We start from the raw sequence: 72089 nt of genomic DNA, 5'->3' as shown, positions 1-72089 counted from the left end.
ATATGCCTATAATCCCAGCACTTGAGAGGCTAAGTCAGGAAGATCACAAGTTTGAAGCCAGCCTGAACAACTTCCTAGGACCCTGTCTCAGAATTAAAAAAAAAAAAAAAAAAAAAAAAAGCCTACTATACTTTAGGAAGAATCCTTTTCTTCTATTATAATTCTGGAGAGTCAATATGGTTTGATATTACAGGAGTACTTGGGTCTCAAATCCAGTTTATAGAGTTCAGTTATTAAGCTACTCTCTGCTCTGTTTTAAGTGTGTCTCCCCCACATTCACCTGTTGGAAGTTCACTTTCTTAATGCAGTAGATCTGGGAGGAAGGGCCAAGTGGGAGATGCTTGGTCCTGGGTGGAGCCCTCATGAATGCATTAATACTTTTTGTTGAAGGAACAAATTTAACTATCACAGGTTACTTTTTACCATAAGTGCTGAGAAACAAGAGCAAAGGGATGACCTAAAGGTGGAATTTATAATCAAAAGGGAAGCAAAGCATAAAAATCTTTCTTGGCTTGACCACGTGGAATGAAGAAGCATGTTTGGCAGAGAATGCTGAGTGTGGCCAAGTGACCATTGTTGAAGATATCAGTACAACTGCAAGGGAGCCAGGTGCGATTCATCAGACAATGGAACAAGGCCCTGGAGGTATTTTGGAGATCTTCAGTGCTGCCTTTCCTATCACAGACTCAGATCACCAGGAGGCAGAGTGGCTTAGGGGTACTAGTCCAAGACTCCATACCCAGGGCCACCTCAGGACTCTGCTCCCTGCATTCTGGTGCAGTGTGGGGAGCTCAAGTGGCCCCAAGCGCAGCTTGTGCCTCCTCCCCAGAAGATCAAGCAGTAAGTCTTGGTGGAGCCCACAGGGGGCATATTCTGCAGATGTTTAGGGTGTAAGAGTCATGGAGATATAGTGGCACCACCCAGATTTTGAAGGATGCTCCATCTAGTTGCTTGGGAGTCTAGACAGAAATCTCTTCCAAGAGCAGCATTCCCACAGAATCTTCACTAAAATGCCTCATAGAGCCATGGGAGTAGGGCCACCCTTGGGATTCCAGAATTGCAGAACCACCACCAATGTGCAACCCATGCCTGGAAAAGCTGCAGGCACCAGTTGCAACTCCAACCCAAGGAAAACAAGCACAGACTGAGCCTAGCAAAGCCCAGGAGTTGGGCCTGTACAACATTTGGGGGGCTCAACCCCCAATGTATCCAGAAGGCTGCATGGAATGACGATTCTCCAGCTTTAAACCTTAATGTTTGCTTTCTTGGTTTTCAGATTTGTTTGGGATGGTTGCTCCTATCTTTTGGTCAATTTTTACCTCTTGGAATGGAAATATGTACCCTATGCCTACCCCACCACGGTATATTGGAAACAGATAACTTTTTATTTTAAAGGCTCACTGTTAAAGTCTCTGATAAGACTTTGGACTTTAGACTTTAAAGTTGATTCTGGAATGAGTTAAGACTTTTGAGACTATTGGGATGGAATTAATGTATTTTGCATCATGAGAAGGACACGAATTTTGGAGGCCATAGAAGGAGGCAAAGATTTGATTGTGTGCCCTTCAAATTCATGTGTTAGAACCTTAATTCCTCAATGTGGCAGTTTGGGGAGGTGAGGTCTACTGTTTGGGTCATAAATGTGGAGCCCTCATGAATGGATTAAAGCTTTTCTCAAGGGAATGGGTCACTATCACAGGAGTTCTGCTGTCCCCATTTGCTTTTATGCATGTGTCCATATGGTCTTCTTTTCCACCATGAGATGACACAGCCTGAGGTCCTCAACAGATGAAAACACCTGATCTTGGACTTCCCAGGCTCCAGAACTGTGAGCAAAATTAAACCTGTTTTCTTTATGAATTACCCAGTCTCGGACACGTTCAATTATAGCAACAGAAGATGGACTAGGACCCTGTGTGAATCTAGATGTGTAGTTGCTGTTCTCTTTCTGCCAGTTGACTTCAGTTCAAGCATGATTATCATGGTGTTTACATTTTGTTGCCTCAATTCCATCATCTTTGTTAGGAGAGAGAGCTTGAATTTAGGGCAGGGTTTAAAGGTGTGTCCTGATAGCCCTCTTTGATTTTGTGATGCTTGCGTTTAGATGTGAAGAATGCAGGCCAGAGAAGGTTGAAAAGGAGTCCGCTGCCCTAACCCACCCACTGATAATAAAGAGGAGAACAGAGAGGCTGTGAGGCCAGTCAATGCTCTCAAGAAAGAATGGTCAACCCACTTAGCATGGCCTCTTCCCTTGATGATTCAGGCTTCTGGAATTGGCTCACACTCTGGCCTTTTGAGGTAAAAACAGCTGTCATGTATGCAGACGTGGACCCCTTTAACTTACTTACTTACTTACTTACTTACTTATGTCTATATGTATTTACTTAGCAGTACTGGAGATTCCGGGAGTGCTCTGCCACTGAGATACATCCCCAGCCCTTTTATTTTGAGACAGGATCTTGCTAAGTGCGAAGTTGCTCAAGCTGACCTTGAATTTGTGATCCTCCGACCTGGGCTTCCCTAGTAGCTGGGATTACAGGTGTGTACCACCGTGCTGGGTTCCCTTTAACATTTTTAAACAAAACTGGTGATTGCAAAGAACAAAACAGGGATTTCTCTATAGCTACAGAATCTGAGGGCCAAATCTATGCAATCAGAAACACTGACACCTAGTGTTGACACTGAAAAAGGACAGATGGTGAGAGGTATTTGAGAATGCCATGGGTTTTCTTAACTTTAAGCCCCTATACCAACGCGGAGGGGGGCGGGGAGACAATTCCAGCCATTTCCAGGCCTTCCCTCACCTCCCCAGGATCTCATAGGACCAGGATATGAGAGATGAGCCAGCCTTTCCTCTCCTGTTCCTCCTAGTCACTGTTGCTCCCTGGACCCAGAGCTCTTGGCTTCTGTTCTGTGCATTTTAAGAGGTTTACTTCTCATCTCTCTTATTCTCTTTATTCCACCTGCAATTTGAAATCTGCCCACTGTCAAAAAAAAAAAAAGAAAAGAAAAGAAAAATCATTCAGGTGCCTCTGGGTGTAGAAGCACCTTTTTGCCTGTAATGTCCCAATGGCTACATTTACAAATGCTTTTTTTAATGAATAAGCAAAATGAAAACATTTAGACCAGAAACTAATTCTGGTTATGAATCTGAAATGTCCCCCCAACCCCTCTCCTTCTCCCTCTCCTGTCAAAAAAAAAATTGAAAAATATCCATTAGTGCAGTGTTGTTATAATAGTACATTCTTCTACCCTTTGAAACAAATTTTAAAATAAGAAGCATAGGAAATTTTTGAAAATTTTTGTTTAAATATATCATTTCTGCTGGGCATGATGGCACATACCTGTAATTCCAGTGGCTTGGAAGGCTGAGGCAGGAACACTGCTAGTTTGAGGCCAGCCTCAGTAATTTAGCGACATTCTAAGCAATTTAATGAGAGCTTGTTTCAAAATAAAAAATAAAAAGGGCTGGGGATGTAGTTCAGTGGTTAAGTACCCCAAGGTTCAATCCCTGATACCAAAATCAACCAACCACCAATCAATCAATTAATCATTTCTTTTAGCAATCAGGGAAACTCTGGTGTTCATGAATGAGATTATCGTATGTATTTGTTGCCTGTAGTCCATTGCTACTATAAGAAACTATAAATATTTCCCAAGTGGGGAGCTCATTTTTTTTAGAGAGAGAGAGATAATTTTTTAATATTTATTTTTCAGTTTTCAGTGGACACAACATCTTTATTTTATTTTATGTGGTGCTGAGAATCGAACCCAGTGCCCCACGCATGCCAGGCGAGCGCATTACCACTTGAGCCACATCCCCAGCCCAAGTGGGGAGCTCTTAAAAGGAAGAACATTACATGATGAGTAGAATCAAATCATCCCTTGCTGAGCTCGTGATAAATTTGCTTTTTCCTATCAAAAGCTGGGAGAAAAGGGAGAACAAATGAGCTGTGTTTTACAAAAATGGAATTAATACTAGAAGTTACTTGCGATCAATGGCTATGAAAATCTAATTTATTCAGTGGCTCTCTTCTATTTAAAAAGTGCATTGCCTGTGTATTGAGCTCAGTGATCTAGGCCCTCGGAAATTAAAGACTGAACTGTGTCTAAGGAGTTTATGGTTTGTTGAGTTTGCTGTAACCTCATTAACAATTTAGTACATCAAACTTATTAGGTATTTTAATTTCAGAGTCCTGGAGTTTTAAGGAGAGTAATGAAATTCCAGAATGTCCCTTTACTCATTAACCACTGATGTTTAAACAAACTAGTCTCTCACATTAAAACTACAAGGACACCTTCATTTGACTCCACTTTCTCTAGTTACTGCCTTCTCTCTTTCCCTTCACAGATAAATTACTCAAGAGCTTTCTGTGTTTTCTTTCTCTATCCCTTCTCATCTGACTTTCCTCCCACCTAGCAAAACAATTCTAATGTTCCATTGACCCCTTTCAGGCTTCATTTTGTCCAATTCATCTCTTCTTGAAATGCTCTTATTTTCATTCTGTCCTGAGTTCCCTGAATGATAGGGTACACGTGCTGGGTACACGAGGTTAAGGGAACAATTCTATAAAATGGACCCACTGTGCTGACCCCCACGTGCTTTTTTCAGCAAGCAATTTACCTGCAGCCCTGCCCAGCTTAAGTGGACAGAATACGTCACATTCCTCAGCAAACTACCTGCAGGAAAAATGCAGGCCCCAAATAATGTTGATAAGAGGACCCCAAGTTACCCTGAAGGGGGAAACGTTTGTGACCCTTTTCACAGACCATATCCAGAAACTCAAAATTCAGAGATAAGGATAATTCCTCCTAATCATAAAATCTATAATAATTTATTGTTAAAAATTCAATTAGAACTGGTCAGCATAGGCCAAAGTGTCCTAGAGTTGTCATGGCAGTGGGGCCTTGAAAGACTGATGACACCCTGCTGTAAGAGGTGGATCTAGGTAGGACTCTCTGGAAGCTTCTCTGGGATTGCCAATAAAACTGCAGTGCAGGAGAAACACACCCCTCTCCTCTCCAAGAGGGCCCACACTCTCCTCTGAGGGTGTCCCCTTTCCCTTTTCCAATCCCTTCAATAAATTTATGACTGTTACTCTGACAGGTTTGAAATCTTTCTGACTTAATTGCAAGAATTGGGGTTTGAAGGTGGGAGGGTGTCTTCATGCTGCCTCAGTTTTCTATAACGACTCAGCCCTGTAACACTACCTCCTAGGTCTCTTGTAGATTCTATATATGGCTGTTACATATTAGAATCTCTCAAAGCTCAAGTCCTAGGGCTTTTTCTTTTCATTTTCTGAACCTTACTGAGCTAATCTCATCCATGTCTATGTCAACCACTCCAGTTTATATTTCCTTCTAAGACTTTGCCTCTGAGTTTCAGAACTGCGTAGCCATTGCATTCTATCCATTGCTGCTTGGAGATCTCAAGTTCAACATGTTGCAAATGGGTGGAATCATGATCTTCTCTCCTCCACACCTGTGTCTGATATCTCAGTGAATGGCACTGTGATCCATAGGCTACATAATCCAAAGACCTCGGATTAATTTTGAACCTCCCTTTCCTTTAGTTCTCCCCAGACACCCCACCACCACCACAGTATGCAGTACATTACCAATCCTTCTAAATATCTCTGCATCTGTGCTAGTGGTGCCCTAATCTATGCTAATGTGTTTTTCTACCCGGACTACCTGCAGTAGCCACCTAATTGGCTTTGTACATTCTTCTTTTTTAGCTCAGTCTGTTTTCATCACTGTAGCCAGAATAATCTTAAAAATTTCTGGTCCAATAAAGACATTTAGGTGCTTAAAACATTTCTATCACTTAGCATTGCTTGGAGCAGAAAGATCACAATCTGTCTCTTGGTTCCACTTCCCATCAGGCTTCCCCCTTATTCCCTCTTCTCCTGGCATACTAACTTATTTTCAGTTAATGTGCAATGTTCCTTTTTAGCCACAGTTCTTTCTGTACAGCTAGCCACTGTGAGAAACTCTTCTCCCTCTTTCTACCTCCGGTTGCCTAGGCAACACCTAATGGATGGTCACTTTCTCACAGAAGCCTTCCCTGACCTGGAGACTGAATCACATTCTCCTTTTCTTCACAGAAATTAGCATCATTTATATTTACACATGTTATGGTCTAAGGATTTGATAAAAGTTTGTCTTACTCAATAATCGGGTTGACCATTAAAGGCAGGAAATGTATTTATCCTTCTTAACCATCTGATCCTCAAAGCCTTGTGTAATGCCTGGCACATAGTAGGCATTCAGTAAATTTTTTGACTTAATGAATAAAGAAAATAAACACATGAAGGTCATAGTGAGTTGCCCAAGGTCAGGATGGCAAGGCTGAAACCATAGCCAAATATTCTAAGTTCCGGTCCAGCTCACCAGCCTTCTCAACAATGAGTTTATCCAAAATTTTATTCTGAATCATTGGAACCAAAGTAACTTTACAACTCATCAATTTCTCAAGTCCAATTTACAAGTCCAATTTCTCAACCCTTCTATTTTCTACCAATGGGATTTATTCAGTAAGGTGATGCTGTAGGTATAGTCATTTTTTCTTTTTCCATGAAGTACATGCTATATTTGTTCCATTTTAAAGGGGTATTATGATATGCCACTATTTCAAACTTGTAAAGCTTCTCAGGATTCTAAGAAGAAATACAAGGTTTTTGTCAAAAAGAACAATTTTGTCTCTTGCAATAGAATTTCCTGTTCAAAAAGTGCTATTAATTTGAAAACTATATCTCCAAAAGAACATTCTATTAGGTGGGATCATCATCATCATATTCCCAGCCGCTATGTATATATCTTCTCTTAAATGTGAAAAGGGAGAAAGCCACTTTGCTGTGTAGAAAAGTGCCTCGTGTGTTTTATAAAATGTTCAGTAGTTAAAGGAGAGGCTGCTGCATTTGTAAGATAAATAGGCTATCCCTGAAGAAGCTTGCAGATCTGATTCTCAAGGGTCTTTGTGCCATGGATGAAAATGGGATCATTACTTTTGATCCTCTGTACACGTCACTGACTCCCACCTCCAGCTGATCCACGGGTTATAAGTACCTATGAATCGTCTTGCAGATTGTAGGCAAGATTACCTACAAGGGCCAGCCAAAGCCAAGCTCCTGGTAAGCTTTATTGCCCTTTGTATTTCTGTTTCCATTTCACATATTGGGGTGGAAAGACAATCTGTATTCATAGGTATGAGATCCATTTCTCTGTCTCAGATGTGTATGTTGGAGGCATTTCTCAGTATAGGGTATCTGAAGTAATTTTTTCTTTTTTAAGGCTGCTATCTTAAGACATAAGTAATTTAAGGTTTGGCTGTAAAACTTGCTTTCTTTGGAGAAAGCAAAGTGTGTATTTATTCAAAGATGAAAAAGGCATACTTGGACTTTCTAGGTTGTATTCATAATTGCTTTGCTCATCATTGTATAATGTTCTCCTTATCATGGACTCTTTTAAGTGAATCACCTGGATTTGGAGGGCCTCATTTGAAAGTGAATATGGAAAAGATGGTTGAAAAATTTAGGTGAACCAGTAGTCATTTCTCCTTCCTTTTCTACCTTTATAGATTACCCGCCCCCCATCTCTCCTTTTACTCAGCTTCATTGCATCATGACCAAAGCACCTCTCTTGCTGCTATGTGTTGCCCTGGTGCTAACTGGGCATGTGCATGGAGCCACACTGAGAAATGAAGACAAGTGGAAGCCACTCAGCAACCCCAGAAATCGTGATCTGGTAAGAACACATCTGGAACATGCTGAACATAAGGTGGAACTGGCACCTCTCTGAAATTATGCACACTGTGTCCTGTATTGTAGAGCAGAGTTGAGAAGAGGCTACCAGGAGTTGAGGATTTCCACAAGGACAGGTCCAATGTTTTGCTAGTTGAGTGGTGGGCATTCTATTGTTTCTATGGCCAGTTCACATTTATTTCTGTAAGGAGAAACATTTATATTTAGAAATGATCTTATGCATACTCAGCACATGACATTTGTAAATGTCTTATATACACATTGACTTTATAGCCTTGATTCCTAATACATACACAAAATAATGTAATTGTGGTATGTGCCTGTAATGCCAGTTACTTGGGAGGCTGAAGCAGGAGGATCACAAGTTTGAAGCCAGCCTTAGCAGCAACATAGTAAGATGCTTTCTTTTTTTTTAATTTATTTTTTAGTTGTAGATGGACAGCATGCCTTTATTTCACTTATTTATTTTTATGTGGTGCTGAGGATCGAACCCAGTGTCTCACATATGCGAAGCAATCGCGCTACCACTTGAGCCACATCCCCAGCGAAGTAAGATGCTTTCTTAAAAAATAAAAAGGGGCTGGGTTACACACCTGTAATTCCAGTGACTGAGGCTGGAGGATTAAAAGTTTGAGGCCAGCCTCAACAACTTAGCAAGGCCCTAAGCAACTTAGTGAAATCCTGTCTCAAAACTAAAAAAGAAAAAAGGGTTGGGGGGTATGGCTCAGTGGTTAAGCACTCCTGGATTCAATCCCCAGTACCTGAATAAATAAGTAAATAGTATAGCAGGGAATTGGTTTTTTGCTCAACATAAATTGTACTGATGATAACATAGACAATCATACAACCAACATTTGCAAAACTTAATCACAAAAATTGGAAAGTGACCCTGCATAGTTATCAACTTACTAAGCATGTTTTCAACATATGGTTATATAGAAAATAGAATTCAGAAGACCAGTAAAAATTCTAAAGCATGCCAAATACAAAACATGTTGATATGACTATTTCAAATATATTTTTTCTAAAGAAAATGATGTGAAATGTAGATTAGAATAATTAAACCAGTAGTACTTTGCCCAGTTTCTATGTGTTTGTTTCCTAAACAGAATCTGAAAAACACTTAAAAAGAAACTACTGCCAAGGGCAGCAAGTGGCTCTCTCCTTCAGCAGAGGAGACACTGACCTAATAAATGTGGAGTTCAGATTCATTTATGACCTCAGTACTCAGACAGCTCACAATGAATCCTGCCTGTGGTGTTATTATGATTGACATTCCTCTCTTGGAATTTTTCATCAACAGTGGTGAATGATCTTGTTTAGGATTGAAATGTAAGAAAGATGGTAGGAGGAGAGGAGGAGGAGACAAATTGAAGCTTGAACTTCTCTTTCTGGATTTTCAACCTCCTGCTTCTTAGATTAGTCTTAAAGTCAATTCAGGGAGAGAAAAGGAGAGGAAAAAAATTCATATTTGAGTTGTGATGTTTCATTTACATATGGCAATGAATATTTTCTTTCTCTCTAGTTTTTCAGAAGCCTTCAGGCATATTTTAAGGGCAGAGGTCTTGATCTTGGGAGGTTTCCAAATACTTTCTCCATGAACGAGAATCCCAGACCTCTCTCTTTCCAGCCAGAACTGATAGCTGCTGCGTTTGCAGACTATGAAGAACAGAAAAATTCCTTTCCCAATTACCTCAAAGGCTGAAAGTTTCCTCTGAGCTCAGGTAAAAGTTGTTGCTTTACTCCCAAGATCTAACCAAACATTCAAATCAGCCATAAGTAGAGATTTATATTTCTTTGAAAAGTGACTTATTTCCTCAGAGAAAAAAGTGCTTAGTTCTGATAATACTCATCACGATTAAATATTTGAGTTTGGTTTGAATATTTTATAGTATGGCTTTTCAAAATATTAGTTACAAATTTAAGCATATATTTCTAGGGATACATATATTAAAATATTGAATTGTTACTCTTAATAGAATGATTAAATTAATTAAATATCACATACTCTTACCTACAGCTTCTTTCAGACCATGTCATATAGCTAAGTTATGTAGAAAATCATACATAAAGAAATATATCAAATTGAGCAGTTGGGTTAAATAAAAAATAAAAGTTAAAAGAATGGTTCTTTTGAAGGGGAAATCAAACTCATAGAACTCGAATTTCCTAATTTAGAGAAAAACAAGGTAAAATATTAGTAAAGATGGCATTTATGGGGTTGTGAATATAGTTCAGTGGTAGATGTTTGCCTAGCATGTATGAGGCCCTAGGTTCAAGTCCCAGCACTGCCAAAAAAAATCATGTTTAAGACTTGAATTTAGTATTCTTATTACTTTAGCCTTCTATATGTACCATTTAAAAAGAAGCAGGTTATGGTACATTTCAAGAAAATACATTATGGTTCTAGCATATTAGCATCTTGTTTGGCTGAATAATAAACAGAATGGAATCATAATTAAAATCTTTTCCCATTCTTCTACATATTGGTGAAATTGTGAGGAAGCATAACCACCATTATATTTCATTGTATTTTTGAGAGGGTTTTCACTATTAGTTCTCTAAAATGAGATGATTAAAAGAAATAATGATCCTTATTTTTTAAAAAAGATGCAATTTGTGATGTGAAATATGAACTTGAATACTATCCTAAGATGAAAAAATAAAATGGAATAAACAGAAAGATACTAATAAAGTTTTTCCTTGACTATTTTTCATAAACAGACTGTAGGGTATCAGAAGCTAAAACAGAATAATCATTAATACCATAGTTCCTATTTTGGTATGAGGTATATAAATTGCTTATAAGCCTCAGTTTCTTCATTTGTAATTGCAGATACTAATCTCTACCTCACAGAAAGTGTCACAGAAGTACTAAATAGATACTTTACTGTAAGCATGGATTGAGGTAATATAGGAATTATTCAAAGTTGTGAAAGAAGCTGAGCTTCTGATTTGGAGTAATTTCATAATTATGAGCTCTATATTTCTAATATCTCTGATATAAAAATGAGAACAAAAAGTTTTCAATGAATTATGTTGAGTTGGGTGTCTTTGTCTTAATTTTCTATTTCATTATAACATTTCCTTGTTCTTTCAGGAGTCAAGGCCATTTTAAAACCACAGAAGCAGCTTCTCTTTAGAACTATTCCACCATGGTCATGGCTAAACTTTTGCGTGTTATTTCTCCTTCATGCTTGTTTGTCAATTTGTAATGATTTTATTCTACATGCCCATATTTATATATAAATATTTGGACCTTTGTGATGTATGTGACTTATGCGCATATTTTGGAGTGTTTTTTCCCTTCTGTTATCATATTGATGTAGGGCACTGCATGTATTTATAGGACTTACAAAACATGAAAAAAAAAGACATCATAGGTTCAAAGAGATAATAATCTTCCAAATTAGATATTTTCCTTAAAAACTCACAGTCTTAGTTTCATATCAAATGAGAGTACGTCGAAATGGAAGCAAGCAGATATGGGATTCTAGGAGGTACCAAGGATTGAACTCAGGGTCACTCAACCACTGAGCCATATCCCCAGCCCTATTTTGTATTTTATTTAGAGAAAGGGTCTCACTGAGTTGCTTGGCACCTCACTTTTTGCAGAGGCTGGCTTTTGAACTCATAATCCTCCTTTTTTAGCCTCCAGAGCTACTGAGAAAATAAGCATACACAACTCCTCCTGGCTCCATTTTTTTTTCTCCTGAGGCTAGCACAATGGCTAGCATGTAGCAAGTGTTCAATAAACACTTGTTAAATTGAAGTAATTGTGCCCTATTCTACTATCCTTCACACTATAATGGAAGCTGCTTTTAGTTGACAAAATTATTCTTTCCCATTAAAATATAATTATTGATAAGCATAGCTTTTATAAAGAAGAGAGTGTTTCACTGCTATTGAGTTCCTTTCCAAGTACCAGTGGTTTTCCTTTTCTCACTCCTACTCTACCACTGGGTGTCAAGACCACCACAAAGGGAGTGCTTATCAGCTTCAGGACCTTTGAAAAGGAAAGACACTCACATAGGATTTAGGCAAGAGCTTGCAAAGTCTCAGGGCAGAATTTTGCATCCTTCAGCTGCAAAATTCATCACAATTAGTAGCTGTTGATAGCAGCCCTTACTCCACATTGCCTTGAGGTCCATAATGATGATGCTATTGATACCTCGGGTTACTGGTGATGAGTTCTGCTCCCTCTGCTCCCTCTGTTATGTTGAAGTATAACATTAGAGAAGCATGCCGAAGCAAGCATACAAAGCAGGGTTCATTTAAAAAGGTGGGTAACAGACTTCTCCCAGGAGGGAGAAGGGGGCCATATTTGGTATCCTGGTATCCTAAGAATCGAGGTGTTCTGCCTTTTTTAAATATGTCCTAGGCTTCCTTTGTTCTCCTGCTCACTTCCCCTATCTCTCTCCTTCCTTCCTACATGACTAGGCCCAGGAGATGCTCAGTGGGATGGCCAAAAGGTAAGAAGCAGATGGATGGGAGAAGACCAGCCAGGGACACATTAATAACTTTATAACTCCCTGTAAGAGGTGGGGGGCAATTCCTGGGACAGGTTACCTTAGCAACAGGTTGGAGCAGGGGCAGGTTCTTGGTAGGGTGGAAGAAGGGCTCTGAAGGAATTAACATTTCATTCCTTCAGGGGACAGTCTCCAACTTCCCGAGCTCAGTCAAATTGGCCTCCTTGATTTGACCTGACTCAATTTACCTATCTATACTGACTGCCTGTCTAATTCTGGCTTCACTGTTGGCATTTGGAGAAGGCAAAATCTTCACTTTGTGTCAATTCTGGTCTTCACACCAGCCCTGGGAAACAGAAAAATTTTTAGGAAAACAGAAGAACTGTCGTCTTTCCTTGAAGAGAAATAAATGTTCTGCAAATGTTCAAGGGGTCTGTGGTACTCCTCTACTTAGGACCTTGGCAGCCTCCCACCACTGACCCTGCTCTTTTTCAGTGAGGACCCCATTCTCAGGACATAGCCTATTGTTCTCTGTCTCAGATCTAGTTTGGTCAAGAACTGTTGACAGTGTGTGGTTGTATTGTATTTGTAAGCTACACAATAGTTTTCTACATTTTCATCAATCCAGGCAGTCACATGAAACTCCGGTCTGAGACAATTGGCTTTATTTCTCATGATGTGACAGGCAGCATGAATTTTATATTCACGTGGGTTCTCCTCATCCCCCAAATATTGAAGGGAGGGCATGCAAATGTGGGTTCAGGGGCATGCTTGGCACAAGTGGGTTTGTGCCAAAGGTTTCTCCAAACTAGGAAATTCCTACTCTTATAATGGGGCTGCTTGCAAAAATGCTCAAACTTTGCCCTGGAGAGAAACATTATCTTTATTATACTGATCATAAAACAAAAAACTCTATGTCCCAGAAAGAAGCACTATCTCTACTTTTGAGCATGTTTGCTCTATAAAGAGAAACTTACCACAAGCTTTTGCAGAAAAGTGAAAGTTCATGGAAAAATGGCCTCCCCAAAAGTGTCACAGCTCTTCCTGACTCCTCCTCTTGGCAAGAAAAAAGAATGGAGAAATCTCTTCTCTCTGTACTCTCTTAATTCTCTCGTCATGGTATAAATTCAATGTTCTGCTTCCTTCAGACTTCCCATTTTGATTCTCAAAAATCAGCCTGAAGAACCAAAATGTTTCTTCTTGCTTTTTTCATTATTGCTGTAACAATTCTGCTTCATCACAAGGTAATGTGGATGCTGCTGACTCACCAGGGGACAAATCACTACCAGGAAGTGGGGAAAAAGAAAAACAGAAAGATTAAAAGTTCAAGTTACTCAAGTGTGTTCTGACTTCTAAAAGAACTTTCACGTCATCAAGATTCTCCACCCACCCCTTGTGCATTGCTTCCTTCTTCTTTAATGGAAATCTGTACCTTCAGATTTGTTATTCCCAAATTCTAGGTATCCAACAATAAAACAAGCTAGTCTAAACCATCTGGGTCTTAGAGTGTTTTTACCAATTTACCATCCCCTCTTGCTTTGATTCTTTTCTTTTTTCCTAGGAGAGTTAGAACTGGAGATTCTTGACTTCTTAGATGCAGATCCCAACTGCCGGGAAAACTTCAGGGGAAAATTCCTACAAATGATTTCTGTGGATTACCTTGACATATCCCACTTGTTCACCTTTCATATTTTATACCCTGATAGTACCGTGAGGATTCTTCCTCTTGAGAAAGAGTATGAGATATTTTTTTCTCTCACCCAGCAGCCCTGCTTTTGCAGGTCCTGGCTTCTCATTCTGCCATCCTACTGCTGCTTAATTTCACCTGGATTGTCATAAAGATGGTCAAATGACAGACTCCCTGTAACTGTCTCTAACATTAGCTACATACCAAGCTATACTCTCCACACCTCAACTCCCTTGCTCACAGTTTCAAATGCACTTCCATTTTCATTCAATTTAACTCACAAACATGTTTTGAATACAAATTACTGGACTAGAGTAGGGTTTATGATGACACATGAGCTAGTGCTATTCTCAAAATGATTCCAAGTAGTCTCTAGATTAGGATATGAAGAGACACAGTAAATCAGAGTCTGGAGTTGAAAAACAGCTTCATTAAGGGAAGACAGTAAATCATCACAATTTCACACATGGGATTTGAAGCCAGAGATCAGGGATCAAATCCTGGTTCTAGGGCCCTGGTGTAGTTCAGTGGTAGAATGGGTGCTTAGCATACCCGAGGCCCTAAATTCAATCCCTAGCACCAAAAATGAAATTAAGAAATCCTGATTCTAGTATTTACTAGTAACTCCACTGTGGCATTGGGAATAACAACTTTCTTGACAGATGTACTTAATTTGTACGACAGTAGTTGCCCTAAATGGCATCAGCCTATAAACTCATCAAGTATTGAGAAGACAGCTGAGGAAAGCCAGATTTTGAGGATTTATGGAAAATGGGAAAACTGAAGGTGTCAGACGGAGGTGATGTGGTTTAAGGGGTAAATTGTGGGAGGACTTCAGTTTTCTGCAGCAGGAGCGATATGGAAAGTCCGCACGTGGCAGAGCAGTTAAATTAAGGGGGGAAATCATTACAGCCAAGACCGGATTAATTTCTTAAAAATTTCAGAAATGGAAACTGATTAGGAATGAGAATAAAACAATTTCGTGGAGTGAAGGGAGATTATCTAGATTTTAAAAGTCTCTTTGAAGCACATTTTTTTCCACCTGCCCCAAAGTTTTCATCAGCAGGCGGCTGGGGACAGCCCTGAGTGAGAGGGATCCACCGCGCGTCCTGGCGCACCACGCCAGGGCTGGTGGAAGAAAGCCCCGGGCCTGGCGCACCAGCGGAACCCGAGCGCGGTGTCTGCGGCGCGGGCCGGGCAGGTTTCCTTGGAGCACGAGGTGTCCCCCACTCTCCGCGGCCCCGGCGTCGAGTAGAGTACGGGAGTCGCTGCTTTCCTCTTCTTTGTTCCGGTGGTTGGGGCTGATTAAACCGACCCTGCAGACATGTCGGGGTTCAGCCCGGAACTCATCGACTACCTGGAAGGGAAAATCTCCTTTGAAGAGTTCGAAAGGCGGAGAGAAGAGAGAAAAACCCGTGAGAAGAAAGTGAGATGCCCACTCTCTCGTCCTAAAACACTTAGGTGTGGGGGACCCAGGTGACCCTTCCTCAGTGACAGGATGGGCCCAGAAGTCCCAGAAGCTTTTTCCTACTAATACCGAAACTCCGGTTTTCACCCCTCGTCCCTGTGCTAAGATCCTCTTAAAACATTTTCCCCCACCGAAAAGCTTTTGTCTCAGTGGTAACTTCTTCCCTTTTTTGGTAAATTTTTATTTGAGCCTAGCTTAATGCTGGTAGGTTACTTGGGAGCAGGGAGAAGACTTTGGAGTCAGAATGTTTGACTAGTTCTAGTCCTAGCTGTGCCACTAAGTCGTTTGTGAACGTGGGTGGGTAACCCACTTCTGTGGGCCCCAGTGTCTGTATTTCTGGTATCAAGCCCAGGGCCTAGCCCAAGCTAGCCCTGCACGCTGCTCCAGAGCTAAACCTTAAACCCTGAGCTCCGGTTTTTGATGAGTCGGCGCTGGTGAGATATTGTCTTCCACGAAGTGAACCAAATTGATAAGAAAGTCTTCACTCATACTTCATTTTTCATACTTAGAAAATATCTGCACTTTGTACATCTTCTCGCTTACTTGAAGTCTCAGGGAAAATAAAAGTGAACATTTTGAAGTTAGCTGATGGTTTCTTGAGTAAGTGACCCATGTCTTTGTTGAAAGTATTAGATTAGTGAGAAAATCACTTTTATTATTTATTATTCTTTACAAATGACTTATTAAGACCGGAGAATAGACCTAAGTACTTGCTTTGACAGTATTCAAATTTAAATCCATATATGGTGTCTAGGTCCAGGCTGTATAAATAAAAGTTAAGGCAAAGCTAAATTTGAGTAGAGGTAAATCTGCACTAGTTTTTGGAATCAATTAAGTTAATTTTCAATCACAGAGTCTTCAGGAAAAAGGAAAATTATCAGCTGAAGAAAACCCAGATGATTCTGAAGTTCCATCATCATCAGGAATTGAATCTACCAAATCCCAGGACAAAGATGCCAATGAAGGTATGTTTAGATCATTTGCTATGTGCATTAAATATTAAGAGTACCTGGGGCTGGGGTTGTGGCACAGCAGTGGAGCGCTGGACTCCCACGTGCCAGGCCCTAGGTTCCATCCTCAGCACCACATAAAAATAAACAAGTGAAATAAAGGTATTGTGTCCAACTACAACTAAAAAATATTTTTAAAAAAAGAGTACCTAAGCAGAGTAATTTAGTGAAAACATTTTCTTAATTGAAGTGGTATTATTTTTTAGTAGATTATGGATGATTTTTAGTTTCCTTTTTAAAAATATATTTTCTCAGTCTTCTAATGTCAATGTGTGTTTCTTTTGAGAATGAAAAGAGTTCTTAAAACTGTTTTTGCAATTCAGGTGTATTAATCAATGCTATTGTTACACTGTAGTTTTCATACAGCAAAATGCACTGATTTTAAGCACATAGTTTACTATTTTACAAAAGTATGTACATCCATGTTTTTGCTCAGTCGTGGCATAGGATGTTTCCATTCCCTAGAAAGTTCATTGGCATCCCTTTTTAAATTTTTTTAAAAAAATTCTAATTAGTTATATATGATATCAGAATGCATTTTGATTCATTGTCTACAAATGGAGCACAACTTTTCATGTCTCTGGTTGTACACAATGTGGAGTCACACCACATGTGAAGTGGTATTATTGATTGCCCAGTTTATCAGGAGCATGGTGCTTTGTATGTAGTAGCTGCTCCATTAATATTAGTCATTATATGATAATAGTTATTTTTGTGAGTTCTCCATGTTGGAGAAGTGTTTCAAATTGATGTATTTGTTTGGTGACCTTTATAGTTATTATGTTTAAAATTGGGCCTCTCAATTGGTGACTAATTTCAGATCATACTCACCTAGATTGTAATGAGTCACACTTCTGTACAAACTCCCTTTCAAACCATGTCAGACTGGAAGGTGAGTTGGCTGCTCAGATGGGACTTCACACACATTGTTATTATGGTGTGCTGCCTCATTCTAGGATCCAGTCCTAAGCTTTGAATGTCCAGATATTAAATTTGGTTAGTACATTGAAGACTAATTAAACTCATCAGAGCTTAATGGATGAAATAACATGCAAATCTGTTAAGTTGTAGGGATTGATACACCTAATGATCAGAATGCAAATAGCTCATTATATCCATTTCCCATGTTAAGTTACCAAATATGCTGAATTGTCAATTTGAATGTACCTATAGAGTCTGATGAAGAACTAAACTCAACTCTAGTTTTGGGGGGTAAACGCATATACTGGCTCTTTTGTCTTTGAACACATATGCACACAAGAGAACACACAGAAAACAAACAAGCTTTATTCCTACCTCCCTGGACCACATGAGGATGAAAGGGTAAAGGGAGGAAATTGGGGTTACACTTTCTTACTTTGCCATGCAAGTGGTGTGGGGAAGCGACTGAAGTTCTACAATCTATGGGTCCTTCTTTATTTGCTCAGGGAATAAGCACCTCTTTTATAGTTAGTCTTTGAGATATAAATCTAACAGCAGGAACACTGAGTGCTTGTCAGTCTTATTGCCTAAAGTTGACCTCAAGAGCTGGCCATCAGGCCCTCCCTTTAAAAAAAAAAAAAAAAAAAAAGGAGTTCACCTGAGTCCAGTTCTGGATCATTAGAGCAGAGAGGCAAGAACCGGCTGGCCTCACTTGGAACAGTAACCTTAGTTTTTAAAGATATAAGTTTCCCTGTTTCTTAAGAAGGAATTGTCCCAGAACCCTTCAAAGACTATTGGAGAGTGTGAGCATGTTTTCAGAATAGAAGGGATTACTTTTTAACAAGCTTTGGCAAAAGCTACTTATTGAAATATATGGTCTTTTTAGTATCATTTCTTTTTCTTCCTGAACCTTGCTCTTGTGTTCCTTTCCTACATACCACACAGATAGGGTCTTTTAATTTCATATTCAATTCATCATTACTGATATTTAAAACTACAATTTTTATATATTAACCTTGTATCCTACAACCTTGTTAATGTATTCTGACAGTTGTATTTAGATTCTTTTGGATCTCCTATATATGATCATGTCATCTGTAATGATAATATGATAATTTTATTTCTTCCTTGCCATCTTTTGCCTTTTTTTTTTTTTAAACTTGGTTAAGACATCCAGTAAAATGAGTAAAATATTGAATGGAAGTGGTACCAACAGGAATTTTTGTTTCAATCTTAGTAACTTTCAATAATTCACCATACATTGATAAACTATGGAAAGTTAAGATTTTTTCCCCCCCAGTACTGGGGATTGAACCCAGGGGATATGTGCCACTAAGCTACATTCCCAGCCCTTTTTGTTTTTATTTTGAGACAAGGTCTTGCTAAGTTGCCCAGACTGGCCTGGAACTTGCCATCCTCTTGTCAGCCTCTTGAGTCACGAAATTATAGGCATGTGCCACCATGATTCGCCAATAGATAATTTTCATCAAAGTAAAGATCATTCCTTTCATTTCTAGTTGACGAAGACTATTAGGAATGCATTGGATTTTAGCAGATTATTCTTATTTTTTTTTTGGAGGTGGGGAGGTACCAGGGATGGAACTCAAGGGCACTCAGCCACTGAGCCACATCCCCAGCCCTGTTTTGTATTTTAAATAGAGATGGGTCTCACTGAGTTGCCTAGCACCTTCCTTTTGCTAAGGCTGGCTTTGACCTAGAGATCCTCCTGCCTCAGCTTCCTGAGCCACTGGGATTATAGTTATGCTTCACCGTGCCCGGGTTGCAGATTATTCTTCAAGATGATCATATGATTTTTTTTTATCTTTTTTTTTTCCTCCTGTGATGAACTTGGCATCTTTCTTTTCATCTTTGTTTTGGATGTTCAGAATTTTTGAATATGATGTTTATGACTTCTTAATAATAATTACTTATTTGTTGTTCAGAACATGTAGCTTTTAAAACCTTTTCTTCCTTAAGTATTACTTCATTTTTTTCCTTTAACATGACTATTTCATTTATTCAGTATCTTTGGGGTTTGAAGTGTTTCATATAACTGAATGGGCTTAAAGGTTTTTGAATATAGTATTTAAAATTTTAACTGTTTTTTTTTTTTTTGGAATTTTTCTAAAATGTGTTCTATGTCTCTGCTTTATTTAACAGAAAAATGACTTCTGAATATAACCTTTTCTTCATCATTATGAAGGTTGTTATGAACATATAAAAATCATTCTACTGTAATAGTATCCTAATATGCAGATGAAGTATGTCAGGTTAATTTTGTTTCTGAAATAATAATGCTATTTTAATACTATTAGTATAAATAATAGTAAATTATTAGTAAAAATGATAATGCTATTTTAATACTATTAGTAAATTAGTAGTATTCAGTGAGGTTTTACTATTCTAAGCACTTATACAGGGCCTCAGTGATTTGTCCAAGGTTATACAGCTATTGATAGATGGAGATAGAATTTGAAACCAGGCAACTTGGCTGTATAGCTCTCATATCTACCTACTGTGCTGTACCATATGGGTTCTACCATATGCTTGTTTAGTTCTTGGGTCTGTGTCTTACAAATAAAAACATCTTTTCCCCTCTTTGTTTTTTAACATTGTTTCTGATTTTTTCACTTAATATTTACCTCCATATCCAGATGAGCCATAAAGGAGGAGTTGGCTTTCCAACAGAGCAGAAAACATGGCTTTGTGACAACTTTCTTCTTTGGGTTGTTTTTGGGGGATGTTCGTTTACCATTTTTTTTTTTTAAATTCAAATGTGATGTTGCTAGAGTCAGAAAATTATATTCCAGAAAACCAGAAAATACTTTTTCCTTTCAAACCCTGAGTGTTCCAAAGGTTTTATCCCTGCCTCCCCAGTCTTACTGCCTCTTTCTGTAGGAGAAACATCAGATGGAGTGAGTAAGTCAGTTCACAAGGTGTTTGCTTCCATGCTTGGAGAGACTGAAGATGATGAGGAGGAAGAGGAAGAAGAGGAGGAAGAGGAGGAAACACCTGAGCAACCAACTGCAGGCGATGTATTTGTATTGGAGATGGTTCTCAATCGTGAAACCAAGAAAATGATGAAAGTAAATTACTTATTTTATATTTCTTTTTAGAGAATTTATATGTAAAATCTTGGTTATCAAACTATAGTTTTGCTATTTGAAGGTATGCAGTATATCTCAATATTTTTTAAAATCAACTTCATTCTGAGTGGATGAATTTGAAAGGAGGATTGTTTTTGTGCATATGTGTGTTATTGACACTTAAGCCCAGGGCCTCACACATGCTAGACAAGTGCTGTATCACTGAGCTACATCCCTAACCCGAAGGAGGATCATTAGTAGAGTACATCATAATATGTTTCTTGGCATGTACATTCATTTTGCAGCATTATAATTTGTTGTTCTAATTAGCGATTAGTAATTTCCTGGCCACTTTGATTTTTGTTTATTAGATATTTTACTGTGTTTTGAACTTTTCTACTGTATAGTTTTTTGTTTGTTTTTTTGTAGTTTAATTTCTTAGGTGCCCCTCTGGAAAATATCATAGAATAATTCTGTTCTTTCTTGCACCTGAGTTTTAGATTTTTTTCCTCCAATGTAGACTTTAAGGCTAAAGAGTCAGTAGTTGCAACCATTTAGTCCTTAGTTCTGAGTTTAGAAGATTAAAAAGTTTTAAAGGGAACTTTCAGTTTCTTTATGTTCTGTATTTACTAATGTCATTGAAATTGAAATCTAATACTTTACTATATTTTATCTGGATGTCATTTTTCTTCCATGCAGGAGAAGAGGCCTCGGAGTAAACTTCCCAGAGCTCTGAGAGGTCTCATGGGTGAAGCCAATATTCGCTTTGCTCGAGGAGAACATGAAGAGGCAATATTGATGTGCATGGAAATCATAAGACAAGGTGTTTTATGTGGGGAATTTATTGATAATAGCAGTTTAATAGTCTAATTTTTAAAACAAATGGAGAAGCATTTCAATGTATATTTGCAAATATATTCAGAAACTTGGAGGTGATTGTGGTAACAGTAACTTGCCACATTCACTTCACGTCATTGCAGAAAATAAGGATCATAGGGTATGATTCAGTGAGATATCATTAAGAACTTTCAAGGCTCTTTTTTGCTTTTTAATTTTTTACACTATGGATTTTAGACTTGTACTGTTATTATTATTTTTTAAAATTTTATTATTGTGGTGCTGGGAATTGCACATACTATGCAAGCACTCTAACACTGAGCTATATACCCAGCTATGTTAATCTTTTTTGAAATGGCAGACACATTGTGAATATAGAAGGAAAAAAGAGTGGTTTTTTTCCCCCTTTCATATTCTAGATCAGGCAGTGCTGAGTTATTTTAATCTGTTTTTTGGTAAAGATGCAATTTAAACTTGTCCCCCTATTTCTTAACTAAATGGCACATCTTGGGCATATTGCAGGACATCTTCAAAAGTGATTTTTTTTTTTTTTAACTAGTTTTATTTATTATCTTGCTTTGCTGATTATTGTCAGTTGATGTTCCACAGATTGGCTTGGGTAGTTCTGAGACAATGAAATTTTAATTTGTCTTTTTATTATTTTTGCATTTCCTTTTAATTATAATAGGGTTGTTTTAGATGTTATAATTTCTTTAATTATTCATTACGGTAATTTGAAGCCACTACTTCCTGTTGTTACTTCAGAAGTTAGAATAACCCAACTCTTTCTTCAGGACATTTCATTTGGTTCCTCCTTTCCATTATTAGCTACTATTTTATTTCAGTTTATACTTATTTATTTTTGAATTTTTATTATTATTATTTTCAGTGTTGGGGATTCAACCCAGGGCCTCATATAGGCTAGGCACACACTCTACCACTGAGCTACATCCCAGTATTAATCTTTGACTTTAATCCTTAGTCTTTGAATTTTGTTTTGGAAATAGTATTTTAGAAATGTAGATTAGTCAGTCACTTTGATATCCTGGGGTCAGGTTCTGCTTAGGTGAGTTGAGTTCATCCTATACTCTTTGATGTGGAACCAGATCATGAAAATTCATTCCCATGATATAGCTAATGATTATTGGGATGAACTTACTGAGTTATTGAACCATACTTTGCCTTAGTGAAGAGGGATTTTTCACAAGGAAGATGAGGTAGATGATAGGGTTTTTCATGTTGTATTCTGTTTAAATAAAATAATGCTTGAACATTATTTTTTAAATGCTAAACATGTATGAAAGTAAAATAAAGCAAATGTAATCTAGTGTTTATTCTAAATTCCATTAAATGGTTTATATAATTCTGATAGTATCATTCTAAAATAATCCACTGTTTGAACCGTGGGATCAATGTTAGCTCAAGCAACTTCCCTCAGTCAATGGCATTTATTTTTCTAATTCATTATAGCTCCTCTGGCTTATGAGCCATTCTCTACTCTTGCCATGATATATGAGGATCAAGGTGACATGGAGAAGTCATTGCAATTTGAGTTGATTGCTGCACATTTAAATCCTAGTGACACCGAAGAATGGGTTAGATTGGCAGAAATGTCTCTGGAACAAGACAATATTAAGCAGGCAATTTTTTGCTATACAAAAGGTAAATAAACCATTTTTCTCACTTTGATTAGATGTTATGTAATAGGTTGTTTGGTAATTACACTTGCTACTCTGGGCTAAGATGTTGGCTGAAATGTATTTATTTCTCATATTCTGTTATGCCAGAGAATATATTTGGGGTCCCTCTCTTCTGTTTATTAGCAACTTTTTTTTATATATTGTGAGCTAATATACACAAAAGTTGATAGATGAATAGTTTCCCACTGAGGTTATACCATCATCATTTTAGAGAATTAATGTCCTTGAAATTAATGTCACGCTAGAGTAACCAAATGCGATAATATGGAAATTCAGGTTCTAGCTAGTCTTAGATCAAACCTAGTCAAGTTTTCCTGTGCAGGTAGATTTATTCCAGAATAACCTGCTTGTTACCATTGCAGAATTAAAGTGTTCATTAAATTTTTGAGAAGATGTTGGGTCACACTCTGGTACTTAGCACCTCTTCTTGTGGTAAATATGTAATTTTTATTCCTTTCTTTCTAGCTCTTAAATATGAACCTACTAATGTCCGTTATCTCTGGGAGAGATCAAGCCTTTATGAACAGATGGGTGATCATAAAATGGCTATGGATGGCTATAGGCGTATTTTAAACCTTTTGTCTCCATCTGATGGAGAACGTTTTATGCAATTGGCTAGAGATATGGCAAAGTAAGTTTGGTATGAAGTATGTATGGGTACTCTTATTAATCATCTATTTTTGTAAATCAAAGAATATATTCAAATTAGAATATACTTTTCATTGAGGTACAAGGACCTGTTTGCCTTTTATATTTTTTATTGTGCCTAAATACAGAGGTGGGTTTAAAAAAAAATACTTTTCTGTTTCCAAGTGAACTGATGGCTTAGAAAATTTTGTAGATAAGGTTACATTTCCAGTTATCAGAAGCTTGAATACAAAGCATATTTTGAAAGATGATAGGTTTCCGGTTTTCCACAACTTAATTGAAGCTGTATATATCTGTAGTATTTTAAAAAAAAAATTATTGCACATGTGCCAATGAAATGTTTGTGATCTGAGATTGTCTACAATAATTTATTTTGTGTCAGTACTAAAATAATTTTTAAGATTAAAAAGTTTTCTTGAAAGTTGTTATGTGTTACTGACCATGGTGTTATACTTTATTCTAAATTATGCCATACTGCAGTTACTTCTCTGTTACGTTGTGCAGCAAAACAAAGTGGGGAACATTTTGGTTTAATAATGCCTGTGGTGTGCTTTCTATTCTTATGGATATCTACTATATAGTATTTCAGCCTAGGTTTAATCATCTTGATCTGGGTACATTAGTGTTAACTCCATTCTGTAACTTTTATTCTGGTGATGCTTGGTTGTGAAATTGTCATTTACCCTCTCAGGAATGGGTTATATAGGAATACAAGTAGTATTTTTAGGAAATTTGGTGAGGCAGAGTGACCCTAAGTTGATCACTGACGGTATACCATGAATATTGAGTGTGTTCCCAGGTTATCTGCTAATAAAGCTCTGGCTTTTGGTGGTTAGTCTAGTTGTGTTCTACTTTAAGAATCATTATGTGGCCTGTAGTAGTAAATTTGTTTTTCATTTGTATTACATACATTTTTGTTAGGTGAGAGTGGCAGTGGCCACTTCAGTCACTGCTGTGGTGGTTTTCTTACATGGAATTTTGTTACTGTAACATCTGATTGATTAGGCTTTATCTTTGGTCCTTAATTTCCCTCCAGAAATATTTGTTGTCTGTATCTTATGTGCTAGATACTGTACAAGGATATCCATTTTTCAACAAATTTTAGAAGTCCTCTGCCTTGTGGAGCTTACTTAAATCTTAGTACAGAACAAACAGCTAAAAATTTAATAGAATCTTGCTACCCTACAGATTGGCAACGTTTGTATTACCAGAGAGCTTGTCAGAATTGCAGGATTTCAGTCCTGCTCCAGCTCTACTGGATCAGAATGTGCCCTTTTGAAGAACCCAGTTGATCTTTATGTACATTCAAATTGGGAAGTAATGGACTAGCTAACTATATTGCTTATCAGTACAGTGGGCACTCTTTGGGCTAGCGGTCATTAATTCAGAGTGGAACCAGTTGGTATGTTATTTGGGCAGGTGGTAATGAAGATAGACATACATGAATTTATTTAACTGTAATGGGGTTTTATCAGGTGATTTTGATAAAGGGAGAGGCAGGGCAAGAGAACAGAGGGTGTCTGCAAGGGAGTAATTATAATGTTGTACTACCAAAAAGGGAAGAAATGAGAATAGGAAGGGCATAGGGAATAAGTGGTAAAACCAGTACTTTGTAGATCCATTAAGTGTTCTTGGTATTGAATTACAGAGGGAATGAGCTGAAATGATAGGAAATTTAAAAGTGAGAAATTAGGTGAAATACTTGAAACTAGGACATTGTTATACATTGTGACATGGTACATTTTTCTCTGAATTAGTTTGGTTATAATTTTTTTTTCATAAATAAGACTTTGTCACTATTTAAAAATCTAAATTTTAAATAGATTCTTGGTCTGGTGGCTCATATCTATGAACCTATTTAACTTTAGCAGTGATCTTATCTCCAGTTGCTTTTCCAAAATTACCTTCATAATGGAACTCCATCAGTTTCCCCAGTTAAGACTTGGGCTTCTTCTGCACTTCCACTTTTTGTTTTCTTAATTTTCTTTCTTTGTTTCACTTTTGATACTGGGGATCTAACCTAGATCTACTACTGTTCCACATCCCCAGATTCCCCCCACCTTTTTTGTTTAATTTTGAGAGAGACAGGGTCTTGCTAAGTTGCTTAGGACCTCACTAAATTGCTGAGGCTGGCCTCAAATTTGTGATCCTTCTGTCTTAGCCTCCTCAGTCCCTGGGATTACAGGTGTGTACTACCATACTCTGCCACACTTCTGCTTTTCTAATGAAGACATCATGAAGAGTATAAATAGATTGCCAAGCCTTTTCTATCTTTTATAATATTGAATCAGTTTATTGGCCTCTTCTTTCAAGTGATTTGTCTGCATCTTTTGGGTCATGATTCCCACCATGTTTTTCCATGTTTGGCATACCTTTTGGAGCTGAGCATAAGAGGTCTTTCATGATTGTTGTTTTTTATTAATACCAACACACAGACCAGTGAAGCAAATAACCATCAGTAATCTTGACATCAACATGAGTTTCAATAATCATGGTCTGCCGTTTTTTGACTGGGAACCCATTTTGTCATGGTAAGATCCATGCCAAGGAAGTTAGACAGGTTTTGCACTGAATACCCTCAGTAATTATTTTGAATTTTCTAAATGTAATTTCACCTTTCTGCACATCAGTAAGCCTCACTTCACACAATCCTTGGATCCATCAAATGCAATTTTGGTACCTGAGCTCTTGGGACTAGTACTTTTCCAACTATTTGCTTTTCTTTTTTTCTTTTGTGGTGCTAGGGATCAAACAAAGGGTCTTGCACTTGTGAGGCGAGAACTCTACCACTGAGTTGTACCCTGAGACTCCCAACATTTCTTACATTGAACATATGAACATATCTTTCATATCATACCAGTCTTTTTTTAGATAATGGATTGTTTCTGACTCTTTTTGCCACCTTTTGTTCTTTTGTCATTATTGTGTTGCTCATAGAGCCAGAATGCTGATTATGTTTTCTCCTCTCAAATTTTAAGAAAATGAAATCACAGTTAATTAGAGGGACTCAGCCAGGAACTGAGTTTTATAATCAAAATTAAATAAGTATTTATCCATTTTGTCACTTCACTTTTTTAGGAGTTACTATGAAGCCAATGATGGTACTTCAGCTATTAATATAATTGAAGAAGCTTTCTCAAAACACCAGGGCCTAGTCTCCATGGAAGATGTTAACATAGCAGCTGAACTGTACATTTCTAACAAGCAGTATGACAAAGCCTTGGAGGTAGAAGTGTTTGTTTTTACCTTTGTATTCCAAAAGTTCTTAAACATTGGCAACTTCTTATTTTAATTATATATTAAACTGTATATTTAAAGTTTTAAAGGAAATAATTGATTTCTAGATTCTGCAGTAATTCTGTAGGAAATATAAAATATAGTTATCACACGATAAATGATGTTGCTGTTATTCTAAGTGCCAGTTGTATCTGTATTTCCTGGGAGCAGAACTCAGACTAATTACAGTGTTTCATTTCTATCTTTAGCCATTGAGGAAAAGTAGATTGGTTTGCTGCTGCGTAATTATATATCTTTAGTTTTAGTTAATGTCATACAAAATATTAATGTATCTCAGCTAGGATTTTTTATTTTAAGAAGACTTAACTGTTCTTTTTTAAATCCCATTTTTATGTTGCAAGGATTATTATTATTATTTTTTTTTAGAGAGAGAGAGAGAGAATTTTAATATTTATTTTTAGTTTTCTGCAGACACAACATCTTTATTTGTATGTGGTGCTGAGGATCGAACCCAGGCCGCACGCATGCCAGGCGAGCGCACTGCCACATCCCCAGCCCTTGCAAGGATTATTTTAAGTAACTGTACCAGTCTTTGCATTAAGAAAAGTTTTTTAATTTGTTATTTCCTTTTCTTTTTTTCATTCTTTTAGGTAATTACGGATTTTTCTGGAATTGTGCTACAAAAGAAAACAGAAGAAGGCACTTCAGAAGAAAATAAAGGTAGTAGTTTCCTTTGCATAGGAAAGTGTACATTATTCCCTCTTGATCATACTATGGTATTTTGAATTGTTAATGTTCTCATAGTAAGTATTCCCAAGAAGCAATTTTTCCTCTAAGAAATTTCATATCTTTTTATTGTGAATATTGGTTTATAAGTAATCTCTGAAAAAAAATGTTTCATATTCCTTTTATTTTTTGATAAGAATAAAAGCATTGATAAAATGGCATTTCTCAGAGACCAGTGTCTCTTTTATTCATTCTTTTATCCTAATTATTAAAAACCTTTAGATCTATAGTGATTTATTTTTCAAAAAGGACTTAAAATTCTCTACTATTGGGATGGGGATATAACTCGGTAAAGTGCTTGCCTTGCATGCACAAGGCCCTGGGTTCAATCCCTAACACCACCAAAAAAAAAAAAAAAACCCAAAAAACTGTACTATTAAAAAATTCCACTTAAAACAGGTATTCACATGAAAAGTAGAAACTAGTGATACCCTGTATTGTCTAAAAACTAGAATATGTAATGAGAGATCTGGTTAGACAGTCATACTGGAAGTATGGCTTGCAGGATCTCTGTTAGTTCTTTCTCTCATATCTGCTGTTTTCTTTCTACCACACCCATTAACCATTCTGTGAAAATATTAACATGTAAGAGCCTATTTGAGGTTATAAAAAAATTGGTCGTCTTTATGGGCAGAGTAGACATCCCTATTCTTGGGAGAGAATTCCTATGTTGTACTTTGCACTCCTACCCTGTGAGGATTTTGATGGAATTGGGGGAAGTGAGTTGATACTGAGTATACTACCTGCTTCAGAATAGTTCTCTCCCTGACTTGTTGTCATATACAAAGATTCCATCATGTTGTAATCCTTTCGGTTAAGGCATAATTACTTATATTTTTCTTCAAAAAAACGATCCATCTTAATAGCAAATAGTAATTCACTTCACAAATCAGTTTGCTAATTCATAGAGAGCAAGGTCCAAGATGAGATATGGGACAGGTGAATGTTCAAGTGGAAAGTTGTTGAGGGGAATCCCAGTTCAATAAGTTTCTTTTAAGTGACTATGCTTGTGGGTATGACATTTCCTGCCCTCAAGGAGGTAGGGAAGGGTTCAAATAAAGTACATATAATTTAATCATAAAAAGAGTTATATGATGATTTCTGTGGCAAAATGGGAAAAGAGAGGAAGGGAGTATATTGTAGATCAGAGGATGTTTATAGAGGTACAGTTTAAGCAGACACTCATGAGGAAGGGAGTTCCAAATGGAGTCACAGGGTGTGGTAGCATTGCTTAGCCTGGATAGGAACAGATAGCATCCGTGGTTTGGGCCTCTTGAGTGGTTGGAATGGTGTGAATGAGTTAGAAGTAGGAATTGTGGTATGAAAACATGAGTTAGGGCATCTGAAGGACTCTGTCAGTTTTAATACTACTTTGGACCTGGCCTAGGTTAGAATTGAGGCTGTAATAAGTTATTTTACATCCGTAATTTCTGTTGAACATTTTTCTCCTAAAAATCATATTTGTATTTTAAACTCTTTTTGTTCTTTGTTTTAAAAAAAATTGAAGTTTTAATTATAGATGTAATGAACTATATTTCACTGATTCTATTTCCTTCCTTCTTCCTTCAGTTTCTTAATGATTTAGCATAGCTGGAATCAGGAAACATCTTAACATAAATCAACATCTTAACATAGAGTTTTCAGTAGTAGTATTTTTCTTTCTTAGAATATTGGTGCCTGCTAGGTATGGTGGCACATGCCTGTAATCCCAGTGACTCAGGAGGCTTAGGCAGAGAATCACAAGTTTAAAATCAGTCTTAGCAACTTAGCAAGGTCCTAAGCAACTCAGCAAGACTGTCTCAAAATAAAAAATAAAAGGGGCTAGGGATGTAGTTCAGTCGTTAAGCACCCCTGGATTCAGTCCCAGATACCCCCTCCCCCCAAAAAAAGAACAGTTGGTCCCTGATTCACAATTTGTGCAACTTTATAATAGTTAATTAGTATGAAAGCAATACATGTTTGGTAGAAACTACACTTTGAATTCTTTTTTTTTTTTTTCTTGTTGTCCTAGGGATCAAACTCAGGCCCTTGCATATGTTAGGTAAACTGAATTTTACATTTTGGTTTTTTCCCAGGTTAGCATTAGGCAGTACCAGAGTCTCTCATGATGCTAGGCAGGAACAGCAGGCCATAGTTCCATCACTCTTAGAGGGTAAAACACTGATACCCTACAGTGGACCATGTTGTTAAATTATGTAGTTCAATGGGTTAGGTATATTAAATGCATTGTTCAGTTGAAGATATTTTCAACTTAGGATGGGTTTATTGGGACATAACCTCATTGTAAGTTGAAGAGGTTTATGTATAAAACAGTGGTGCATCTGAAATCTATAGCATCTTAGCATTGATAAAATAACTGAAAAATATACAGAATAGGAGATCTGAAGGTTGAAACACTTCCATGTAAGCAAAGATTATTTTCTATATGCATTTTTGAAAATGAGAACACTTATTGGTAGATTACGTCGCTATTGATTCAGATTTTTTTAATTCTTCCAAATGTGAAAGATCTAATTGGGAATTCGGGAGAATAAGTGTCAGTAACTAACATCAGCTTTTTAAAATATAGGGCTATGATGTGTTAGTTAATATTGTATTATATAAACTACAGGGAATCTAAATAAATATATTTCTTGGCATTGCCAAATTATTGACAGTGTCTAAATAATTGCTCCCAATCTCTGTACTTACCTGATTGAATTGGTTAACAACAGTTTGTGGATTGGCACGGGTCTTAGACTACACCTTGAGTAGCATTGCCCTGTAGTTTTATAAAGTGTCCTTAGCCTTTTTAAATAGTTTACCTGAATTCTACCTTGTCTGATATTGAGATTGTGACCTCTCTTTTTTGTTTGTATGTTATTTTCAACCATTTAGAATGTCTTGATTTTAGACACGCATCTTGTGTCCAACATAAAGTTGACTTTTACTTTGTGATTTGATCTAAAAGCAAGGTTTTCTATTTATACATCTGTATAGATTATCTGTTTAATGGGTATATTTCATTGAATAGTGTCTTAGTTCCTTTGAGTTGCTATAACAAAATAGACTGAATGATTTATAAAAGACGGAAATTTATTATAGTTCTAGAGGCTGAGAAGTCCAAGGCATCAGCAGATTTGGTGTCTGGTGAGGATCTTGCTGTGTCCTCATATGACAGAGGGACTGGACAAACTACTTCAAGCCTCTTTTTTTTTTAAATTTATTTTTTAGTTGTAGTTGTACACATTCTTTTTTTTTTTTTAAGAGAGAGAGAGAGAGAGAGAATTTTTTAATATTTATTTTTTAGTTCTCGGCAGACACAACGTCTTTGTTTGTATGTGGTGCTGAGGATTGAACCCGGGCCGCACGCATGCCAGGCGAGCGCGCTACCGCTTGAGCCACATCTCCAACCCCTGTACACATTCTTTATTTAATTTTTTTATGTGGTGCTGAGGATTGAACACAGGGCCTCGCATATGCTAGGCGAGTGCTCTACCGCTGAGCCACAATCCCAGCCCTTCAAGCCTGTTTTTTAAAGATATAAATCCTGTTTATGAGAGCAAAGCCTTTAAGACCTAATCATGTTCTAAAGACCCTCTACCTCTTAATTCACTTGGTTCAGATTCAACAAATGAATTTTAGGGGAATACAAACATTCAGACCATGGCAAGTATTTCTAGAAAGCAAATCAAAATGATAGTTTGGAATATAGAATCCATATATAAGTAGAATACCATTTTATTAAAGTCAAAATGCTCAATAAAATGATTGCATTATTTAATTCTTATTCAGATAAGTGCCTATGACTACTATTTATTGAAGATACAACCCTGAGTCAGACAGACCTTGTTCTTTTCTTGTCCTATGGAGTTTATATGGGGTCTAAGGTGAAAAAATTTTCATGATAGGTAAATTTTGTTTTCTCATTGAGCAGAATAAACAAGCTTACTCCACTTACTCTCCTCAAGGAATTGGGAGAGTCCTGAAGAATGAACCCAAGGGTGCTTTACTACTGATCTACTTTTTATTTTTTATTTGGAGATAAGTTGCTGGGGCTGCCCTTGAATTTGTGATCCTTCTGCTTTACTCTCTCAAGTCACTGGAATTACAGGCATGGTAGGCAGGAACAGCAGGCCATAGTTCCATCATGCCTGGCAATGAGCTGTGTTTTTGATACCGGTTACTACCTTGAAGTTCAGTGATTAAAAAGTCTCTTAATTAAACTTGTCCAAATCCTCCTATGACTTGGTAACTTTTGGCAATACTATAATTTATGATGAGTTCTGTAAAATGTGAAATTATTTTAAGTAATTAAAAATTTTATTCTGTCACTTTATATCACTGATATCCTCCTATACTTTAGGATTTTCTAAAATGGAAACATATACTTATTTAGAATTTACTATGTAAAATAAAAATAATATTTTAAATGAGAAACAAAATTTCTTCAATTTCTCAGGGCTTTAAAATATTTTTGCTTAATTAAGATTTAAAACAAAACAGTATTATTTTACCCTTTTTGCGCCCCCCTTTTTTTTTCTGGGAAGCAGTGAACTTCAGAGCTTTATTCTGCAATATGGAGGAGATAATTTTGCCTGCCTCTTCACAACATAAGCTGTATTTGCCCTTTTCTTAATTTATTGTAATAAAGAGGTGTTGTTGTTGCTGATCATTTTGTTTTTCTTTTTCTTTTTTTTTTTTTTTTTGTTCTCTGTAGTTTGATAGAAAGTATGGGAGTTTGTTTTGGATAAGTAGATATTAGGAAAAGAATAAGAAGGATGAATGCAAACAAAAGAGACAGACTGAAGGAGATATAAGATCTAATAACAGAGTTAGCCAAAATTAGAATTGACTGTGGAACCATTTTCTTTGAATGAAGTAAATAAGATACAAAGTAGAGTTTGCTTCATTTGCCCCACATTCTAAGCTTGCATATAGGAACTGCTTCTTGTCTGATGATTTCCCAGCTGGTGAGAATGTTACCTGCACTATACCTGAGGGTGTGCCAATAGATATCATGGTGAAGTTAATGGTCTGCCTTGTACATCTCAACATCCTTGAACCGCTTAATGTAAGTAACATTAAGATGTGCACTTGAGATACTTAAGATCAAAACCAGTTTTCTTTGGATGACAAAAATTGTAACTTGACCCTGGATTTTCACATTTTTTAACTGAAGAGGTCACAGTAATCATCAAATCACTTTTGTATGAATGTCTGAGACAAGCTAAAAATATTTTGAAATTGGGCTTGTAATAATTTGCTTTTCTTTTAAAATGAGAACAATCCAAAGATGAAAAATTGATATTGGGGCTTTTGTTGATAATAATTTCGACACCTATTTTCTTTTGCTGACTTTGGACAAAGTATTTTTATTGAACAAAAAACCTCTACTTTATTGACTCCAGGATAGGGTATTGAGTAAAATACTTCAAATCCCTGCATCATGGGGTTTTTGTTCTAATGGATTAGGTTAAAAAAATTATAAAATATGTCAGATATTGGCTGGTGATAAATTTTCTGGAGAAAATCAAGGAAGAAAAATATTGAGGAATATTGGGGGTGGGAATGGTTGCAAATGGGAGTCAGGAAAGGCAGTAAACCATTGGGATATCTGAGGAAATCACTTTCAAAAACATAAGCAAACATAAGGATGGCAAGGCACAGGTGTGCTTGGCTTGTTAGAGAAAGAGTTCAACAGAGCAGAGTGGTCCTAATTCCTGTAGTTTCCTGTCTTTTAACAGGTCCACATCATGTGTTAGATGAGTGAATGATAGAAATATTGAGTTCTTTTTCATAGAGATAAATAAATAGAAAAATGATCATTTAAGCTGTGTTATTAAGCTTTGCTCCTTTTCAGCTTGCTTCATATAATCAATATATATTAAAATGAGAACTATACATAAATGTGCACACTTGTAATGCATGTTTGATGACTTCAGGCTTTTATTTGGGGTCTAGCCTCTCTTGACAACGCTAGTGGAACAGAATCCTGAAGATATGGGAGACCTATATCTAGATGTTGCTGAAGCTTTTCTGGATGTTGGTGAATATCATTCTGCGCTTCCCCTCCTCAGTGCATTAGTTTGCTCTGAAAGATACAACCTTGCAGTAGTTTGGCTTCGGCATGCAGGTAATATATTTTTAGTGGGAGGGAAAAGTTTTAATCATATAAGTGGACAAGAACTTATTATTCCAAGGTGGTAATAATTGTGTTAATATCTTAGTGGAAGTATTTGTGGTTTCAGGCAGTTTTTTGTTTGTTTTTCGATACTGAAGATTGAACCCAGGACCTTACACATGCTACCACTGAGCTATATCCCCAGCCCTTTTTTATATTTTTAAAATTTTATTTTAAAAAAGGTTCTAAGTTGCCTTACTCCTACCTTAGATTCCTGAGTAGCTGAGATTATGGTGTGTGCCACTTTGCCCAGATCAGGGTGGTTTTATGAAGATCAGAATTTATTAAATTGTCAGACTCTACTAAGTGATTTCTCCTCACTAATGCTTTGGAGGAACAATTTACTTATTGGTAACAGAGAGAAGAAGAAGGACTAACATGTCCCTTAAATGTCTGTCTCTTAACCTGTATACTTTGGTTTGTGGTAATGTATTATCAGACTTGGGATGAAATCTAATTTTTGAAGAATTTTTACAGATGGATACTTAATATTTTACTTTGAGAGAAAATATTTAAGGTATTTTCAGTACTCTTTGAGCCACATGTCCAAGATTAAATTATCATTCATTTCACTTTTCCTAAGTCCACAGTAATCTGAAATAACTTAATTAGAATAGAAAAAAACAGCTTCAGAACACAATATCTTGGAAAAAATATATGAAAGTAAATATATTCTAACTGGATTTCTTATTGAGTTAACATAGAAGATGCATTAAATAGTCAATTGTTTTGGTTTAAAATATTGCATGATGACAGAAAGTTCTGATGGCTCTAAGATATTATATGAGAACTATTATAGAAAATTCTCTAACTAGAGAAGAACTAGACATTTGAGACAGTAGCTCACTCACATCACAGAAATGAACTGGGAAAGAGAGTATTTAAGATAATGCTTTTCTAGCTATTCATGGTGTAGCATGCCTGTAATCCCAGTGGCTCAAGAGGCTGAGGCAGGAGGATTGCAAGTTCAAAGACAGCCTCAGCAATTTAGTGAGGACCTAAACAACTTAGTGAGACGCTATCTCAAAGTAAAAACACATGCTGGGAATGTGGCTCAGTCAAGTGCTCCTGGGTTCAATCCCTGGTACAAAAAAAAAAGGAATGCTTTTCTGTTTCGATGAGTGAACATGAATAAAAATATAATATTATCATACACTGTTATAAAAAGTCACCTTTGTGAGATTTGAATTTTCAAGATGAGCAGAGAGGTTTTTGGTTTTTATTGCATAAGGCTATGATATTGAAACTACTCCTGTGTTAATAATAGTAATAATAGTAAAAATACATAGTTGATAGTCTAGGCAGATTTGAGAAAACAAGAGGCAAAATATTTAGATCATCACTGCAGTAGAAAAGGAAAGAGATGAAAAGGGCCTAGATTAGTGTTATGGCTATTAGGGTGGAAAGAAGAAATGCTCACAGAGACCATTTTCATATATATATATATTTTTTTTAGTTGTAGGTGGATACAATACCTTTATTTTATTATATTTTTTTGTGAACCCAATGCCTTATGCCAAGTGCTCTACCACTGAGGCACAACTCCCCATAGAGACCCATTTTCAAGTTCAAATTATAGGACTTGGTGGTTGAATGGGCATAGTTTGAGGAATAGAGTTCAGTACTCTGATGTCTGAGAACTATCCTGGGGAGCTAATTGAGTGAAGTGAGGGGGAGTTGTTGATATTGGGAATCACAAAACTCAGGAGTAACAAAAATGAGTGAGGTGGGCAAGTGATAATAGTAGAGAGAGCTGGAGAGCGCTGTCTAAGGGCTGTTTCTCAGCATGGGAATAGGGGACCCAATGTTGCCAAATCCAAGTTTTTCAAAAGAAGCCAGTACTCTGGATCTAAATTAAAAATACTAATTAAAAAATGTAGACAATCATCTTTAAAACTGAATAATCATATCTGTGGATTAAATTGGTTTACCAGCTATGAACTGTGGCTTTATGTATATGAAGGTGTTTATTGTGGTATTACAAGAATAAAAATTTGGAAACAACCTAAATGTCAAGTAATATGGTTAATAATGTGATTATTATATAACTATTCAACATGCCAGTGAAAACATGGGGAAATATTTGAAGGATAATGCTAAGTGAATAAAGCAAAATGCCATATTGTATATATACACTGAATACGTCCTTGTAGCAATTAAAATTTAGAGATTGATCAATCAATAAAAATTGGAAGGGATTGTTGCTTGAAGTACTAAAAAAGATGTATTCATTTCTTTCTTATAATTTTTTATGTTAATGTAATTTTTCTTTAAAAATGGAAAAACAATTTTGGCCAATTTAATCTGTAATTCACATGTTTGCTTTAACATTATTTTAGAATGTTTAAAGGCCTTAGGCTATATGGAGCGTGCTGCTGAAAGCTATGGCAAAGTGGTTGATCTGGCCCCCCTCCATTTGGATGCAAGGATTTCACTTTCCACCCTTCAGCAGCAGCTGGGCCGACCTGAGAAAGCTCTGGAAGCTCTGGAACCAATGTATGATCCTGATACTTTAGCCCAGGATGCAAATGCTGCACAGCAGGTAGACCATGTAACATAGAAGTTTTTCCTGGTGGACTGTATTTTAGAACTTTCTCCTCAGTTAAGGATGTCCCTATAGTTTACATCCAAAGTTTTATTTGGGGATTTTTTTTTTTTTTAATTTTTGTAGTTGTACAGAATGCCTTTATTTTATTTGTTTATTTTTATGTGGTGCTAAGGTTCGAACCCAGGGCCTCACATGTGCAAGGCAAGCATTCTTCCACTGAGCTCTAGCCCCAGTCCCAAATTTGGGGATATTAAATTTAATGTTTTTGAAAAATTATTTTGAGCCTTAAGATTTCAGGCAATTTATTAGGAAACATTATAAATTATAGTTTCTATAATATTAGACATTAATCATTGTGAAAAATCATAAAGCAAATGTTCTTAAGGTTTGGTTTCTAAAATAAAGCTTTTCTGTGCAAATAAAACAGTTTACAGCAAAGGAATTTTGTCACACTCATCATGTGTTTGTTTATTTAGGAACTGAAGTTATTGCTTCATCGTTCTACACTGTTGTTTTCACAAGGCAAAATGTATGGTTATGTGGATACTTTACTAACCATGCTAGCCATGCTTTTAAAGGTTGGTAATTATCTTTATATGACTTTTTAAATGTTTGGTATTTGATTTAAACCAACATTGCTACTTATAATTGTTTTACTCTTTTAAATCAGACATTTTAAAGTGAAAGTCAAATATAGACAAAAGACTTAGAAATTAATTAGTGGTGTATAATTGAAAGTTCTACCTGATATTATAAACTTGACCATAGAGTACATGAAATAAAACCTTTCCTAGAAGTTACTTAGAAAAGTGAGAGCCATAGTATCATCAGTTATTGACCATATAGGCAGAACTATGTGCCAAAATTCTTCTAGACCTGATGTCCTTTCTGAGTTTGGCTGTTTTTGCAGGGAGATGGCATGTCTATGTGTATGTTATAAAGTTAATGTGAATTGCCTTCTTTTTCCTATCTAAGATGAATAGTATGACCGAAATTCTTTTGGTAAAGAAAAAAACATCAATTTTATTCTACTTTTAGGGTGTTTTTGTAATAATTTGACCTCTTTTCCCCTTACTGGAGGAGCTTTCAGTCACATTTGTGGTAATTGTGGCTCTTCAGTTTTCTTTAATTGACTAATAAAACTAATTACCTTCTTTAATTCAGGTAGCTATGAACAGAGCCCAAGTCTGTCTGATATCTAGTTCCAAATCTGGAGAGAGGCATCTCTACCTTATTAAAGTATCAAGAGACAAAATATCAGACAACAATGATCAAGAGACAGCAAATTGTGATACAAAAGGTAATTTCTTCATTTGCTTTATTATATATAAATAACTTCGATGAATTCAGAGTATCTCATGAAGTAATATCTGACAGTAATCAAGTTGAAAATATACCCTTTTCAAATAAAATGAAATTTTGAATCCATATCTCTCAGGTATAATAAACTCATTTGATGTTAAAAGTCAAGGCTAAATACTTCAATTTTTAAAATATTAAAAGGAAAACATCTGCTTGCAACCTTCTGTTGAAAAATGAAACTTTAATTTTGATTTTTCTTTTTCTTTTTTTTTTTTTGGTACTGGGGATTGAACCCAGAGGTGCTTTACTACTAAGCCACATCCCTAATCCTTGTTTATATCTTTTTTGTTGATGTACTTTTATTTTTTACTTATTTATATGTGATGCTGAGGATGGAACCTAGTGCCCCACACATGTTAGGCAAGTGCTCTGCCACTGAGCCACAACCCCAGCCCTTTATATCTTATTTAGAGACAGGGTCTCACTTAGTTGCCAAGGCTGGTTTGAACTTGAGATCCTCCTGCCTCACCCTCCCGAGCCACGCAGATTACAGGTGTGTGCCACCACACCTGGGTAATTTTGACTTTTAAGAAGAAAGTATATTTGGAGAAATTTGAAGATTTGGTGGCAAAACCAATTATTTGTCCAGTCACTTTGATTATATACATTCCATTCAGTTTCAGTTTTGATGAATGTAGTAATAGCCATAGAAACTTTTTGAAAATAAGTTGCTATGACCTACTCTCAAGTCTTAGGACTTTAAAAGGCATCTAATTTTACTTGGAAAAGCATCAAGTATGTTTGGGTGAGGTTATTACTCAGAAAATTTTGAAAATGACTAAGGCTTTAAACTAGAGGTGTAAATTAGGCAGAATCTGACTTCATTATTAATTAATTTAACAAACATTTATTAAATCACTGTAGCATTATTAGAATTGGAAGAAAGGCAGGAGGACTTAGCTGGTTATCATCTAGCTGTAAATGCCTGAGAGCCCTGCCAGCTCTCCAGTTCATTAATTCTGGGTTTATCCCAACATTTTCTACCTCTGTAGTATATATTAGACCATGTTTCCTTAAGTTTTGTTTTTCTCTATATCTGATATTGCTTGTTTCAGTGGATCCTCATTTCAGATCTGTTGTTGGTTTTTCTTAGGTTCATAAGGTCTTGTTGGTTAGTTTTGTTAATGTTATCACGGTGGGGATCACCTTTCATGGTGTCCCAGGGTGGATGAGCTAAACCTTTTTATGTTAAATAGAACTTTATACTCTGATATTTTCACTTAATGTTTTCTCACAGAAATTTTCTCATATTACTCTCTTGTCATAGCTATATTTTAGGAATATATAATATTCCTTTGGATAGCAGTTCCATAATTTAATCATTTCCTTATCATTTTTATATATGATACTTCTGCTAAATTTTTTGTAAATAATGGAGTAAGCATCTTTGTACATATAGATTTATCCATATTTTGATTATTTAGGATAGATTCCCACAAGGAGAATTATTGGATCAAGGACAGAAAAAACTTTTTAATAATTTTTAAGGCTATAAAAGAGAAGCATATTACAGAGAAAGAAGGACAAGGAGGTTGTTAAAAGAAAAACTTCAGAAAGATAAAATTGATTAGAAAAAGATCAAGAACAACTTTAATCTCAAATATAAATTGGAAGTCATTAGCTGAGAAAATGGCATTGGAATGCTTTGTATGTGCAGAATCCTCTATCTGATCACAATCATGGAAAGGCCATTTGTTCTGCTCTGGAGGAGCATACATCCTAGCTGGTACCAAAAAATGCAAATGGGGTTAGTTGGACTTTGTAGAGAACAAGTCATAATGAGAATTAACAATTGCGTATTGTTAAGCAGGCAGAGAAAAAGGGGGATAGTGTTGAAGGAGTGTAAACAACCAACTACTCCCTGCTCATTTTTGTAAGGAGTGTTATTGGTAAGAATTTAGGCCCGTAGGGCTGTGGTTATTAAGTTTATCTTAAAATAGAGCATGTGAATTTTTCTTTCTGATACACTGTTTCTGGAAATACCGTAACCTAACTGGTTTTCATTGGTCTCATTTTAGCAATATTTGCTGTACTCACAAGTGTCTTGCCAAAAGATGACTGGTGGAACCTTCTATTGAAGGCCATATATTCTTTATGTGATCTATCCCGATTTCAAGAGGCCGAGTTACTTGTAGATTCTTCATTGGAATATTATTCATTTTATGATGACAGGCAAAAACGCAAAGAACTAGAATACTTTGGTCTGTCTGCTGCAATTCTGGATAAAAATTTCAGAAAGGCATACAACTACATCAGGTGACTTTCCAATAATTTCATCAGATTCTTTATGATAGAATATACATTTACTTTGATTTAGACTTATAGTCAGGAATTAATAAGCTATTTTATTACTAGCTTTCGTTGTGTGCTGGTTCAGTTCATTGGTGATTCTCAGAGGCAGCATTTGAGAGCATGGACTCTAGAGCTAGATTTCCTGGGTTCAAATCCCAGCCCTGGCTTTGTGACTTAAGACTAGTTAATTTAACCTCTTGTGCCTCTCTCTCCCATTTATAGAAGGACATCTTAATACCATTACTCCCCCATAGTATTATGAGGGTTGAGTTATGTACAAAGCCTTTTTCAGTATCAGGAGCATATTATTATTCATTAAATGCTTATAGTACTTCAGCTGGGCAGGGAGAGGAAAAAGTGAAACCAATTGAATTTTTTTTTTTTTTTTTTTTGGTTTAAGAGTTTTGTTGAAAAACAGAAACAAGATGTAGAAATATTAACTTAAGCAGCATTTTTTGAGTAAAATCTTTTATTGTATAAGAGGTTTTGCTTAAATAGATTGAAGCACTTTGCTTTTCCTTGTTGGGGATGGTACAGTTTAGTATTAGGATAGCGTTAAAGGGTTTCATTCTTAGAAATCAGGAAATGGGCTTTTTTTTTTTTTTTTAAAAAAAAAAAAATCATCATTTCCTCCTCACCTTCTTTCTGCAATAGGATAATGGTAATGGAAAATGTCAATAAACCCCAGCTCTGGAATATTTTCAATCAAGTTACCATGCACTCCCAAGATGTAAGACATCATCGCTTCTGTCTCCGTCTAATGCTGAAAAACCCAGATAATCATGCCCTGTGTGTTTTAAATGGACACAATGCATTTGTATCTGGAAGTTTTAAGCATGCACTTGGTAAGTGTCCTGGCACATGACTTCGTTAAGCATAAACAGTATAATGTTAAAGGACCAAGCCTTTGGAGCAGAGCTGCCTAGGCTTAAATAACAGCTATTCTGTGTTGCTCTGTTCTGTTCCTTTATTTCTAAAATGGAGATAATAATTGGACCTACCTTAGAGATTACTGTGCAAATTAAATGAGTTAATATAAACTACCTAAAACAATGCTTGGTACATTGATAGCATGAGTGGCTATAAGTATTAGCAATAATGATAGTTTTTGTTATTCTTAAACTTTAGTTCTGAAAGGACTTATTCATTTTAAAGATCAAGAAATCTCCCTACTAAGGTTTGTTTGTTTTTAAAATAATTTTCAGTAATTATGAATGCTTTGCCCCTAATTTGGTTTGCTATTTGCAAAAAAGGATTTAAGATTTGCTGATAGTCATTCCTCTAGGAGGCAAGTCTTATAAGATTTATTTACATGATGCTTACAAATTCCAATTAAACTCAAGGAAATTCATTACTCATAAAAAGAAAAAAAAATAAGGAATTAGAGGTACTCAAGAAGAAAAATGCTTAACCAAATGTTTAAACTTAGGCACATCTCTTTTGCTGCCAAGTTAATTCTGAATAAACTGCAATTTTGGCTATTTAAAAGTTAAAAAAAAATTCATGTTTGTGAATGGCTGATGTTTTTATAATTGTTCAGCCAGTAACCTCAAATATCAGCTTTTGGAATTTTACTATGTATGCTTTTTTCTAATTGTTGGTTTAATATTTAGAAAATGGAAAAATTGAGATTTTAAAAAATGTTCATAGACAGTAAAAATAGAAAAGTCCAAATGGCCATTTACCATCTTTCCTGCTTAAACAAAAACAAAAACCTGTGGTATCATTCCTCCTGGAATAGAACCTAGAAGGAATAGAAGTTTTCATCTATGTAGGATAAATTTGGCTAAATTATCCTACCTCATTTGTTTTTTAACATGAGATAATTTATATCAGAATTCTTAAAACCCCAAATTGTTATTAGACACATGAGCTTCTCTTGGGAAAAATACAGTTGCCACATTTAAGAAAACACTGAATCTAAGAAACAAAGCTTCTTTTCCCTTTTCTCACTTCTATAATTCATCACATTTGAATTTATTAGAACAATTAATTTTATAAAAATTCACCCATGCTTTTAAATAGATTTAAGATCATAAATAGAATTATGATCACAATTGATGCTTTTTTAAAGAAATATTATTCTACATAGAAATATCTAGCTGTGCTAAAAAAAAAGTTACTTTTAGTTACACATTTATTTTCATGATCAAGATACATTTATGGAGACACTTCTAATTGTGTTCTGTGTTACATATTGCTATTAAATTAAATTAATATGTAATGATTGATATCTAAGACAGAACTATATGTTTAGCCTTAAAATGTTTGAATACATGTTAAGGAAATAAGGAACTCTGTTCTTGTCACATCATCTGACACCACTTCTTATTTTCCAGGGCAGTATGTGCAAGCCTTTCGCACTTATCCAAATGAACCTCTTTATAACCTCTGTATAGGCCTAACCTTTATTCACATGGCATCTCAGAAGTATGTGTTAAAGAGACATGCTCTTATTGTGCAGGTAATTCATTTGGATTTTTCATTTTTATGTTCCTTGAAAATTAACATATTTAATGTTTTTAAAATTTCTACTTCAAAAGTAATACCTGCTCAATACATGTTGGGAATCAGTACTCCTGGCCAAGACTTATTATATAGCAAGGTAGTAAGGATACACAACCAGATCACAGGGGAAAAAGACACAGGCAAAATCTAGAGGAATTTATATGCAGCCTCCCTTATACTCTGGAGCCCCAACATCTCTGCTCTTCTAGGCCCTAAAGATTAATTTAAATTAGTTTTTAAAAATATAACTATATAGTCAGGTATGGTGGTGCATGCCTGTAATCCCAGTGACTCGGGAGCCTGAGGCAGGAAGATTGCAAGATGAAAGCCAGCCTTGGCAACATTGTGAGACCCTGTTTCAAAATTAATAAATAGAAAGGGCTGGGGATGAGACTCACACATTCACACACACACACACACACACATGATAATGAATGTTGGATGCACATAATTTCTTACACCATCACCAAGAAGGTGTTTTTTTGTTTTTCTTTTTAATATTCCTTTTGGGTAGGCTAGGGGTATAGCTCAGTGGTAGAGGGCTTGCCTAGCATGTGCAAGGACCTGGGTTTGATCCCCAGTACCACCAATAAAAAGCAAATTTCTTCCTGGTTCTTATAAAAATTAAAAATTATTTTTGTTTTCCTGTTTACATGTTTTGTAGTTTGTCTTCTCTTATAAGATTACCATAAACTCCAAGAGATAAGATTTTATACCAGCCTTATTTCCACTGTATCTTCAACACTTTGTTTTTATGATTTCCATATTTATTTTTTCTCATCCTAGGGATTGAACCCAGGAGCATTCTACATCTGAGCTATATCCCTAGCCTTATATTATTTTATTTTGAGGCAGGGTCTCACTAACTTACCCATACTGGCCTCAAACTTGAATTCTTTCTGCCTCAGCCTCCCTCGTGTCTGGGATTACAGGCATGTATAACTATGCCTGGCTGATTTCCTTATATGTTTGATGTATCCAAAATATGATATGGAGGGCTGGGGATATAGCTCAGTTGGTAGAGTGCTTGCCTCAAAATATGATATGGTATAACGTATACTTTACTCTTATAGGGTAGGGCTTTTATTTTTTCCTTCAATATTTCTATTCCCAATACCTGGCATATATAGTTTAGTATATCCTTACCAAATGAGTAAGCTGCTGAATTATCTTTTTTTTTTTTTTTTTTTTGGTAGGGCTTCTCCTTCCTTAATCGATACCTTGGTTTACGTGGACCTTGCCAGGAATCATTCTACAATTTGGGCCGTGGCCTTCATCAACTGGGTCTGGTTCATCTTGCAATTCACTATTATCAGAAGGCCTTGGAGCTCCCTCCATTTGTAGTAGAGGTATTGTATAATTTACTTAACTAAGGAATCACTTCATTTCATCTATAGATAAGTTCAGTTAGTTAAGTATTATGGTTCAGACAGTGAAATTATAGCTTCTTTATTAATGTGTATTTTTCCCTAATTCAGTGTATTTGTAATTATGTTCAGCAACAGATAGATCTTTTACATCTTAGCCTTATGACATGATCAGCAATCATATGAACATGTATATTTGTGATGACCCTGTGATTTGTCCTAAGATAGCCCCTGTACTTTACAGATAGGAACTGGTAGATATGAAGCCCAAGTGTTGAATGATTGCCATTATTCATTTTTAAGTTCAAGTATAACTAACATTTATAAAGACTAGTATTCCTATAGCCTCTTGTTTTAAGATAGCCTCTTATTTTAAAACAGGTAAAGTGTTGCCAGTACTATGATGATATTTGTTTAGTCTGATGGATACTTGAATTCCTAAAGAAGAGTATGTTTTCATTATTAATTTTTAGATGTATATATATGAGTATATATAACTTGTATTTATCTTCATTTGACTTTGGTCTTAAGCCAATGTATCCTTTTATAGTTAAGTTTATAAAATATACTTTTGTATTATTTCATAAATATTTTTATATATTGATACCTTAATTTTATAGGTATCACTTTGAATCCTTGCAATTGTTTTCTCCTATTGACCTCACAGATTTCTCCTGGGGAAGATTAAAAACATCATTCTAATCTATTCTTTTTTTATTTTTTTAAGTTTTTGATACAAATTATACATATATATAGGTTATCATGTGATGTGTTGATACATACATACACTGTAATGGTCAAATCAGAGTAAGAATCTCTCCAAACATTAATTTTTTGATATCTTTTTTCAGATAATTTGCTTTTGGCATGTAAAAATGCTGCTGACTTTTGTCAATTTTATATCCAGCTACTTTCCTCAATTTATTTATTAGTTCTAATGAGTCTTTTTTGTAGAGTCTTTAGGGTATTCTAAATTTAGGATCATGTCATATGCAAACATTGACAATTTGACTTCCTCCTTTCCAACGTGGATGCCTTTATTTTTTTCTCTTTCCTAACTTCTCTGGCGAGGACTCCTAGTACTGTGTTACATATGAAAATGGGTATCCTTATCTTGTTCCAGTTCTCAGAAAGCTTTTAGCTCTTTCCTGTTCAATATGATATTAGCTGTATGTATCTTATATATGGCTTTATTATACTGAGATATATTCTTCCTATACCTAATTGTTGAGAGATTTTTAAAAATATTTTATTTTTTTACTTATAATTGGACACAATACCTTTATTTTATTTATCTATTTTTATGTGGTGCTGAGGATCGAACTCAGGGCCTCGCACATGCTAGGTGAGTGCTCTACCACTGAGCCCCAGCCTCAGCCCCAGCCCCAGCCTCAGCCCCAGCCCCAGTCCCTTGTTGAGAGATTTTATCAGTTCTTTTTCTGCATCTGTTGAAATGATATGGATTTGTGTATGTTCAGCCATCCTTGTATCCCTGAGATAAATATCATTGGACCTTGGAGAATTTCTTTTAAATGTGTTATTAGATTTGGTTTGCTAGTATTTTGTTGTGGATTTCTGCATGTATGTTTATCAGGGTCCATATCTTTTTGTTGTTTCTCTTTTCTTTTTTCTTTAAAAAAATATCCATTTATTTCTTAGTTGTAGTTGGACACAATACCTTTATTTTTTTTATATGTGGTGTTAAGGATCGAACCCAGGGCCTTGCACATGCTAGACGAGCACTTTATTGCTGAGCCACAGCCCCAGACCCTGTTGTTTCTTTATCTGGTTTTAGTAGCAGAGTAGTGTTGACCTCATATAATAAGTTTGGAAGAATTGCCTCCCCTTCCATTATGTGAAATAATTTGAGTATTGGTATTAGTTCTTCTTTAAGTGTTTGGTAGAATTCAGTAGTGAAGCCATCTCTCTGGTCCTGTGTTTCTTTATTATTGATTTAATCTTGTTACTCATTTTTGGTCCAGATTTTCTATTTCTTTATGATTCAGTCATGGTAAAGTATATATTCATTTCTTCTAGATTGCCATATAATTTTCATAATTGTCTTTGATTATCTTTTATATTTCAGTAGTGCCAGTTGTAATGTCTCTTTTTTCATTTGAATTTCATTTGAATCATCTTTTTTTCTTAGTCTACCTAAGGGCTTACATTTTTATCCTTTTGAAGAACCAGCTCTTTATCTTGCTGGTCTTTTTATTTTTAGTCTCTATTTATTTCTGCTCTTTCTTCCCTTCTACTATTTTGGGGTCTGATTTGTTCTTATTTTTCTAGTTCCTTGAGGTAAAGTGATAGGTTATTTTGAGATCTTTCTACTTTTCTGATGATGTTATCAATTGTGCTAAACTACCCCGTTAGTACTGGTTTTGCTGCATTCCATAAGTTTTGGAATGTTTTATTTCCATTTTCTTATAATTTTCTTTCTTGATAATTGGTTGTTTGGACCATGCTGTGAAATTTTCATTTATAATTCCATATTACTGTTTTATTGCATTATGTTTAGAAAAGATACTTGGTAGGATTTTTTAATATATATTTTTAGTTGTAGATGGACATGATACCTTTGTTTTATTTATTTATGTGGTGCTGAGGATCGAACCCAGTGCCTCCCACATGCTAGGCAAGAGCTCTACCATTGAGCTGCAGTCCCAGCCCGCGATTTCAGTTTTTAAAAGTTTGTTGGGATTTATTTTGTTGCCTACCTTATTTTGTGTCCTAGAGGATGTTCATGTGCTGTAAAGAATTTGTATTTTGTAATGCAGTGTTCTGTAGAGGTCCATTTGGTTCAGGGTGTAATTGTTGGTTTTCTGTCTGAATGATCTGTCCATTGCTGACAGTGGCATGTTATAAAGTGTCCTACTATTAAGGTACTCTGTTAGGTCTGTTAATATTCATCTTACATATTTAAGTGTTTTGACAAATTGTGTGCATATATATTTGTTATTTCCTCTTGCTGAATTGATTGTTTATCATTACATAATGACCTTCTGGTAATTTTGTGCTTTTTATTTAGTCTCTCTTATTTGATAAAATATGGCTATTCATGCTTTCTTTTGTATTGCATTTGCATGTAATATCTTATTCCATGACTTCACTTTCAGTATGCATATTCTTAGAGATGAAATGAATTTCTATGATTTATATTCATTCATTTGTCTTTTAGTTGGAAATTTTAATTACATTTAAGGTAATTATCAATAGGTGAGGACTTACTATTGCCATTTTGTAATTTGTAATTCTTTTCTCTTTTGTAGTTCTTTGCTTTGTGATTGAGTTTTCTTTAGTAGTGTGTTTTGATTCCTTGGTTATTGGTTTGTGTGTCTATTGTAGGTTTTTGTTTGTTTTTGGTTTTTGGTACCATGGATTGAACCCAGGGCTCTTTACCATTGAGCCATATCCTAACACCTCTTACCCCACCCCCCACTTATTTTTTTGAGACAGGGTCTTGCACAGTTGCTTAGGGCCTTCCTAAGTTTCTGACCTGACTTTGAACTTGTGATCATTCTGCCTCAGTTTCCCAGACCACTGGGATTACAAGTGTGTGCCGCTACTATGCTGGGCTTTTTTGGGGGGCAGGGGGGTAGGGTACTAGGAATGAACTCAGGGGTGCTTTACCACTGTGCTATATCCCCTTTTTATTTTAAGACAGGGTCTTGCTAAGTTGCTGAAACTGGCCTCAAATTTGAGATTCTCCTGCTTCAGCCTCCCTAGTCTCTGGGATTATAGGCATGCACCACTGAACCAAGGATACAGGTTTTTGATTTGTGGTTACTATGAGACTTATAAAAAACATCTTTTGGGCTGGTGGTGCATGCCTGTAATCCCAGCAGCTCAGGAGGCGGAGGCAGAGGATCACAAGTTCAAAGCCAGCCTCAGCAACTTATTGAGATCCTGTCTCAAAAAGGGGCTGGGGATGTAGCTCAGTGGTAAACATCACCTCTGGGTTCATCCCCTAGTATCTCCCCACCAAAAAAGTTTTGGTAACAAGCTATGGTGAAATGGTAGCAAATCTATATTGATTATTGTAAAGATAAGAAACAAAACAAAACTCTAGCTGGATGCAGTGGTACATGGTTGTGATCCCTAGGACTCAGGAGGCTTGAGGCAGAAGGATCATAGGTTGGAGGCCAATATCAAGCAAATTAGTGAAAACCAGTCTCAAAATAAAAAGGGTTGGTGACATAGTTCCATGATAGGCACCCTGGGTTCAGTAGAATTTTACTAAGTTGCCTGGATTGGTTTTGAACTTGTGATCCTTCTACCTCACTGAGTAGCTGGTATCATAGGCATATACCACTATACGTACATCCATTTCACTTTTTACACTGCCTATCTCAACATATTAATATAGTTAATTTAAAAACTATTTTTTAGGGGGCTGGCTCAGTGGTAGAGAGCTTGCCTAGTTTGTGTGAGGCACTGGATTCAATTCTCAGCACCACATATAAATAAATAAAGGTCCATCAACAACTAAAAAAAATTAAAAAGCAACTTTTTTATTCTTCATGCTGAGGATAAAAATGTTTTATGCACTGTGTTTACAATATTAAAACACTGAGGGGCTGGGGATGTAGCTCAGTTGGTAGAGTGTTTGCCTTGCATGTGCAGGGCCCTAGGTTTAATCCCCAGCACCAAAAAAACAAACAAACAACAAAAAACCAGTGAGTTTATATATAGTTATGCTTATTGGTGAATTTTATACTTCCAATATACATGCATTTTTTTTTTTTTGTACTTTATTTCAGTTTGAAGAACGCCTTTTAGGATTTCCTAAAAGACAGATCTGATGGTAATAAATTTTAGCTTGTTTGAGAATGTCTTTATTACTTTCATTTTTTAAGGGTAGCTTTCCTGAGTGTAGTGTTCTTGGTTGACCTTGGCATTTTTTTCCCTTGAACACTGTAATCTCTCATGTTATTTTTTCTTGGCCTATATTGTTCTGCTAAGTCAGCCATCAGTCAAATTGGGACACCTTATGTATTGTTTCTTTTGAGAATCCTCTCTTTAAATGCTGAGAGCCTGATTATGTTTCAGGGTAAACTTGGTTGAGTTAAATCTGACTAGTGATCTTTGCCCATCCTGTAATTGGGTACTTCAATACCTTGTCTAGATTTGGGAAGTATTTCCTCTTTGAGTAAACTTTATACATCCTTAGCATTTTCAAGTCTCTCTTGAACCACAATAACCCAGTAATACTTACTGTCCCAAAGTTTTTTTTTTTCCTTCATCTTTTTTTTTTTTTTTTTGGTTTTCTGAATATGAAGTTCTTTCTTCTTTTTATCTATTTTGCTATTAATGCTTTCTATTATGTGTTCTGTTTTGTTCAGTATACTTTTATTTTCCTTTGTATTCTAAATTGTTATATATGACAGCAGAATGCATTACAGTTCATATTACACATAGAGCACAGTTTTTCATATCTCTGGTTGTATATTCACAAAGTATATTCACACCATTCATATCTTCATACGTGTATTTAGGGTAATGATGTCCATCTCATTCTACCATCTTTCTTACTCCCATGCCCACTTCCTTCCCCTCACCTACTTTGCCCTATCTAGAGTTCATCTAATCTTCCCTTGCTTCCCCCTCCCAAGCCCACTATGAATCAGCCTCCTTATATCAGAGAAAACATTTGGCATTTGGTTTTTTGGGATTGGCTAACTTCACTTAGCATTATCTTCTCCAACTCCATCCATTTACCTGCAAATGCCATGATTTTATTCTCTTTTATTGCTGAGTAGTATTCTATTGTGTATATGTACCACAGTTTCTTTATCCATTCATCTACTGAAGGGCATCTAGGTAGGTTGGTTCCACAGATTAGCGATTGTGAATTGTGCTGCAATAAACATTGATGTGGCTGTATGCTGTTTTTAAGTCCTTTGGGTATAAACTGAAGAGTGGGATAGCTGGCTCAAAAGGTGGTTCCATTCCCAGTTTTCCAGGGAATCTCCATACTGCTTTCCATATTGGCTGCACCAGTTTGCAGTCCCACCAGCAATGTATGAGTATGCCTTTTCCCACACATCTTTGCCAACACTGTTGTTTATATTCTTAATACCTGCCATTCTGACTGGAGTGAGATGAAATCTTAGAATGGCTTTGATTTGCATTTCTCTAATTGCTAGAGATGCTGAAAATTTTTTTATATATTTGTTGATTGACTGTATGTCACCTATTGAGAAGTATCTGTTCAGTTCATTGGCCCATTTATTGATTGGGTTATTTATTATTATACCCTAGAGATTAGTGCTCTATCTGATATGCAAGTGGTAAAAATTTGCTCCCAAGCTGTAGGCTCTCTGTTCACCTCACTGATTGTTTCTTTTGCTGAGAAGAAGCTTTTTAGTTTGAATCCATCATTTATTAATTCTTGCACTATAGGAGTCTTATTATGGAAGTAGGGCCCTGATCCGATATGATGGAGATTTGGGCCTGCTTTTTCTTCTATTAGATGCACGGTCTCTGGTTTAATTCCTAGGTCCTTGATCCACTTTAAGTTGGGTTTTGTGCACGAGATAGGGGTTTAATTTCATTTTGTTGCAGGTGGATTTCCCGTTTTCCCAGGATCACTTGTTGAAGAGGCTATCTTTTCTCCAATATGTTTTTGGCGCCTTTGTCTAATATAACTAATTATGTGGGTTAGTCTCTGTGCCCTCTGTTCTGTACCATTGGTCTATATATCTCAACATTGTAAAAGGTAACATCCATCATTCTAAATGAAGAAGAATTGAAAAAAGCATTCCCTCTAAAAACTGGAACAAGACAGGGATGCCCTCTTTCACCACTTCTATTTAATATAGTTCTTGAAACACTGGCGAGAACAATTAGACGAAAGAAATTAAAGGGATACAGATAGCAAAAGAAGAACTCAAATTAGTACTATTTGCTGATGATATGATTCAATTCCTAGAAGACCCAAAAAATTCCACCAGAAAACTTCTAGAACTAGTAAATGAATTCAGCAAAGTAGCAGGATACCAAATCAACACCCACAAGTCAAAGGCATTTCTGTATATCAGTGACAAATCCTCTGAAAGGGAAAGGAGAAAAACTACCCCATTTACAATAGCCTCAAAATAAATAAATAAATAAACACTTGGAAAGCAACCTAACAAAAGAGGTGAAAGACCTCTACAACTAAAGAACACTAAAGAAAGAAATTAAAGAAGACCTTAGAAGATGGAAAGGATCTCCCTTGTTCTTAGATAGGCAGAATTAATATTGTCAGAATGATCATACTACCAAAAACATTATACAGATCTAATGCCATTCCAATCAAAATCCCAATGATACTTCTCATAGAAATAGAAAAATCAGTCATGAAATTCATCTGAAAAAATAAGAGACTCAGAATAGCTAAAGCAATCCTTATCAAGAAGAGTGAAGCAGGTGGCATCGCTATACCAGACCTTAAAATTATACTACAAAGCAATAGTAACAAAACGGTATGGTATTGGCATCAGTATACTTTTCAGCTGTAGGATTTGCTTTTTATTTTTGGTACCATAGATTGAACCCAGTGTCACTTAGCCACATCTCCAGCCCTTTTTATTTTTTTATTAGAGGTAGGGTTTTCTCCCACACTTCCTGTGTGGGCCAGGGAAAGGGTTCCCCTTTGGAGGGATGGACTGGCTGAGAAATAAAAGCTAAGAAAATAGTACTATAAAATAAACACAGGACACTAGAAATATGTTCTCAGAGTGGAGGCAGGGATGGGCCAGGCCAACCAGAGGGGTTGCAGCTTCTCACAAAGAAAGGAGCGTGTGCTTGCTTTATTTATATTGGAACAAATCAAAAGGTTTCAATAGAAACTTCTTCTCAAAAACAGAATAGTGGTGGGGCCAGGTAAGCTGCTTCGTTCTTAACAGTTGCACCCATCTCCCATGTTGCTTGGGATCTTTGGCAGAGCTGGTAGGAATTCAAATGCACCGCACTGTCTCAAAACCAGCAGGCGTGCTGCTGGGAGTCCCCAGATACCAGATTTTCCTACTGAGTGGCTTCCAAGCTGATTTGGCACACACACATTTCATGGGTGGCTTCCCACAGGGTTTCACTAAGTTACTGAGGTTGGCTTTGAACTTGCAACCCTCCTGTCTCAGCTTCTTGAGCTGCTGAGATTACAGGCATGAGCCATTGTGCTTCGAAGGATTTGCTTTTTAAAATTATTTTAATCTCTTAAATTTCTCTGACAAAGTACTCAGTTGTTTCTTATGTTTTCTTAAAGTCTATTCAGTTTTTTTAAGTATTTAAAACTCTGAGGGTTTGTACATATTGCTCTTTGATCAGTTTCTGGCATTTTATTTTGTTGTTAGGTGAAATCATGGTTCTCTGAATGTTCTTGATGCTGGTGGTGAACAATGATGACATCTGCATATTGAATGATTAGGTGTTATTAAGTCTTCACAATCTGGCTTTGTATCTGTCCTTCAGGATATAGGCAAGCTTCTTTTTTCTGTGCCTGTGGTCACTGCCTGTGTTTCAGCATTAGAACACACCCCAAGACAGGGAGCTGAAAGGAAAGCTAGGAACTGGGAGACAGGCGAGCGAGAAATGAAAAGACTTGAGACCAGGCAGCGATACACACAGAGTTTATTTGTCAGAGCTGACAAATAAGGGCCATCTCTTCATAGAAGGAGAGAGACAATACAGGCTTGGGTTCCGAGACTTTTTTGGGGCAAGCTCAGGGATTAGAGTTGGCTGGGTCCTAAGGCAGGGTGGTGAAGGGTGTGTGGGGGGGTAGTATGAGGGAGTGGTGATTCACCTTGGGCAGGAAAGAATGCCAGTATAAGGGAGTGGTGAGCCTTTCTCAGAAAGGACCCTGGGAGGGAAAGCAAAATTTTTTCTTAAGATGGCCATCCAGCTGCTAAGCAAGGACCTTACAGAGGGCCTAGAAACCTTATCCAAAGTTACCAATATGTGTGGTTGTCACATCATCTTGGGATTTTGTGGGGCCTCACTTCGGAGGAGCCAGTTCTAGATTCCTAAGTAGTGACATGGTATTTATTTTATTCTTCTTCTCCCAAGTGGACAATGTTTCTTTCCATGTTGTGCTGCCATGCTGAGAGCACTGCAACTGGCGAGAATACAAGTCTATCCCTCTAGGCCCAGGTCTTAGCCTGGCACTGGGGTAAGGTCCAGAGAACCTGTCTACAGCACAGGCCTACAGCTGAGAACCACTGGGATCTGCCCGGTGGTGGATTTCACCAGCTCAATACTGTTTCAAGGCAAAGTTCTATGTAGACTTCCCTGCCCTACCTCATTCACCCCTTTCCCCAATAGGTGAAATCTTTTTCTACACTGTAAGCTCAAGGTTGGAGGAGAAGCATTAGAGTTAAGTCAGTCAGCCACAAGGCTACATGGGAGCCCCTGTCTGTGGCCTGGGAGCAGGGACCTTGGGGCTCTGCAGGGTTCCAAGTCAAGACCTGGACTTAATTCCCTTTTCCCCAAATTGGAGGAGTCTCTCCTCTTGTGCTGAGGAATGTGACTCGGGCATCTCTTTCCTTCTGCCTTCCTCAAAGCATCTTGTTATGCTAAAACCAGTTACTGCAGTTTCTCACCTGTTTTCCTTAACTCTGTGATGAAGGTAGGATCTTCATCACAGGTGATGAACAACAGGTGTTCACATTGATGTTTCTGTGGGAGACAACTGCTGGAGGTTACTGGAGGGTCTTGTTCTGCAGTTCATTGCTGTGTTATTTAAATAGGAAAAAAGAAAGCACACCTGAGGAAATCATAATTTTATAGATACCTTACTTGACCTATTCTTTATATGCCTGTGTTTTTCCCCCATCTGGTCTTTATATGTTTTTTTAATTAATCACCTCTATGTGATTAAAAAATACTAATTTTTTTTTAAATTCTGGAATTGGACAGCATTTTAAGATAAAATTAGTGTTCTGATGAACCAAGCAGAGGAGGTTGGTTTTATAGATGGGGAAAGGCTTGAAAAAAGCAGATTGGTGGTTTTTAAAATTATTATTCTGTTTCCCTGCACCTCCTTACAAAGAAAGTAACTTTGAAATGACCAATCAGTTAACTTCAGATTACTTTAGGTATTTTCTGTAAGGATTAAGACAGAGGGAACTTCATTATCTTGAAAATTAAGACTTGGCCTTTCTGTAATCCCAGTCTATTGCAAGGTCAGATAGACAGCTTAGTTTTAGCTGGGGGACATGGAAGTTTAGCATGAGTGACTCCATTCTGATTTTTAGTTCAATGTGTAGGAGGAAAACTCCTCCAAACATGGGCCTCTTATAAATGTTATTTAATAATTATCCCTTTTTGAGATGTTAGTGCTATTCTCAGCATCATTTTGGGGTTCTGGTCTCTACAAGTCATTTATAAGTTATGGTGTCCTTGTGATCATGATCTCTTTTGAGTTTTTGCCATTCTAGCTAAAGAGAGACTTTTCACATTTATCTAAAAAAACTCTTTGAGAAAATACAGTGTACCAAAAAACTATTATACTATCAGGAGACTTATACTAAGAATTTGGAGTATGCTTCTTGGCCAGAGAAGCCAAGTATGGCTCCCTTGAACCAAACCAACTAAATCAAATAATCTGAAAAGTCAGATCAAGAATGTGTTTTAACAAAGTAGCCCATTCATTAATTATTGCAACCAAGTGCCTACAATACATGAAATATTTATCAATATGCAAGAATACATGTTAGCTCCATTATCAAGCTGTTAGCCACTGGGAGTACTAAATTTCTTTGGACCTGTAAAGATATGTGTTTGAAATGACAGACCAAATTAGTTATCTGCAGAAAGTACTAATTGTTAAATTCTAATTACAGCATTATCCTGCCAAATGAAAGAGGTATAGTCTTGGGAGAAGCTGCTTATGTTCTGGTGAGCTGTCTGTGACCCATATATTAGGCACAAGACTTTTCCCTTCAAATTTACATCAAATTGTCCATTCGATGTATAGGGTTTCAGGAACCAAGTAGTTTCTGTTGCCAGATACTAGAGAAAACTAGAGTTTAGAATCCAAGCCAGTCTTCAGATGGATCATTAAAAACTCAAAACAATGAACAGGGCTACAGTTATATACTATAGCTTTCTCCCTCTAACCACACCTTTTTTTTTTTTTTTTTAAACTAAAGATAATCACAGTTAAGACCAGTTTATTTGCAAAATAGTTATAGTCTCTTTGATTACTTACATAAGTGTAGCCAGAAATAACCACAGTCTTCTTGTAAATTTCTTATGTTGAAAATTTGAAAGGGAGTTTCAGATTGGACTTGGCTGGAAAATCAAACCAAGGCAGTCTGTTTTTGTAGTACCCAATATCTTGAGGTTTCTGGGCCTGCTAGGAAGTGACAGGTTTTGCTCCCTCACTGTAAGCTTAGAACCCCTTACAGCCAGGCATTCTACGTATATTCTTAAGCATTACATTCTAGTCAAAGCCAACATTTCCAATTGTATCCTATTTTAAAAATATTTTTATTGAATTTACATATATATGTGTGCATATTGCTATAAAAATAAGGGTACTCACAAACAGCTTCCAAATTCTGGAGGGATCAGGGAAAAATGAATGTTTCAATTTTTATTTACAAGAAAATATATTCTACCTAATCTACTGTAACTGAGGTAGCTTAAAAAGATGAAAATTGTTTCCTTTAATCTGGAAAACCAAACATAGAAAAGAATCAACACTTTAAAGAAAAAGTCAGAAAAACCCACCTATAATTCTTCATTGGTTTATTCAGTCTCATGTAATTCTTGTTCTTCTTGAATGTTAGCTTATTAATTTTGTAAGGCTAGTTTTTCCATTAGCATTCTGCATTTCTTACTTAGGCTAATTCCTACCAGAAATCTGCACTTGTCAGAGTTCTTTTCATCCTTTCTTTCAACCTCCTTGAAGACAAAAAACTTTAGAATTACAATAGCTTGGGTGGGGGTTGTGGCTCAACGGTAGAGTGCTCTCCTCGCACATTGCGAGACCCTGGGTTCGATCCTCAGCACCACATAGAAATAAATAAGTGAAATAAAGGTATTGTGTCCAACTTAAAAAAAAAAGAATTACAGTAGTTTACAAAAAGCTTCCATAACATCAGAAAAAAGCAATTTAACTACGGACAACAAGATTTAAAATAGCCATGGTTATAATCTGATGAGTTTGATATTCTGTGGCTTATAGTAGGTTTAATGTAATAGCCAGAATGACATCAAATTCTAGGAAATTTATAGTTATTTGAACATAAATGAACAATATATCCATACAAATAGAACTCAAAGAAGGTTAAATATTCCTTCTTTGAGAAGACTTCTCATGTAATTTAACAAATTAAAATAAGCTTAATATGTCCCTTTTTGGACTTTCTTTGAGGTAAAAAAATATTGAAAGCTTAAAACACTCAAATAGAATCATAGATCATTGTGAAATAAAACCAGTGACAGAAAGAATTCAAAGGTATAAGAAATTACAGAATCTTTTTCAACTTTAGTTTTGCATCAATATACTTTTGGTATCAATGCTAAATATTACAAATAATTCCTTAATTTTAGCCAATTTGCTCATAGATTTTTTGTTTACAAGAATCATCTTCCACAAACCTTCAATCTTAATTCATTTGCCCCTTAACTCTCAGTGTGGAACAACCAGCTAGAGAGAAAACCACCCTCAACAAAAACATTCTCATATTCCATAACCACCTTTTAAAACAGGCTTGGCTTTCCTCATAGAATTGTCTCCCTTTCTTATTTTTAGTTACTACATATTAGTTAGAATTTTAATTCTTAGTAATTTTGAACCAGCAGTCTACAGACTAACATCTTATAATTTCTAGTAATATGAGCACAGTTTTTAAAATATAGAACAATATATATTTACTAACAATAAAACATATATTTAGCTTCTTTATGCCCTATAGAAATAAGATATTTAAGTATATACTCTTTAAACTTATACTTAATAATTGATGTTTTAGTATTTTAACTTATTTGGAAATGGCCTGGACATTTATATAACACTTAGTTTAACAGGGCACAACCTTAAGATTTGAAGTTACTGAAAAAAATTGTTCAAACTGTGACCAATTGATTTATAAGTTTTTATCTTATTTATTTACATTCACCTGGGTTTACTGCTTAGAGAAATTCTATGAGACATTGGACAAATAATTAACATTTTACTTCTTAGCGTCTTAGTGACTGAGAGGCTATGATTGTAGCATCTGCTGAACAGCTGTGGAAGAAAAGCCAACCATTTTCTAAGAAAATGTTATATAAGTCTGGCATTTAATAGCATTGTGCCAACTAACCCTAGTACCCTCAAAGCCAAATTGGCTGGGGGCATAGTGCAAAAAGAACAGAATCTGTGAGAGGCACTTCACTTTCAACCCTTGGGGTCCATGAAGAAGACAGGACTCCTACATTCCTCAAGGTGTCTGAGGAGAGAGCAACTGTCTTTGGGTCCTTTCACTGGTTGCCTGCTCTGTCAAGGGACAAAATTACAACAGTTTAGTTTAATGGTCTTAATAGGCTTTATTAGCCTAACACTTTATTAAATAGTGTTCCCTAAAGTTTCTAGTTTTACTATTATATTTAGAAGGGCCTTTCCCAAGATTTTATTATTCAATTTATTATTATTTTTTTTAATCAGTTAGGTTTATTTTGCTATGCCTCATTGGTGAGATCTTGTATGAATTTTAATAGCTTTTGCAAATACACACTTATGGAGCTATTTGCCATGAAAAAAATTGTCCTGGTTGGCAGTTTGAAATCTTAAAAATATTTATTTTCTTCTTTCCCTCCTAGGGTATAGAAGTGGACCAGTTAGACTTACGAAGAGATATTGCCTACAACTTATCTCTCATTTATCAGAGCAGCGGGAACATTGGAATGGCTCAAAAGCTTTTATATACCTATTGTTCTATATAAAGCATATCAACTGCAGAAGGAGCACTGGACAACTGCTGTGTGTGAACCAATCTCTTTTGTCTCAGGGCTTATTATGAGCTCCAAGATGGGAATACTTGGCATCATCTAGCAGTATTTCATTTTTAACATATGGTTCCTGTAGTACTACCATCACTCCAGTTACCTTAAAAACTGCAGCTTTTGAGTTTGTGTGTAGCTCAGTGGGAGAGTGCTTACCTGGCATTCGTAAGCCTCTGGGTTTAATTCCCAGGACCATAAAACGTTGCAGCTTTTATGTATATATGTGAAAATTATCATTCTTGTAAAACTGTCCCCAGTATTGGAATGGATAGTATTCATTTCTGAGCCAGCTTGGAGTTGAATATATTACTTTACATTTAATCATCTATGCCCTCAGTACTGTATATTATATACTTATGTAAGACAGATGTGGTCTTGTCCTTGTAGCACTTACAGAGTACATTACTGAGATAATTACCACTCTGTACAGTCTTTATTTACTTGAAAGTACAGTTTGCTTTGTTTCTACATACACCATTATTGTCATTTCTTAAAACTGTTACTATATGAGGCAGTGTTTCAAATACATGGAAAAGGAAGTTGCTTATTAAAGTAAGTACAAATTGGGACTCTTAGGTTAGGACAGTTACTTAAATCAGTGTCTAACAGAATTATTTAAAATGATTATGTGGTGAGAAGACAAATAATTGATTTGACTTTTTGTGTTTAACCTTCATATATCTTAGCTTTGTAGACTGGGAAGATGGGCTTAATTCAAAATATACCGCTTTAAGGCAAAGTGCATCATCTATGTGTATGTGTGGCTTCCCCAGAAAAGGGCCATCTTCAGTAACAACAGATATTGTGTCAGTAGGAATGTAGGAAAAACTGGAAAAGTTGTATATATGAAATAAAATATTATTGATGAAAAAAAGATTAAAACCTTTTACTCCAAACATTGTTTATTATTGAATCCAAAGATACTTGCTATATATACTATTGACATAATAATTTTTAGGGGAAAATAAATGCCATAGTAAATGTGCATAAGATTGTAGGCTGCAGTCCAGATGTGGGAAGGAAACATATGAGATTTAGAGTCAGAGAAATACAATGAACTTTTCAGGATTGTATAAATTTTCTAGTTGAGAAACTGAATTTGTATTTAATAAGTAAATACATCACACACCCTGTATATAAGTTAAATAAATTCTATTTTTGTAATTCGAGCGTTTCACATGCTTATATTTTTTAATTTCATGCCCCTGGCAAGTAATGGCAGGTAATGGTAAAACTGTGATAGAGAAACAAGTTATAGTTATGTCTTAGAATCCTACCTATAGATCTGAGTATTTGGATTCAGAGTTTTTCTCTTGAATTAAGCTCACAGGGCTGTGAAAGACAAATAGAGACTATGATGTCAAGACAGTTACTTCACTCAGAACCTGGCAAAAATTACTCACTGCTTATGTGGTGGGGAAGACAATTAAAATTTACTTTTTACCATCTTAGCAATTGAGAGGCTATGATCTGCTGAACAGCTATAAAAGAAAATCCAACCATTTTCTAAGAAAATGTTACACAGTTTAGTATTTAAAAATCACAGGTACCATTTGCAGAGGGTTTACTGAGTTCAGTGCTGGATGCTTTGGATATAATATCTGATCTTCTCAGAAGACTACCTGCAAAGTAGGTGTTATTACTGATATTATCTCCCTATGAACGCAGAGGTTGAACACCATGTTCAAGATCACTAGCAAGCAAGTTCTTGCTCAGATCCCTTTAGAGGGACACACTTTTTCCATTTCAAAGTAAAAACATAAAAATTGAGTTATTAATAATTGCTATATTAATAATTACTGTAGAAAATATCTGGGGGGTTGGGGTTGTAGCTCAGTGTTAGAGTACTTATCTAGCATGTTTGAGACACCACACAAAAATGAATGAAGGTATTGTGTCCATTTTTAAAAAATATTTTCACTTTATATAGCAACTAGGGAGACTTAAAAGAATTTGTTGCTGAATTATAGGAAATATTACAAAGTCTAATTAAACCCTCTTAGAGTTGAAATAGTAGCAGTGTGCCTATTGGTTTGATGGTGTAAAATTGACAAATTGTTCACTACTGTGCTGCTCATGGTAGTTAATACTGTCAATATTACATTAGTTAATACTACAAGAAGCTATATTGGCTTCCCGACACTGTAACAAATGTCTGAGATAATTAAGAGAGAAATGGCTTACTTTAGCTGACAGTTCTGGAAGGCAGGGGGAAGCATCTCCTCTGAGGGAAGGAGTCCCCACGATCACCTAGGCGATGATCTAGCCCATGTTGGGTGCCAAAATTGTTAGAAATATGGGGGTGCTGTGAGGAATCAAACACATGCTCAGAAGTAGCTCAGCAAGGCAAACTTTACCTCTGCAAAAGGGTGTGCAAGCACACATTGATGGGCAGTCTGCCTGTTTTATCCCTAATGTAGCATTGACACTTGCTCTGATAGAAGCAGCTTGGGATTACAGTCTATTGATTGGCTAATTTAAAATTAGGGAGGTCAAAAGGAAGGGTTGTAGTTAAAATGGCTATGCTTGGATATAGGTTGGGAAATTCAAAATAGCTATAATCAGATCTTAGAACCCAGTTAAGACTAAATACTACTCTGAAAATGGATCACTGCATTTATTTTTCACAAGACTGACAGTTTGGGGGTTTAGGTAGGAGTTTAGGGATACCAAGGTGTTAGAGGCAAGGTAGAAGAAAAATGCTGGAGGACAAGACAGGGAGATAAGTCATCACCTCCCATTACCATGATGACTCCTGCACTGAGGACTTACCGCCTGTGGTAACTCTGGCCACAGATTCAGTATATGAAACAACCAAAAATGGGTGTAAAGTGGACAGTATTATAATTAGGTATGCTAAAGTAACCAATGGGGTAAATTGGACAGTGTTCTAATCAGGTACCATTAGGTAAACAATGGGACAGATGGGGTAAGGTCTTTCATCAGGTCTGTATAGGGAAGAGAACTCCTCAGCTCAGCATGTAAGACAAGAATTTCCAGACACTGGGGCCTTGAGCCTCTCCTGCTCAGCCCACTCTGCTCTACCTTATGCAGTACTACTTTCACCTTCACCTTCAATAAATCTGTACGTTGCCTGTTACTTCTGCTTGTCTTGCTCAGTTCTTTGTTCGGGACACCATGGACCAGGACCCCGTCTGGATACCCCAACAATAACGGGTTCCCAGTGAAAGAACCTGTCCTGGCCAGGGAAACCTGCTACTGAACTCCCACTGAGGCAGTCTGTTTGTTGGCACTGCGCTATTAGCATGAATGGACAAGCTCCTGGTCATTAGATGTTTGAGGGAAGACTGAAATGAAAGAGATCCATATAAACAAAGGGAGTAGGGAGGAGCTCAAAGGGTTCTGCACAGAACTAGTGCAGGAAGTAGAAAAATAAAGAAAATACAATTAATTTCTCTAGATAGGAAAATATTATGTATGTGAAATAAGACAGGGATACACTAAAAAAGAATGAATGCAAAGAATGAGAGCTTTATGAGATTAAAAATGTAACTGTCAAAATTAATTCAATGAAGAGATGGAATTTAAGATAGAATTTAAAAAGACAAAAATGGAAAATTAAAGACAGGAGAAATTTTCAGAGAAACACCTAAGCTTACCCAACATTTAAATTATAATTTATTTGTGACAATTACTGTATCTTATATTTAAGATATTTTTAAGATGTCTGATTATTACTTGATTATGTATAATCCCAGTAGGACAAACTCCTGTAAGGATTTTTTTTTATATGCAGTAGATGGCAGTACATTTCCATAAATTAAAAATTTTACAATTTCATTGTCTTAATATATTGTATCAACTTTTAATATTTTCCTTGAAAAATTAGGCTGAACTTTTTAGTTAGTATATAAAAAAATTCCAGCATTCTCCTTCCACATCTAAGCAAAAACTTTCTGCCCCTTTGCACTGTCCCTTATCACCACAGAAAGAAACCAGAGCCCTATCGCATGTTTCTTACTGTCCATTTTTCTGCCTTAACTAAAAAAAAAATGGCAGATATCAAGGTAGAAATATCACATATGAAAAGTGTAACCACGACCCTGAAGATCATACCCCAAATTTATACTGTTTGCAGACTCAAGGTAAGCAAGCTAATATGAGCATTACAGTACCACCTTGGTGTTTTAGTACTAAAAGATAGTCACATATTTATGTCCAGAGAAGGGAGTTGGTGGAAGTGTACAGAGGAAAGGGAAGGCTAATCAACACACCTCTGGCTCCAGGATTGGCAGTTGTACATAAGAGGATCCCTGCAAGTCAACCAGATTATGGCTAATTCTAGGCATGTCAGTTTTACTTCCTCTTTCTAAAGCTGGTCACTATTGTAGTTTACAAGGGGCCTGGATGCAGCAAAATGTGTTTCTTTATTTAAACATAACCTCAGAAAATGAAAGTATCAGTTACACTGATAACACACTTCACGAACTTGGTTCTGTCTTGTTTGTGCGAATGTGCTTGGTTAAATCTGTGCTGTGTGTGAGACATGATAACTGCATTTCTCCTTTTCAGGTGCTTCGGCTTATCTGACCAAAGGAGAAAGGAAGTGAATCTAGCCACTAGAGGGTGCATGATATTCACAGAACTTCCCAAGGCCTTGAAGGCCTTGGGCCATACACAAGGAGTGATCATCAGGCTTCCTAGGGCCACCTGTGCCCTTCATCTCAATGGGATGTACAAGTGTTGCATCTGTACGCCACAACATGAAAAAGTTTGGAAAGCATTACCTTCAAGTTGCTCTGAATAAGTAGAGGACAATTCGCATGGACTCTGCATTTCCAGGTTATCAGGCTTAAAAAAATTCTGATGATTTTGGCAGTGTTAAATGCCAGTAGAGATTTTTCCCCTCTTTTTAATCTCTTTTCTCTTCCATCCCCTCTTTTTCTAGAGGAAGCTTCTGTAAGCTTGAGAAAAAAAAGAGACACGGTGACATGTTAACATGTTGAAGCCCTGTAACAATATAAAGGTCTGTTTGTGTCTTTCAAATGATTCATGTGAAGAGGCCTAAAGTTTTCCTCTAAAAATGATAAAACTTTTAGGAACATAAGTTAGCCTTTCCAGGGGAGAAAGGAAAGAATCGGGCATGTTTCCTGTGTATATAGTCAGAATTAGGAAATCACAGGACACACATTTTAATACATATTGCCAAGTTGCCCTCCCAAAGGGCTGTATCAATATGGGGATACTTCTTTCCTATTCCTGCTTCAAACTTGGTATTTTTTCCCCAAATGATAGGTGAAAATGGTGGTTTCATTTGCATCCTGGGGTAAGGTTGAAATCTATCTTGAAAACCTTTGAATTTTTCTTCTCTGTATTGCTTTTGATATATTCTTTGCCTACATGTTAAAAATTATATCTCTTACTGGATTGTAGGCAATCTTTATTATAAATATTAAGCCCAATCATTAGCCCCTTTTACTTTATTTATGGTGTCTTTTTGTCAAACTCAAATTTTAAATCGTTATAAGCAAAATTAGCAATCCTTTTTTTTTTGTCTTTTTTTTTTTTTCACTAAGGCCAACATGAAACTTCTAAACAAGGGGCTGGGGCTGTGGCTCAGTGGTAGAGCACTTGTCTAGCATGTGTGAGGCACTGGGTTCAATCCCTAACACCACATAAAACTAAATAAACAAAATAAAGGTATTATGTCCCTCTTTTCAACTAAAAATATATTTTTAAAAAAGATGAAGTGTGTTTGAGAAAGTAAGGAAGACCCTGGAAAATCAAATGGAGTTCTGGGGAAGGTCCCATTAAGAAAGCAAACCCACCCCCAACTATATCTGGATAGAAAATAGGGAACAAATAAAACCACTGAAGTGGCCTCTGCAGAATGCTACTAGGTTGTATAAATAGAGAGCAGGTGCGAGAAAGGAAGAGGCAGCTGATAGAAACATGGCTAGACATTTCAGAAACTGAAAGGCAGAGGTGGATTTTGAAGGACTTACAAGGTCCTCCTCTCCTCTGAGATGTTGAAAGGATGAAAGAGCATGTCTGGTCTGGACTGATGAAGTGCTTTAGAGCAAATTTCTGTCTTTGCCTTACACAAAAATGGTCCTATTCTCATCATGAAGCCAGAAGTCCCTTCGCTTTGTCTCTGCAAGGATGAGTTAAGAACTTATGTATTGTATGTTTATGAAAGTGTAGACAGTGACAAATCAAATAAGTCAGGCAGCTCCAGAGGCAAAAGAAACTCTACAGATACTTTTTACACATCCAGAGGTGGTGATCTCATTTATGTGTATAATCCATCTGAATAAAAGACCTGTACTGTGAGGTGGGATGACACAGAAATCTGCTTGTTTCTCTAAAGGCTAACTCACTAGTCTGTTGTTTTAATGAACTTTGCTTAATATTCTTTACCATTGTTTGGCAATGCTTGGTCGGCAGTAGGCTCCAGTCAGCAGGACACTTGTACAACCAATAGGCCACACCTGGCATCAGCTTCACTTCATTCTGCAGAACGACAGAGGGTAGAAATCACAGAACATCAGCAGAGGAGCATGTGATGGGGCATCAGCAAGGGCACCAGTCCAGGAGCTAGTCTCAGGCCCAAATGACAGTGCAATATAAAGGAAAAAGAACACCAGAGGAACTAATATTGCCTCTAAGAATCCATGTACATTGCATTGCATCCAGGGTCCTGTAAGGGAGAACGCAATGAGTTAAAAGAATTACACTATACAGGGTAGCTCAAAGCTCTTGCATCTACCAGGCACAACTGCCTACTTCTAATCCTCCCTATCCATTGCAGTTCACTGCCTAGGGGTCAGTAAACATTGCTTTACTATAGGCAATGTTCCCAGGCAACATAGCTGCCCATCTGGGTAGTAGAGGAAAGCTGCTTAGCTCATGAAGCCAAGAAGCTGAGAGAGCTCTGCTTAGCAAGGAGAAAATATAAACCCCAAAGACACTCCCCCAGTGACCTACTTCCTCTAGTTACACCCTACCTGCCTACTTACCATCCAGTACAGCAGTCTTCTCAAATTATTAATTCATCAAATGGAAGAATCTACTGATTAGGTCACAGTTCTTATAATCCAAACGTAATATAACCTCTGAACATTCCTGCATTTTTTCACAAATGAGTTTTTTTGGGGGACACCTTATATCTAAACCATAACACCATATATGTGTGTATATACATATTTGATCATGTTAAGAATATCTTTCAGTGGGTGTCAAATTTTATCAAAGGCATATATGACTTTAGCATATATGGAGATAATTACATGACTTTCATCTTAGATTTTTAATAGTTTTTCCCTTTAAATTTTTAATATGGTATGTATTAAAAAATACCCTAATATGAAACCAACCTTAAATTCACAGAATAAATTTCAGTTTGGCCAAAGTATTATTTTAATGTGATGGTAGATTCTGTTAATATTTTAGTATTTTTGATTTGATATGCATGAGTGATACTGGCCTGGAGTTTTACTTATACAGTAATCCCTCTTATCCTTAGTAGATGTGTTACATGACACCTAGTGGGTTTCTGAAACTGCAGATAGAGTATGTGTTTTCTTATACATACATGCCTATGATAAAGTTTACACTGTCATAAAATTGTCAGCAACATTACTCTTGCACTTTGGGGCCATTGTTAAGTAAAATACAGGTTACTTGAACAAAAGCATTGCAATACTACAACAGTTGAGTTGATTAAAAAATGTTTAGTGCAGGCTAGGGCTGTGGTTCAGTGGCAGAGCGCTTGCCTCACACATGCCAGGCAATGGGTTCGATCCTCAGCACCACATAAAAATAAATAAACAAAATAAAGATATTGTGTCCATGTTATAACTAAAAAAAAAAAATGTTTAGTGCTGTGAACTGATCACACCAGAACAGGAGGACAGGGCAAGTTTCTCACTTGCTTCCCTACCTGCCAAGATAACTGTCATGTGACAGTTTCATGTCCACTCCCAGATTGATATGAACCTTTGGCACAGGTGCAGATCCTAAAGCTGCTTAACTACAGCAAGATACTAGCTTGTCTGAAACATGGTATGCTATCATCTGTGTTGTAGCCATCTGGCCACTTTTGTTTCAATGTCATCTTGCCTAAGGGACAGAAGAGAGCTAATACCTTTGATTACTTTTTCTTTCACTGACTATGTAAGTAATAAACTGCCTGAATCTAATGAGGGCATGATGATAAATGGATATGTCAGACTTATCTAGTTTTGTGATTGACAGTTGTTTTGTTCTTTGTTGTGTATTTACAAGTGTCATATCTTCATTGTGAATTGTAGCTTTTAACATTTAAACATGACAAAGCAGGATATTTTATTTGGGTTTGAATTCTGTCCTTTGGACCAAATCAGGCCCATAACCTGTTTCTGTATGACTTATGAACAAATCATTTTTCTTTCACAATTAAAGGGTTGTAAAAATACATGTCATGAACCATATGTACCATACATGTATATACATGGTAGTTACATACATGTATGGTACATGTCATGAACCATACAAAGCCTCTCAAAGACTGTAATATTTACTATCTGCTCTTTACAAAAAGAGTTTACTGATCTCTTACTAGTGCATTCCTCAAGATAGGCGCTGAATTCCCTAAGTTTTTATGTTTAAAACTGATTTTCTATAATTTTAATATGTGAAGGACACCTTTGCTGGATAGAAAGGTTCACACACATTGAGTTTCAAAAAACAAAAAATGCTACTTGTGTTGATTTTATATTGCTGCTACCACGAACTTGGTGGCTTAAACAAAATGTAAACCTATCTCCCAGATTCTATGGGTCAGGAATCTAGGCACAATGAGGTTTGAGTCTGTTCTTCTATAAGGCTGAAATCAAGGTGTTAGCAAAGCTATGTTCCTTACTGGAAGCTCTGAGGTAGAATTTACAGGCAAACTCTTTTTGTTGGCTTCCAGCTGGGGCCACTCTCAGCTCCCAGAGGTGGCTTGCATATGTGGCTTCCTCCTCTTCAAGCCAGCAAGGGCACATGAAATCCTTCATGTACTTCAAATCAGTCCCAGCATGATGCAAACCTCTACACAAAAGAGCAAGAAATCTTAGGGCCTATCTTATAATTCTGCCAACTGTACTGCCGCTGTCATCTTGCTTAGTATGTTGTTTTTTACATGTCAAATGCCAGTCTATTTTGCATTCAGTTATTTGCCCCTTTTGCCTCTAGAACCTGAAAATAATTTGTCTTTGAAATAGAACAGTTTCATTAGGATGTCTCAGTTGATCACTCAGTTTCTCCCAGGTTCCCAGTCAGCCCAGACTGTTTCCTCCATTTTCGAAAGTGTTCTTGAATTATACTTTTAAATACCCGTTCTATTTTGATTTTCTTTTTCAGAGGCTCCAATAACAAATATTATTCAGTTTTACCCATCTTCTATTTTATTACTTCTCTGACCATTTTTACTTCATTTATATCATTTTTATTTTCTTAGTTGTTTTCCTGCCTTTTTCAATGACGCTTATTTTCATTTGACTCTACTTTCCCTTTTTTTTGCAGTACTTGGGATTGAACACAGGCCTCTCACATGCTAGGCAAGCACTCTTATCACTGAGCTACATCTCAGCTTTTTTTTGAGACTGGGTCTCATTAAGCTACCTAGGCTGGCCTCATACATGGGGTCCTTCTGCCCCAGCCTCCAGAGTAGCTGGGATTATAGGTGTGCACCACCATGCTTGACTTCTGTCCTATTTTTGAATTTTTATTTTTTTAATATTTATTTTTTAGCTACAGGCAGGCATGATATCATTATTTTTATGTGGTGCTAAGGATTGAACCCAGTGCCTAATGCATGCTAGGCGAGCACTCTACCACTGAGCCATGGCCCCAGCCCTGGATTTCTATTTCACAGTGGTTTTTCATATTCTCAAAACTTTCAATGTGTTTGGTTAGAATATTCACTTTTGGTTTCTTTTCCTTCATGACTGTTTACTAGGGGAGATGTTTTTAAGTTGATGGGGAATTTCTAGATTTTCTGTAAATCTATAAGGATTTAATTCTCCTCTTGCTCACATTTATGGTATGGGGTTGTTTTGCAATATTTCTAGTTTATCCTGTCTTCTTCTGTCAATCTAGCAAAGTTGAGGTAACTTTTCCAGGGTGTTTGTATTTTGGTGGTTGGAGAGCTCTACTAGCTCAGAGGTCAGTAAACTTTTTCTGTAAAGGGCAGACAGTAAATATTACAGCCTTTGGTGGTTTCAGATTCCACCTTAAACTCCTTTCACTATTTCTCCCAATAATGCCAAGCTGAAGACCAAGCCTTCTGGGGACATTCCAGATCCAACTGAGACTTTCTATTTTATTCTTCTCCTTTTTTCTTACTATGTCCTAAAATTCCCACCCCTTCTCTTTAACAATCCAATTGCTAAAAGAATTTCCCCCTTTCTTTTTTGCCTTCGAAGCTCTATTTCAAGCTTTGAATTTTGAAGAGGGACTCTTTAAATCATACCTGCACCTTTAAATCATGAGTGCTTTGAAGCTCCTTCCCTTGAATTTCATGCTTTGTCTGGACAATTTTTTTTTTTTTTTTTTAAGTATCTCCGGTCTTAGTGTATACTTCATTTTCACAGTGGTGGTTTCAGATCCACTTTAAACCCCTCACTACCTTCTTCTATCACCTCTGCAGCTTTTATTGGTTAGCCTTTGTTTCCTACAAAGCCTTGTGGTGAAGTCAAGGTGGGTAAGAAGTATGAGAGTATATATATAGTTTGTGATTTTTCTTTTTAATTAGTTATTTTGAAGTTTTGGCATTATCTGCCTTTAAGTTATGCTGAGTGTGTGGTTTCATGCAGAATTGTTTCCCTCATTTCAAATTGCATGTAAAGAAAATATTGGGAGGTAGGTAGTAGCTATGTATCTCCATTGTCTTCCGCTACCTAGGTTATTAAATAATCTATTTTTAAAAGAACTGAGCCAGGTACAGTGGCACATCCCTGTAATTCCAGCAATTCAGAAGACTGAGGCATGAAGATCACAAGTTTGAGGCCAGTCTTGGCAAGTTCAAGGACAGCCTGATCTACTTAGTGAGACCTTCTTTCAAAATAAAAAATAAAAAGGGCTAGGAATGCAGCTCAGTGGCAAAGTGCTCCTGGGTTCAATCCCTAGAATCTCAAAAAAACAAAAACAAAAACAAAACCTGAAAGCTTGTGCCCTCTTAAGTAAATATGCTAGAGAGGGCTGGGATCGTGGCTTAATGGCAGAATGCTTGCCTCACACGTATGAGACACTGGGTTCGATCATTAGCACCACATAAAAATAAATTAAAAAAAAGGTATTGTGTCCATCTACAACTAAAAAATATTTTAAAAAATTCTAGAGAAACAGAAACTAATGCTGGCAGCGGCATTTGTGGAGTTTGGTCATGACCACCTTTGTTTCTTTTCTCTATTTTTAATATTATCACTTTTGTGATCCATATCTGTGGAAATGGTTTTTGTTTTGGGGGGGTCTACTTCCACTTCCCCTTTCTTTAGGGATTTTCTTTGGGGAACCCCTCAATTTCAGGAATGGGTATATGATGCAGACCCAGCTGGTAAGTACATATGTATCTTTCAAGTCATTGTGTTTGGCTGAAAGTGGGCATGTAATCAGTCCAATGAGACTCAATCTTGGATTTATGCTAAAAAAAAAACAGAAAAAGCTCTATTTCTGCTGGGGTTAGTAAGTAGACAATATTCCAGTCTTTTCTAGTCTGCTATACATTATATGTTGTTTTTGACCATTTATAATATTAGCAAATGGTCTTCCCAATCTCTACTGTCCAAAGTCCAAGGCAGATAATATATGATCATACAATGCAGTGCCAATGTAAGGCCATCTTGCTCAATGAAAATAGACTGGTCACCAGATAAAAGCCAGAATAAATAAATGCTCTTGAGAAGAGAGATGCCAAATATTATCAGTCAAATTTCTTAACAATTTTGACCTTCTTTCCTCTCTTTTAATGGGTTCAAATCTAAATCAGAAAATTTAATGAGGAGAAATTGAAATATGAAACTATTTCAGAAAACATGTAATGTGTGGCTATATATTTTTAGAAAGCCTTAGAAAATAAATGAGCTTGAAATCAATATAACCTATGACTGACCCCTGAGATAAAAAGTGACCAAAAAAAAACTTCTGTTATGAACTGAAGCTTGGGGTTGGGGATGAAGCTTCTAAGGCCCTGGGTTCAATTCCCAGTATTAAAAGAAAACAAATAACAACCCTGAAAGCCTGTAGATAAAGAAATCAGGAAATATTTGAAGCACAAGAGTCAGGGTAATTGAAAGAATACTTTTCTAGTATTGGCTAAGATACTCATCCAAAATCTGTCCAATGATGCCACCCCATGGGAGTTGTTAGATTACAATTTCCTATCCTCCCTCTAAACTCCCATGTGGAACCAAACAGCATTCTTGTTGCGATCAACGTTATCCATAATTAATTAATCCCACTGCTATGGAATATCACATTCTTCAGAGCAAAATTTAAAGTTGTCTAAAAGGCAAATTGACCCATATGATGAGATGGAGATTTTGTCTTGTAACTGTTTTATGATAGATGAAGAAAGAAGATAATAAAGATGAACTTTAGAATGCACAGTCATAATAGAAGTTTGAGGGGAAATGAACATTATTTGCTTTGGTTTACCAGAAGCAATAAAAATGAGTATTCATAATAAACTTAAGTCTACATTAGTCAGTTTTTCGTTGTTATGATAAAATACCTGAGATAATCAACTTAAAAGGAGGAAAGGTTCATTTAAACTTACAATTTCAGGTTTCAGTCCATGGTCACTTGGTTCCATTGTTTATGGACCTATGGAACACAGGACATCATAGCAGGGAGCACATAGTAGAAAAGCTATTCATATCAAGGAGGCTGGGAAGCAAGGGTGTGGGAGAGGGTTCCAATATCTCCTTCAAGGGAATGCTCCAGTGACCTAAGTTCCTTCCACTAGGCTATGCCTCTTAAAGGTTCTACCTCTCCCAATAATGCCAAGGTGAGGACCAAGCCTTCTGGGGACATTCTACACTCTAACTATAGTGAAGTCCTTTTCTAAGTCCCAAACCGTAGCTGATACTTAAAAAAAAAAAAAGCAGCAGCAAATACAATGTTTATTATTCTCTGACTAAAGTGTAGTTGATACTTTGGGATCACTATTGGAACAATACTCCTTCACTTTCTGTGACACTTATACATTTCAGAGGTAGGATCTAGTTTCAGATAATATACCCTACAGCCCTTACATGTTATGATATTATAAAATAATATGATATTATAGGTGATATGATATTATAAAATCTATCCTACTCTCAGTAAATAATGAAGAAATTACCTGAGAAAAGCTGTGGTATCCAGAATCCCCCAAAGAGAGTTCAAAGATTAAGCCTGTGAGCAAAGTCAATTAGATTTCTTCATTGATTCTCCCTAGATTTAAAAACATTTTTTGTTTTAATTAGTTATACATGACAGTAGACTGCATTTATGTACTGTGATGTATCATATATAGATGGAATAATTTCTAATTTTTCTAGGTGTACATGTTGTAGAATCACATTGGTCATGTAGTCACATATATAAAGCAATAATATCTATTTCATTCTATCCTTTCTATCCCCACATTCCCTTCTCTCCCTCCCTTCACTTCCCTCTACCTAATCTAGTGCCCACCCACTCCCCATTGTAAATTAGCATCCACATATTAGAGGAAACATTTGGCCTTAAGTTTTCTGAGAATGGCTTATTTCACTTAGCATGATATTCTCTAACTCCATATTTATTTACTGGCAAATGGCATAATTTCATTCTTCTTTAAAGCTGAGAAATATACCATTAAATATATATACCACATTTTCTTTATCCATTCATCTGTTGAAGGGCACCCAGGTTGGTTCCATAGTTTAGTTACTGTGAATTGAACTGCTATAAACATTGACATGGCTGCATCACTATAGTATGCTGTGGGTATAAACCCAGGAGTGGGATACCTGGGTTTAAATGGTGGTTCCATTCCAAGTTTTCTGAGGAATCTTCATACTGCTTTCCAGAGTGATTGTACCAATTTGCCATCCTACCAGCAATGTATGAGTGTACCTTTTTCAACACATCCTCACCAACATTTATTGTTACTTGTATTCTTGTTGATTGCCATTCTGACTGGAGTGAGATGAACTCTTAGTGTAATTTTGATTTGCATTTCTCTAATTGCTAGAGATGTTGAACACTTTTTCATATATTTGATGATTGATGGTATTTCTTCTTCTGTGAAGTGTCC

At 36.4% G+C, this 72089-nt stretch overlaps 2 protein-coding genes, 1 long non-coding RNA gene and 1 other non-coding gene across 5 annotated transcripts; 3 read left to right on the top strand and 1 right to left on the bottom strand.

Moving 5' to 3' along the window:
* Window positions 1-3852: 3852 nt before the first annotated feature.
* LOC125618384 lies at window positions 3853-3927 on the top strand. Its single transcript, XR_007349667.1, has one exon. It is a non-coding gene; the product is annotated as a small nucleolar RNA SNORD51 (small nucleolar RNA).
* Window positions 3928-6972: 3045 nt separating this feature from the next.
* CUNH2orf66 (chromosome unknown C2orf66 homolog) lies at window positions 6973-11266 on the top strand. Its single transcript, XM_048808996.1, has 4 exons — window positions 6973-7133; window positions 7580-7746; window positions 9289-9487; window positions 10864-11266. Exons 2-3 carry the CDS (start codon window positions 7624-7626, stop codon window positions 9466-9468), a joined length of 303 nt encoding a protein of 100 aa, XP_048664953.1. The 5' UTR covers window positions 6973-7133; window positions 7580-7623; the 3' UTR covers window positions 9469-9487; window positions 10864-11266.
* Window positions 11267-15136: 3870 nt separating this feature from the next.
* Gtf3c3 (general transcription factor IIIC subunit 3) lies at window positions 15137-58987 on the top strand. Of its 2 annotated transcripts, none has more exons than XM_015481181.2 (18): window positions 15137-15345; window positions 16241-16352; window positions 20217-20404; window positions 21104-21227; window positions 22712-22903; window positions 23407-23572; window positions 26668-26815; window positions 27477-27546; window positions 32562-32665; window positions 33556-33727; window positions 36115-36317; window positions 36800-36901; window positions 37488-37623; window positions 39704-39941; window positions 40632-40822; window positions 42317-42441; window positions 43682-43834; window positions 57641-58987. In XM_015481181.2, exons 1-18 carry the CDS (start codon window positions 15244-15246, stop codon window positions 57761-57763), a joined length of 2649 nt encoding a protein of 882 aa, XP_015336667.1. In that variant the 5' UTR covers window positions 15137-15243; the 3' UTR covers window positions 57764-58987. The 2 variants fall into 2 exon arrangements, with proteins under 2 accessions (XP_015336667.1, XP_048664185.1); XM_048808228.1 differs by having other exon boundaries at window positions 20196-20404.
* On the bottom strand, window positions 58708-71436 carry LOC125618165. Its single transcript, XR_007349420.1, has 4 exons — window positions 71151-71436; window positions 70584-70630; window positions 64205-64297; window positions 58708-62748 (listed from the first exon to the last, which is right to left on the bottom strand). It is a non-coding gene; the product is annotated as an uncharacterized LOC125618165 (long non-coding RNA).
* Window positions 71437-72089: the final 653 nt, after the last annotated feature.

Source organism: Marmota marmota, unplaced genomic scaffold (genome assembly GCF_001458135.2).
Source record: "Marmota marmota marmota unplaced genomic scaffold, marMar, whole genome shotgun sequence".
NCBI lineage: Eukaryota > Metazoa > Chordata > Mammalia > Rodentia > Sciuridae > Marmota > Marmota marmota.
Note: the sequence above shows the minus strand (reverse complement) of the source record. Positions and strands in the feature narration are given on the sequence as shown.

Bases quoted from the DNA above. Each gene is read 5' to 3' on its own strand.
- CUNH2orf66 (XM_048808996.1), top strand. From the start codon at position 7,624: ATGACCAAAGCACCTCTCTTGCTGCTATGTGTTGCCCTGGTGCTAACT. The intron at 7,747-9,288 runs GTAAGAACACAT...CTTTCTCTCTAG, and splicing joins ACCCCAGAAATCGTGATCTG to TTTTTCAGAAGCCTTCAGGC.
- Gtf3c3 (XM_048808228.1), top strand. From the start codon at position 15,244: ATGTCGGGGTTCAGCCCGGAACTCATCGACTACCTGGAAGGGAAAATC. The intron at 20,405-21,103 runs GTAAATTACTTA...TCTTCCATGCAG, and splicing joins AAACCAAGAAAATGATGAAA to GAGAAGAGGCCTCGGAGTAA. The intron at 39,942-40,631 runs GTGACTTTCCAA...TTTCTGCAATAG, and splicing joins AAGGCATACAACTACATCAG to GATAATGGTAATGGAAAATG.